Here is a 59,984-nt window from a genome sequence, read left to right on the forward strand (position 1 = left end):
AATAATAAACTATCTTTACCTTTATCTTACGCAGGGACCGTTACCGGTATTCTGACTACCGGTTTTAATTGAGATATAACCGGTTAAAATTGAATTTTGGTATTTACTTCGCTAAAGCTCCGAATCAAAGAATATAATACTCACTAGGAGAAGAACGGTAACTCCATACAAAAAAATGTCCCCAAACGTTTATACGTTTATACTAGTAGCGCCGCGTTGTGTACCAAGAACTAAAGTTGACAACCGGTTTAGCCTGGCGGGTATTGGTAGGTAGTAATTCTGTTGATAAACATATTTGTTATCTTCATATCGCGAAATATATGAAAAATGCAAATATTACCCCTTGTTTTTGGTATTATCAATTGATTTAAATAAAAGGCATATTTATGTTTATAACATTGTATAATTTTATTTATTAAAAATATGTTTTACATATAGAAATATACACTGAAAATTAAACCCTGACAACTTAATAAAAAAATTGACATTAATAAAGCGCATTCACAAAGTTTCCAGTGTAATACAAATAACATTAGGCATGCCTACCTATTACACTTTACACATAGATACACTACACTTTACACACGGCATTTTACACAGATTTCCAACTTGTATTCATACATTTCTTCACGGTTAATTAATACGCTTTCCAGATGCATTATGACTCGGTTCCTTCTGAACCCACTAAAACTGTGAATTTCACTCTGGCTGCTTCAACAGCCGTTGCTCCGCATTTAGCACATTTTCTATGTGCATTGCTGTAATCCATGTAGGTACAGACTTACAGTCTTAAGTGGTAGTACCGCTACGTTGTATTTATTATTTAAAGATTTAATAAATAAAATTTTCGTTATGAACTTTAACCACAGCAGTTGGACAGAGTCATTGACAAATATATTTTTTATTATGGTGGGTAGACGTACCTACCCTCCATATATTTTATGGACATTGATAAAGACAGTTGGAAGCAAATATTCAATTTTAAAACTGAATCGCGTATAATTAAGTTTTAAGCGTTTTAAGTCCCGTTTTATGATTAATAATGTATAAAATTCGTGATAATTTAAATCAGAGTTGAGAGCAATGTTGCTGTAGAAAAATGTTTTTACCATTATTACTCGCAACTTTTTCTCGGAGGCCAACGCACACATAGAAGCTTCAGGCGCACACATGCGCAATTGTTTGGGGACATAACTTTCTTAGGAAGTGAACAGGCCTTGCTCCGAATAGAGGTATAACAATACCGGTATTCAAGAATATTATTGGTTTAGCCATTCTTACGTCAATAATGTAATGTGACAGTTACGTAGGAATTAGCGCCCTCTGTAATTTTCTACAATTTCTTGGCGGACTATAACAGACATGGCAAATGGACCAAAATGTATCATTTTCACCCATCCCAACATGAGTGGTAAAAGCTCCTTTTATAATACGTAGCGACATCTAGGATATTTTATCGCTTGGTTCTCTCGTTGACAACATGTTTTCGCTACCCCACGACAGATGGCGCACCAAGGTACCATGAACGCTAACTATTTTCCACGTGGCAACACAGAGGGCACCACTTAGAGATTGTCAACTTGCAACGATGTCAAACACTTATGAATTTAGTTCACTTGATTTGACACAGTTGGCGCTGTAATTAAATTGATGTAATTGATAAGTAAGTACAGTCAGTACAATAAAAATCTAAACCATTTAACTTGTACTGCGTTTCTTTAATTTGTAGACATTTGCATTAAAGACCATAATACTTACGTATTAATGTTACCTATGTTATTTTTGTTCTTTAATTCTTAATATAGGATAATAATGATTATAAAGATTGCCAAATGAATCGTAAATAGAAAAAAAAGTTATTAAAATAATAAAAATATCCTCCAGCCTCTTTTTAAAGTAAGTACTATAAATTGATATTTATGAATTTCTTTGTGAATTAAGAAATAACATAGGTTCTAAATTCTAAGTTCTAGGTAAGTTTTAAGTATTATTTAGGTACAGATACCTAGAATTTTAGGGATCTAACGATTTAGTTATAGATAGGTACATACAGTTTTATTCTTAATATGCAGTATTACTACTTAGCATATTGTGATTTCATTACTTTCATTAAATAGGTACGTGTCTTGTCTACGTTATAGTTATTATAAAACAAAATAGTCAATATATATGTAAAGTGTCGTGCATGTTAATACCTGACTCAGTAGGAAGCCTTTTATCGTTTCTATTTACACTTTAGTGCAAACATAGGGTGTTTTTTTTTTAATTTATTGAGAAAACCAAACAGTCATTATAAACATATCAAAAATACAATACAAGATGTACTGCAACAAAAGATACAATAAAAAAGACCTGGAGGTTCATAAATTATAAATTATGTTAACTGTGTAAGTACAATTATAACTACTGCATATTAATACCAGATAGAAAAAACTGCTATCAGTACTTAGGTACTAAAACAACTTACGTTTAACTATGGTTTTTAGACTAGATATCGAATTTTGAAAGCAATCTATTTCGGAGAGATGTTTATTATAGTAACTAGGAACTCGTCTGAAAAAAAAGGGTGTTTTATCATTATCAACCGTCAGCAATATCGTGCGAGAGGTATAATTAATCAGAGGGTCTATCGCGAACCACGTTCGACGTGTTGCCTCTCTGTCGCACTTGTAAATTTCTACGTAAGTGTGACAGGGAGGCAACACGTCGATCGTGTTAGGCGGTAGGCCCTCAGGTAAGTCATACTGAAGAGCTTTTACTATTAGGCCAATTTGAGTTTTGGTAATTCGATGTGTTTCGAAGGCTAAAAAACCAGACAAGTGCGAGTCGGGCTCGCCCACCGAGGGTTCTGTACTTTTTAGTATTTGTCGTTATAGCGGAACAGAAATACATCATCTTTGAAAATTTCAACTGCCTAGCTGCCACGGTTCATGAGATACAGCCTGATGACAGACAGACGGACAGACGGATACTGGACGGTCTTAGTAATAGGGTCCCGTTTTTACCCTTTGGGTGCGGAACCCTAAAAAACACCTTATACTTACCTATAGCGTATAGTCACATGCAATGTTATTCTATTGAAGCTAGCTAAATACAATATTAGCATAAACGGAAAATTATTGTACGACATAATTATGTGGCGGTCCATGCTTAAAGGGTCCTTATGCTCCACGTGCATAAAGACCCCATTGAAAGTTTTATATTTCAAGGAAATTTACAATAATTACAGCTAATCACTTCATAAGTTTTTGGTGTGGCATTTTATTTGCTCCTAAGTATACAATACTATACAAATTCACCAAAAAATAGAAATTTGAGTTCAGGCATGGTGTGGATGGTGTGAAGATAAATATAAGATAGTTTGTTCTAATTTAATGTCCCCTAGTAATTACTAATTTGCCTAATTTCTTGCCTAATTCCCACAGTCTCCGCGTATAAAAGGCTGGGAAGATGTCACTTTCCGTCTAGTTTAGGTGAGGTATTCCAAAGTTTAAGTTGTTTTCTGACTAATAATTATAGGGTAACCTAATAAGAATTATAGTTTAGGTATTGATTTTACAGAAAAACTTAGCAATTTTAACAAAAAAAAAACTTGAGGCTCAGAAAAATTAAATCGGGTCACTCACGGTTTTAAGTCGAAAACTGCTGGACGTGTTTAACAACGAATTTTAATTGAAGCCACACGCGTTAGCTGACCGACACAGACATGTCGATTAATTTTCGATTTTAAAAACGTGAGTGAACCAATTTAATATGTCAAAGACTCAAGGTTTTTTTTTCGTTAAAACTGCTATAAAAGTCATAATTTCATACCGTTTCATGTTTAAAATAACAATTGCATCTCTACTATCAAAATTGCTGCCGAGTTAGCTTGGTCTGACCCTATTTAAAATTTTGTTAGTTTTAATAGCACAATTGTAAAAAAAAGCAATTGTAAGAAAAGAGCGTACTTCCATCTTAAAGGCCGGCAGCGCGCTTGCAACCCCTCTGGTGTTGCGGGTGTCCATGGGCGGCGGTAATCGCTTACCATCAGGTGATCCGTCTGCTCGTTTGCCTCCTATATCATAAAAAAAAACCGGACAAGTGCGCGTCGGACTCGCCCACCGAGGGTTCCGTACTTTTTAGTATTTGTTGTTATAGCGGCAACAGAAATACATCATCTGTGGAAATTTCAACTGCCTAGCTATCACGGTTCGTGAGATACAGCCTGGTGACAGACGGACAGACGGACGGACAGCGGAGTCTTAGTAATAGGGTCCCGTTTTACCCTTTGGGTACGGAACCCTAAAAATGTTAAGTAATTTATTTTTGAGACCATTAATCTAATAGTTGAGTAGGTACCTACTTCCTTCAGTTTGAGGAGGTTTCATTTTTTAACTAAATAGTTCAAGAATTACAATCCACAAAATGAAACTTGCAATCATCATTGTGATATTGACATTTTGTTACTGTGGTTCATATGGTAAGATACTAGTTATTACTTACCTGCTTTCTGTTTTTATATTTAACCGTTTCATACGACTGCTGAATATTTAGAAATAACTCTCTAATCTCCACCAAGTGTCCAAAAACAAAAACACCTACCTACTCATATCGAATAGAGATGCTATGTAACAAATTAGCAGGGTTTTCAAGGGTTTTCTATACGATCCCTTTTCCCTCCCTCCTCCTCCTTATGGGGGGTGAATGCCATAATCGCCATCACGCTTGGCAGGCGGGTTGGCGATCGCAGTCGAGTACACTGAATTTGAGGGACGCTGCTGCCCGTCCACCAGTGGTCTTGGACGTAGTTTAAGGACATACCCGGGTCCTTTTGCATATGCACTTCATGATATTTAAAATGTGATATAAAACTTTAACTGTTGCATTACCCTATGGGTGTAGGTATGTGGAACGGAACATCATGAAACACTTATGTAACTACCACAGTTGAAAATGTTGCAATAAATGAATTACATATTAGACTTACCCAGGGAGCTAACCATGAGGTCAATTTTCAGCTAACGTGAATCGCTGTGTTTGTCTGCAACCAGGTGACATGGACCCTCAATTTGAGGGTCACTTTAATCCTTTTCAACCAACACCACGAAGGGACGAGTCAGGTAATTATTATTATTATGAGCCTGTTGTGTCCCACTGCTGGGCAAAGGCCTCCCCCCTCTTCTTCCACTCGTCCCGGTTTTGAGCTATATCTGGCCAGTCTTTTAAAAAGGAGTCCAAGTTATCCTGCCATCGCCGACGAGATCTGCCGGATCCCCGGTTTGACTCGTGGGGCACCCACTCTGTGGTTAACTTGGCCCACAAGTCGTTCGGCATGCGGCAGACATGACCAGCCCAATTCCACTTTAGCTTGGCCGCTTTTCGAGCTACATCTATTATTATTACAGGTAAGCAACGCTTAATCTTTTGACCGCCACGACTGTTTTATACAGGGTGGCCAAAAAATAAGTGTATTCCCGTTGACAGGGAGATTTTGGGATTAAACTTTTACTATGGGACCAACCCCGAAATCCCGAAAAAAAAATTACTCTCCCATAGAAAATGGACTAGCCAAAATGTATGAAACAGCTAAATTTTTAAGGTTAGGTTTGTTTTATGCAATCCTGAAAAGTTATGCGTTCCTTAACCAAACAAATTATGACTAATGAAAATGCGGATAAACAATACATTATGACTTAAAACTTTTTGAGAATTAATAGAGAATCGATATAGAAACAAAACCCGTCCATAGATGCCGAGAAAAAGTAGTACTTACTGCACACTGTTAATGTATATTGTCTTACCGGCCTATTCGGATTTCGAGATAATCACAAGATCTAGAGACGATTTAGAGATCAACTAGATCTACATTAGATATCGACTAGATGTGACTTGGATATCTAAGTCATAACTAGTCGAAATCGTTCAAGAGGACCTCCAGAATCGCGGGAACGTCAAATTTGACATATCTACCTTACAAATATCTTTAAATTATTCATATCGTAACTTAAGTCTAGTAGAAATCTAATTAATTTTCCGAATGGAGCCGTTAGTGAAGTGCAAAATATTATTACAGGGGTCCAGTTTTCGGAAGACCCTGAAATATCAGAGAGTAAGAAGAACGAAAATTCGGAAATAAATACACCAAGATGGAAAGTTGGGTTTGGTGCCATACGCCCTATCAGAACTCGAAGCCTGCCGAAATGTAAGTGAAGTGTCCTCTACCCATTGTTCTGTACCCTTTTTTACAAGCTTTTATTTAGTTTCACCTGACCGTTGTCTGTCTGTAATCAAATCTTGCAAGTTAAATTTGATCCACTTCCCGGTTTCCGATTGAGCTGAAATTTTGCATACATGTATAAATCGGATGACAATGCAATATTATGGTACCATCGAGCTGATCTGTTGATGGAGACCGGAGGTGGCCATAGGAACTTTGTGATGAAACAACGCAACCTAATTGTGCTTGGGTTTTTTAGAATTGTCTCGATGAGTATTAGTTGTCTGTTGTAAGAAAAGTACAGTCAGCGATAAAAGCTTGTACCAAAAATGAAATTTTTGCCAAAAACTTATTACAAGATTTTATTTACTTTCACCTGATCGTTGCGTTGTCTGTGTGTAATCAAATCTTGCAAGTTAAATTTGATCCACTTCCCGGTTTCCGATTGAGCTGAAATTTTGCATGCATGCATAAATCGGATGACAATGCAATATTATGGTACCATCGAGTTGATCTGATGATGGAGACCGGAGGTGGCCATAGGAACTCTGTGATAAAACAACGAAACCTAATTGTGTTTGGGGTTCGTAGAATTGTCTCGATGAGTATTAGTTGCCTGTGGAAAGAAAAGTACAGTCAGCGATAAAAGCTTGTACCAAAAATGAAATTTTTCCAAAAAACTTATTTTTCGATAGCGTGACGAAGTGGCATTTTGTATGGGATTTGTAGTTTGATAAACGTCTAGCGTGGTGCACTGTTCAAAATCCCGTACAAAAATACACATAACGCGAACTCCCGTCACGCTATGGAATTAAATATACACTAGGGGTTTTGTTTTGTATAATACATATGTGACTTTTGCATGAAAAATTTCGATAATTCTATGAGAGAAAAGTATGTTTTAGGCATATATGCACATACACGTGTTTAGTAGGTGCTAAGTGTAAGAAAAAAGGAAGGATTCTGTAGGTATTAACAGTTATACATTTTCAGGGTTCCTTAGTCTATGAACCCTTACAAAAAGTTTGGATATAATTTCTTGATTTTTGTTTCAGCTTCCGTTCTTCGTATTTTGCCAGAATATATGAAAGGAGAACCAGAGTACAGTATTTACAGAGACTACGACATCCAAGGTTGAGACGAGTATCTATTTCAGAGTAACTGTATCAAAAAAATTTGGGGCAAAACTAAGGCGAATGTGAAATTTTTTGAAAGATGTAAAGTTATGAAATAAACACATATCGCTAGGTAATTCTAATACAGATGTAGTGTAGTGCGTTATTATTTTCTATCGTGTTTTCACGAAAATTTACGATCGTGTCTTGCTATTTCAGTCAGTCTCCGTATAATAAGTATGCATTGACATTCGGCTCGATTCTGAAAATGTATTAGATCTCTACTAGACCTCAACAAGTTACGATATGGATAATTTAAAGATATTATCTCGTTTCCCGAATACGCGTTGTTGCGAACTCTTTAGATTTTTGACAAATATTTAAATTTGTATTTTTTATGATTCTTTACATCATAATATGTCACTCTAAAATAAATGGCTAAACGTTTCGGGTGTGTTTTGATTCGAACTATATTTTCTCTCATTTCCTTCATCTGGCAACCGTGTCTACAATCATGCGTGAAGGAAATGAGAGAAAATGATGATGATGAGCATCCCCACGTACTCGTTCCTGAACCATTTTCATCACCATCCCTCCGAACCGCAGGAAAAGAGGACCGGTTAGATCTATAATGTATTTATAGAAGTACATAAGTGTACACAGAAACGTAAAATAATCTGCAGTATTGTTAGCGAGCACTACTTTCTTAGTTTCTATGTTTACTTCTCTGTCATAAACTGTCAACTTAGTTTCATTTTCCAATGCTACGTTCATTAGGACACTGCATGTGTTCATGATAGGCCCTTGAAGCGTCCATCCAAATTTATTCTTTATTGCCACGAGGTTATTGTTCAGTTCCACGAAACTCTCCGTGAGCAACACGCCTGCGTGATCTGCGCCGACCAAAAGCCCGATGTCAGGTGCGGTCGCATCGCCGACGTCGCTCAGGGTGATATTATGTTTCTGCAACTCTTTGAACATCTCATGATTGTCTGACCTAGCGTCGATTACGAAGTTTTCTGAGAAAATACGATGGAAAGCAGTTATGCACTACAGCTGTCGTACCTATAAGCCTGTGTGTGTATCACCACAAATGTGAAGAGCGGATAAACCTACGAACACATGAGAGTAACAGAGGAGATAAATAAAGCCGGGTACTCATTAGCGAGCTGTAACTGTAACCGTTGCATGTACTGTAAGCAAAAAACATAGTGTGTACGTGGTTCGCAAACCTGCTGCGAGCGGTACGCGAGCGGCTCGCAGCGAGCCGACATCTACAACGTACTCATTTCTGAACCCGTAACGTTGCACGTAACTGTAACAGTTACTGTTGCCAAAAACATAGTGTGTACGTGGCTCGCGAGCCTGCAACGAACGCTACACGAGCGGCTCGCAGCGAGCCGACGTTTACAACGTACTCATTTCTGAACCCGTTACGTAGCACGTAACTGTAACTGTTACTGTTGCCAAAAACATAGTGTGTACGTGCTCGCGAGCCTGCAACGAACGCTACACGAGCGGCTCGCAGCGATCCGATGGTTGTCGGTTTTTGGCGCGAACCAAAGGACGCTTGCACTGCGCTCGTGGACGTCAAGATTAGTTGTTGCTAACCGCTGCGAACCAGCTATATATCGAGTATTTATTCGTCATGAGTGAATGGTCAGAGGATAAATGTATTTTTCACATCACGTATTCGGAAAAAGGCTTTTGCTTCCCTGCTAGGAGGGATCAAAGTGTCACTTTTCTGTTCAAGCACACTATTTTTACATTTTTTTGCACATTATTTTGTTAGCTTAAATAATCTGTTTAAGCATCAGATTGTGTCAACACTAAGATTTTTTTATTTTCCTCATAGTTGATGTGAAAAGCAGTATGTGTCACACGGTATCAAAATTATTTCGTCTTGGGCGTTAACACTTGAATCCCTCATTACGCTCAGGATTCTACTTTAGAATCCATCGCTTCATTCAGGATTCAATATACGCCCTTGATGGAAATATATCATTTTGATCCCTTGTAACACAAACTACTATTGCTGATAGACGCCTACAGGGAAAATAGTGTACTATGTAGTGTATTCTATGGAACTACTTTCCCGATAAATTCTATGAATCCCACATCTTCGTGGCCGTTTATGATCATCGAGTAGGCATCTAGTATGTATTCTGCACATGCGAAAAATATTCGTCCGACATCGTGGAGTTACAAACCAAAACTGAGGATTCTCGTACACACTAGAATTCAATTCAATTCAATTCAATTCAATATCTTTAATGTCAAAAACACATGTCAAAATACACAATACAAAATAAAATTAAAATTAAAAATAGTAACATAACTTACACTAACTTAAACCTCGAACCTCGTTACTGTATCTGTTCGATTACAGTTACAGCTCGCAAAATGAGTACGCTCGGTGAAAGCGTTCCGCCGACGTCGCGAGCCGAAACTGTAACATGCGTACACACTAGAACCTCGTACTGTATCTGTTCGGTTACAGTTACAGCTCGCAAAATGAGTACGCTCCGTGAAAGCGTTCCGGCGACGTCGCGAGCCGAAACTGTAACACGCGTACACACTAGAACCTCGTTACTGTATCACGCATGTTCGGTTACAGCTCGCTAGTGAGTACCCGGCTTTACATACATAGAGATACAGAGAGAGAGAGATTGTGAGTTTAATTATTTCTGAAAATATTTTGAATGATGTGGAATCAATTTAAGTGACCCTGGCTCGATTAATGGACTGAAGAATTATTCTTTGTATAAGGTAAACGTACTAGTGCTCGACATGCTAGTTCCCAATAAATGATACCCTGCTGTCACCTCTATTGACAATGACTTAAGTTTAAAGATGACAATGTACTGGGACCGTGACGGGCACTAGATAGTACGCTTACCTTATATATACTAACTTGAACATTTTCTTAAAATATCAATAAACTGTTGTTGCATGTATTTGGTCGTTTTAACTCTGAATATTTAATATCAGTTGGAAGAAGAGAAGAGAGAACTTTTTGCATATTTAATATCCGTTGGACAGTTGGCATCAAATGTAATGTTTCAGACTACGCGTCAAAAGTGTCTGCCATTCTCTAAATTTAGCAGTAGGTAATAACAACTATACATACATAAGGCTACAAATATAATGACCACCAAAAAATACTATGGTACCCTAAATAAAAAAATCATGCTTACCAAAAAAAATTACTGAACACCAAAAAAATAAGGCCTAAAATTACAAATGTACCACCATTTTAATTACGACTGCACTTCAAATTGTATTCGAATACCAAATATATTGAATGATTACCAAAAATCATTAATGATCACCAAATCTTGAAGACCAAATAAATGCGATATTTTCACCTAAATAAACCACTATGATACCAAAAAATTTATACATATTACCAAATAAAGTAAAATGATGCCAAAATTACTAGCCCCTCCCGCTCAACCCCCGTACCCCGCACCGCATAACATAGGTAGGCATACTGAAATGCTACTAGAAAAGTATGTTAGGTTAGGTTTGTACTGCTATCAGTTAAGTGGGCTAGGTTAACACTGCGACCCTTACAGAAACGAATTGCTACTAGAAAAGTGGGTTAGGTTAGGTTTAAACTGCGACCCTTACAGAAAAGAAATGCTACTAGAAAAGTGGGTTAGGTTAGGTTTGAACTGCGAACCTTACAGAAACGAAATGCTACTAGAAAAGTGGGTTAGGTTAGGTTTGAATTGTGACCCTTACAGAAACGTAATGCTACTAGAAAAGTGGGTTAGGTTAGGTTTGAACTCCGACCCACACAGAAACGAAATTCTACTAGAAAAGTGGGTTAGGTTAGGTTTGAACTGCGACCCTTCCAGATAAGAAATGCTACTAGAAAAGTGGGTTAGGTTAGGTTTGAACTGCGAACCATACAGTAAACGAAATGTTACTAGAAAAGTGGGTTAGGTTAGGTTTGAACTGCAACCCATACAGAAACGAAATGCTACTAGAAAATTTTGCTTTGCTTTAATAGGATAGCAAGATTTAAAAATTTGGTTATAATTTTACATTAAAATGGAGTTCTAATTTTGGTGGTCATTTACTATTTTTGGGTTTACAATGATTATTTTGGTGTCATTTTATTTAATAGGATAGCACGATGTAAAAATTTGGTTCTCAATTGACATTAAATTGGGGTTTGAAATTTGGTAATTATTTACAATTTTTGGGTTAATAATGATTAATTTGGTGTCATTTCCTTTAATAGGATAGTAAAATGTAATAAAATTGGTAATCATTTCACATTAAAATGGTGTTACAATTTTGGTGATCATTCATTATTTTAGGGTGGTAAAGTAGATTTTTTTGGTATTAAATTTTATTAAATCTGGTGATCAGTTAAATAGCAGCCCATACATAATAGGCTACATTCCTACTAGTCAAATCAGCTTCTTTTTTAGAACTGTCAAAACGATTTGCTAATATGGAATTTATATGAAAACTAATATAGTGACGTCACGGTAAACTCACCTACTTTTTATATTCAATCCGATTTATTAAATACAAATTGTGTTTAAAAATAGCTGCTATCTCTGTTTTTCTAATAATTATTATCTGGTGCTTTATTTCGTGCACGGTTTGAAATAATTTATTTTAAGTACAGGAAACATCCCTATTTATATCTGCATGAAAAACAATTAGATTGTGACCGATACTTTTTAACGGGAACTGTAGAGATATATGTATGTATGTCTAGCACATACATTTGGCGCGTTGTTTCACCCGCTGCTTTAAAAAGTGAGTTTGACTAACATCGGACACCGGGTAAGGTCGTATTTAATGACTATTCACGCTGAAGGTGTTGATAATAAATATTTAATACTGACGACTACGCGTCACCATTTTGCATTCTTAAATAACCACCACCACTTAAAGCTGGCCCGCAGACGCACGGAATTTTACCCCGGTTTCGGTTAACCGGTTACGGAATGACATGTACAAGCGAGACAGCGCTATACATGGGTAGAGCAATGTCCCATTCACACATGTCCGTACGGAAAATTCCGTGCGTCTGCGGCCAGGATAACCTGCCAGCTCAAATTGCCAGCATTAGAAATCCCCGTAAAAGTCTTGAATTTGCATTATACCTACGATCTTACCCGATGTCGGATTTTAGTCGAACTCATTTACCTACCAAATAATATATTTATTACTACAAAGACAAATTATGAATAACAGATAGAAATGTAACAATTAAACATACAAACTACTTATAAAATAAAATAAACCTAAGAATATACACAGTTATTCTTTTAATGACTTAACAAATACCATATTACCCCCCCACTCTTATTTTTTACTATCCCCCGGACCAAATGTGCCAAAAATACTGGCGGCATTATAATCTAATCTACCAAATTGCGATACAGCGGGGAAATGCCGCCAGCATCCTTGGTACAATGCCTCAGGGGCCTATTTTAGATCTAAGCTAGTTATTAATTTCGTTTAGTTGTACCACTGTATATATATTTGTATGTAAATAAATGATTTAAAAAAATCTACCAAATTCTAATGTTAAAATTAGAATATTAAGCTAGTTGAATCATCATTAATATTGATGATAATTCAAGATCGAAGCTCATACACGTAGGTGGACATCTTATGGATCTTCATTCTATATTCAAAAGTGTGATAAACAAAGTCTGTAGTGCGTCATACTTAGTCGGTGTGGACTCTTCTTGATACGAGGGACTTCAAATATGAAGGTACAGGGGGACAATTTAGACTGCGGGGTAATTTAAACTAAACGAAATATATTCCATGTTTTATATTATTGACTAGTGTCATATGTGTCCAGATAGCGAAAAAGATGTGTGTGTGACTCTAGTTAATTATGTAAGACATGGAAAATATTTAGATTACGTAGCTTAAATTACGTAGTTTTGAATTTTGGACTTCACAATATGTCACACACAAATACACTATAGGGTTTTCAGGGGTAAGGCATAAATCAGAAAATGGTTTATTTTGTGAAGAATGAAATATATTCTATCCTATTATTCGCATTGTTATGAAATATATCAATTCCCAAAAATGAACGTGGACCCTAAAAATAATAATATGTATCAGAAATTACAAAAAAGTGATATTTTTACTACGGCTGGCTCTTTTTCTGGTCTAATTCCGTAACACCTGATAAGACATATAGTTCGTTTTTTTTAGCATTAGAAATTAGGTAAACAATCTTGAAGTGTCTTTAATTATAGAAAAAGTTAACATTAGGGCATCCAACAAATGTTTTCTTACACGCGTATTCGGGAAACGAGATAATCACAAGATCTAGAGACGATATAGAGATCAACTAGATTTACATTAGATATCGACTAGATGTGACTTGGATATCTAAGTCATAACTTGTCGAAATCGTTCAAGAGGACCTCCAGAATCGCGGAAACGTCAAATTTGACATATCTATCTTACAAATATATTTAAATTATCCATATCGTAACTTGTTGAAATCTAGTAGAGATCTAATTCATTTTCCGAATCGAGCCGTTATTCTTTTATTCAACAGTACAAAGTATCAAGAGCGTTTAGTTCGACTTTACCGCCCAGTTAATATTATCACGTATAGAATCCGCACTCACTCTCAATTTGTGTGGTACGTGCCTTAAATTATTTAAACAACACTTCTATCCAGGAATCGGTCCCACTCCCAAGGTCCTATTCGACTTGTCATCAATAGGCCTTTTCGTCTATAAAATTGCAGACGATTTATGGTGTAACACCGGAGAAACACCGTTTTTGGTGGCTGAATAGACCGATGCGAGACCGACATGGTCTACCACAGGTCTGACAAGAGAAGTTTGCGGAAACCGGTACTGATTCGAGACACCTTGTCGTCGTTTTTGCCTCTTGTCAGCGAGTGCGGCGAACCAGGTCTCATCACAAAACTTGCGACCCTCCACAACATGTTTGCGCCGTTCCGTCCGCTGTTCTGCGAGCCTCTGCCAGTCTCGGAGTAATTAACAATGGAGCCGCCATTAACAGGCGTTCCCCTCTGTCGAAAATATGTATGGACTGACGTTTATCTGACATGACGTACCTATACATTTGATGTGCCCCTCCCCCGCAAAAAACGGCAGACTATTTTGTACCGAAAATTTTAGACATGGCGTCTCCGTTGGGTCTCGGTGGTCGAATAGATATTCGACTTGACTCGAGTGACACAAGAATAATGACATATTGTCATCCTATTACGGCCCCGACACTATCATGGATACTGACATTACTTTGACGGAATGACGTTTTTAGTGATAGTGTAGGGAGTGTCATGAAGGAATGACGGCAAGTAATGAAGTTTATTTTAATAATTTCCGTCAGTATACGAGTTATGTCAAATGTCATTCAAAATCTAAATTGATTCCGTCCATGATTCCGTCACTCCTTATTATATTACTATTTAGCGCCACTTAACCCGGGGTTAACCGATTAAACCTGGAGTTACAATGGATACCAGTACAATTTGACACTAGATTTGCGGTTTAACCGGTTAACCCCGGGTTAGTGGGATGGTGCAAGTGGCACTAAGGGCCACTTGAACCATTTACTTACCCGGAGTTAACCGGTTTAAATCTGGAGCTACCATGGTGAACACTACAATTTGACACTGTCAGCGGTTTAACGGTTAAATACGGGTTAGTGGGATGGTGTACCCCTGGCTAACAAATGTCACGCTGATGACGCTTGGTTAAATGGCGAGTGTTTTAAACCAATCGTGTTGCTGAGACGTATCATTATATACACAAGGGTTGTTAACCTTTTGCCAAAGTATGTTAGCCAAGAACCAGTGCTCTCAGCGCCAAGAAATCACCTAATAACTATAACAGATATAGTGCATAATTGTTTGCCATCGTATTTTCTCGGAAACGCTCGTATTTGTCATGCTAAGTCAGTCAACCTCAGTAGGTACTTTTTGAACCGAGACAAACTGAAATAGCAAGACACGTTCCTACGTTTCCGTGAAAATACGTTGTGAAACTAACCCTTGTGTTATGTTTATGTATGAAGTAAGTAAGTAAGTAGCTCTACTATGAGTTCCGTGAATGACAGTGAGAAGTGAAGATAGTGAGAAAGTTAAGGAAAATGTATGGAGTAATTGTACAGTGCCTCTACCGGTCACGTAAAGAACTAAAAATTTCAATTTGTACCATGAGTTACAAACTTTTTTACGCGAGTTTTCCATACTTGCCTAACTTCACACCTAAAACGCTCTCTTTCTTATTATATAATGAAAACTGAGCCAGAATTATTCTGCGTAAATACTTTACGCGAGTAAACGTGACAGATGTTATGGAAAAATACGTGCGTTTCCAACGTGACATTTCTGTCAACTTGTAAACACAACAAATACGCAGATTTTTCACGAATATTAATGTAATTTTCAACGTAATATGTATACATTTATAACAGTATGTGAACTTCAAGCAAAACTTTAAGGGATAAATCAATTAATAGTTCGATAAAAGGCTGATTTAGTACAAAGGTAATGAGTTATACTTGACATCATATTTTCCTATTACTGCTGCTACATTTGCGAAAATCACATTGCTTACGAGCAATTTTTGGTTTTAGGCAAGAAGCTGATTGAAAACAACATTTCCATGAAAACCCGGATTGCATCATGTATGCATGCATATGCATGTAGAAGTTACATATGTATTAAGAATTAAGGCTCAATACAAGGAGCGGTACATAGACATGTTGCTGTTTTTGTTGCTGGGTGCACATAACATGTAGTAAAAACATACCGCAAGACCTATTATAATATTTACACAAGAATTGCTACGTATTTTATTAAGCATTATTATCTTAAATAAAATAAAACATACAAATGTTCTGTGAGTTTATTTATTTTTCTTTAAGTACTAAGTAAGTATTATTTTATTTTCCGTTGTTCAAATTATTGTGTTTGGTACCTAGGTAATCGTTTTTCATGTCAACTTGGTAACAGGAAATATAAAACTTTCTTCAAAAACTTTTGCTGGTGGTTCAGAATCTGAAAATTTAAATAAGATTTAAACACATTTATTGCCAAAAACCCGCTGCGTGGGTTCATTTTGTATTGGAAATGGGGCGCTTGGCACTGAAATATACTCGAGATCATATAGGTACTATAAAATTAAGATCGCTATTACGGTTATACGTAGGGTCTGTGCGGAAAGAGAAGAGTCGTAGGTATAATGTATGGGCTCCCCTAAATTTCACGACTCTTCTCTTTCCGCACACTCTATTAGATAATGTTACTTAGCAGTAGGAGACGGCCGCTGTCATGATGCGGACTGAAGCGGACCATTATAATACATACCTATTTTAATATTTGTGACGTCCCACGGGCAAAGGTACCTTATGGCGGGTATGGAGTTATGCATACCCCAGTAATCTACAATAAATAAGCTATCGATAACACAAAAGATCAACCTTCTAAGTTGCGTAGTTACAGAGATATGATTTTTTGAAAATAATGTTGTGAAATGAGCAACTTTACGATAGAGAAGTTTTAAGTTTAGCCGCCTAAAAAACTATGTTTCTGAAGTAAGTTACATAGTTGACTACAAATAATAATACCTTATATATCTGAGATTAAAAAAATGTTGCGACTTGTTCTGTAATGCAAATAGAAACCTTTGATATCGACTGATTTATGTGTATACTAACCAATCTCTTGAAAATAAAGTTTTATTTCATTTTCACGATTGATTGCAATGAGCTCTCAAGATTTAAATTGTATCTATTAGAAAACGACACTGAGAGACAGTTTAAGCAAAAAACAATACCGATTTAGAGGTGAAAATGTATTTTCTGACTTTTTCATATAAAATCAGAAAATTGAATATTTTTACTTTTAATGTAACACACAATCAATTTTTCTGAGCACATATGAAAGAAATTCTGTCATTCAAATGAAATAAATCCTAAAACCCCAACTAAATACTATATTTAACCCCTTATGCCACTTTAAACTTACATAACAATAACAGTATTTGCTCCATACATTTACGAAAAGGTACCTTATGGAAATAAATCTAATAATACATCACTACAAAACATCAATCACATTGAAGTTTATCTTTTATGAATAGAAAATATTAATTTACATTAAACTGCCACAAATTTAATTAGTTCTTCGTCATAATAATCCTAAAAAAGACCAATAATTTGTATGTAATGAAAAGGTACCTTGTGGTTAAGTTACATGATGAGGCATGATGATGATGGAACAGTTAGGATAAACTAATAATATTTTGGGGTAAAGATGGTATAAATCGTCTATTTCTTATCAATAATATATTTTGGTTGCCATTGAAGACAAGCGGCATTGAGGTTCAATGACCTCAGATATTCCATAAGGTAATGCGTCGGGTATTGGCATTTTTCAGCAAACCAATGGCTGATTTATTGCATGCGACCAAACTAAATGAAGATTATACTAGTTAAGAAAGACTTGACGAGAGTAACTTTGGTATAATAGCAGGCTACTTGGATTTGTAATGTCGGTCGATGTACGGTTATAATATTTGCTAGGCGCCCCAACCAGAACTGAAATTATCAAATTAGTTTTGCAGAATGCTAATACAGTTCTCTACCAAACTTCTTTTCCCGTATTGACTAGTTTTTTTGGGAATTTACAATCTTTTTTCCATAAGGTACCTTTTCGACTAAACTCTGAGACGACATTACTAGGCTTATAACTAACTTATAACAAAAATAAAAACAGGTAAACAAACGTTACGCATTAAGGTTTCAGATCACACAATAAAAAAAAATTGAGCATTTTTTCACCTCTTTACAAAACATTTCATATCTCCGAAACTAGAAACCCTCATAAGGTACCTTTTCCCGTGGAACGTCACATTTTAAGATTTCTTCTCATGTGTGTACTATTTTCGACATAGGTAATAAATATGTAGCCAAAAGTAGCCTGTATAATCGCGCCGTATACTTTGCTTCCTATTTTTTAACACGCAAAGTCATAATTTTAACTCGATTATTAATGATGTTTACGTAATTATCATATTTTGCAATTTTTGTCTTGAATACAATATATTTTAATTTATACATTGTTTACTAACATTGATGTGTTTATTATTTTCGTAACTATGGCAACGTCAAATCTTTAAAAAATTGTAGAATGAAGGTTGAGTCAGTAACAAAGTGACAAAATTGGTCTTAGAGCATTTAATAACTGGAGTGGCCATTGAGTGCTTACTGTTAGGATTTAGGATTAGGGTTCCAAGCAGGAAAGAAAAGCTTGTTTTAACACCATATTGGTAATGTTTATTAATCTCAAGCAAGACTACATAGTAATGGCGTCTCATACGGGAAGAAAGAACACCTACATTTGTTTTATATTGACAACCGAATAAATCAAATATCATAGTCGTAGTAGTCTCGAAGGTATACTCTTTATTTTTTTGTTGACATTATTACTTACCCCTCTGCCGAAAAACTTGCACAATTGTGCAAACTTTTGTATGGACTGACATGGCTATTTGTACGTTACGTACAAATCATGTAGAAATAGCAATACATTTGACGTCCCCTCCCCCGCAAAAATCGGCAGCCTGTTTTGTAAAGAAAATGACAGCGATGACATCTCCCTTCTAAGTGCTCTTAGTGGATGGTAGAGGTAAGGAATACAATCTCCATGTAATTAATAATGAAAAAGTGTCCGTCAAAAACCTTAAGAGGGAAGTATACTACGTAATCGTCCATACAAAAAGAGAAAACGTTTTTCCACTTGTAAATACGAGTATCTTCCATTCTCCATGATTTTTAGTACGGTATTGATACAATGAAAAACTAGGTTTATGGGTTTTCTTTTTTTCGCTACTCTGGAGAGATTTAGAAAAATTATAATAGCTGACAGCGTGCCCAGTTTTTGCAAATATTCTCCCATAAAAGAGTTTTCTCATAAAGTCATAAAGGATTCTCCTTAGCTCTACCCTCTATATTCACGGCTACCATCAGTATATGTAACATTACTTTCTGTGCATCTCACTTGCACTAATATGCGAGAGCGAGATGCATAGATAGTAAATTACGTAGACGTGAGAAAATGTGTCAATTTTGTTATTTAGTTCTTTAGGTGAATCCTAGAGGCGCTGTATAAAACTCCGATATAACTCTTGCTCTGTTTTTTAGTATACTTAGAAAGGGACAGCATCGTTTGGAGTGGAGTGAAGTTAGGTACATAAGACCGTAAAGAAACGTAAAACGTGACTCACGGCACGGTATTCACTGAAACTAAGTGAAAAATACTCTGCCAACTGATGGTAGAGGTTTATCCTGACACTTGTGTCACTGAAACGCAGTAATGTCAGCGTGGGTGTGACGTCCTTGGATTTCACTTTGACAAATGGCATTGAATAACTTTAAATTTCCGATCTGATCCCAAGTCATTACGGCAATGAAGATTAATTAAATTATTTCGAATACCTCCAGCAATTAACTAATTTGAATAAAACGATGGAGCGAGCCGTGACTGGAATGTGCCTTCATTAGCAATCTTTAAATTTTTATTATTATTTAAGGAGTGAACTGATTTTAAAATTTGTAAAAGTTTTGTTAATGTTATGATGTGACTTTGACACGACCGGCAGTGCATCTCGTGAGCACCAATCAGCGCGAGCAATCATCAAGTCAATAGGGTATTTGACTGTATTTAAAATAAATTATTATTAGTGATGTACCGACTATTGATTTGGCCGACTAGCCGGCTAATCGGCGCTCGGATGACCGATTAGTCGGCCGACTAGTCGGCTAGTCGGCCGGATCATAAGTTTTGTCTAAGTTCGGTTCAGATGCTCTTAAAAACAACCGTTTTACCCCTTTCATCGCGCTATTCATCATATTATAAATAGTACCGCTGAAAATAAAATCAATAAAAAATCCTAAGGCTATATATTTCATACGACCACTGGACAATTCGATAACAAAGCGACCAAGCGGTCAATAATTCAAACAAAAGTTTTTGTAAGCACCCTATATCGGAATTTGGGTAAAATCGGTGAAAAGCTTATGGTAAATGTTTGCTGTTTATTTCTTTATGCCCCGTTTTTCTGTCGCTTAAGTGCCGAATCGGCCATTTTTGCCGACTAGTCACCGACTAATTGCCGACTACAAATGAGGCCGAATAGTCGGCTTTCCCGACTAGTCGGTACATCCCTACCTATTATGACTATTATGAGGTAAGGAGAAAACTCTTTTATGGGAGAATATTCGCAAAAGTGTCTAGCAGTCAGCTATAAATGATAGTTCCAAATCTCTCCAGAGTAGCGCTCGAGTTGCTGAAAACGTAGGGGTTATTGACGTCTAAAGTTTTTAGATGGACACTTTTTGATACACGGAGATTGTTTTCCTTACCTCTACCTTCCAAAATATCAATATAGCCTTAGGTATCTGATTTTAAAATATGAATACAGCTCAAGCAACCCTTTAAGAGGGGGTGTAAAGATAGGAAATTAAAAACAAACAAAAGATATGAAACTTGCGACGGAAGATAAGGTCGCGCAGGTTTTTACCTTATATCACAGAAGAAATAATAATACTAGTTATAGAAGACTCGCTCTCTAAAGAGGCCCACTGATTAACAGTCCGCCGGACGGTATCGGTTAGAACAAAGTTTTGACAGTTCCGAACAACTGACAGGCCGATACCGTCCGGCGGACTGTTAATCAGTGGGCCCCTTAACAAAACGCGTCTGTTACGATCAGCACAGATGTGGCCGCTAGGTGGCAACAGCTTATGATAAGCCGCGCGTGGCGCCCAATAATGGCTTTCCCCAAAATTGGGGTGGAACCGATGTACTATTTAGCTACCTGTAGCAAAGCGACGAAATCGCGGAGTGAGCCACGCCAGCTCAATAACTCTGAAAATATACTTCTGTAAAAAAATGTTCTTGGATTAATTTAAGGTTCTCTGTCCCTGCATATATAACAACAGTAAAATTTCCATGTGTTTTTTTTTTCATGACAGTTGCCGTGGTTAAATCGTGTAAACATTCAATTTAAAAACTACAATTTTGTGTTAGCATTCTCGTAGGGCACCGGTTACTGAGTAGGAATACTTTCCCACCCATAGTCGCTGGTTCGAATCCTGGCTCGTACCTATGGAACTTATAAGCTGAAAGCGAAACATGAAAATCGAAATTTCGTTATCTGCCTCTCTATCACTCTTGCATATTCGAACTATAAAGAGGCAGATAACGAAATTTCGAATTTCGTGTTTCTCGGTATGGACTCTGGTTTTAGTGACACTGGCCATTGGCGCCGAGTGGTCGGTGCGATCTTAAGTATCTGCTGCCTTTCCACTGAACCGGAGTATAAGAGATGAGAGAAGATAACCAATGCTATTGGTCCATTTCCGCACGTCGGCGTCTGGTCTCACCTCCCCCTCAGTGGAAAGGCAGCCTAAAGGGGCCCACTGATAATAGTCCGCCGGACGGTATCGGCCTGTCAGTTGTTCGGAACTGTCAAAATTTTGTTCTAACTGACAGGCCGATACCGTCCAGCGGACTGTTAATGAGTGGGCCCTTTAATACGCTCTCTGAAGGCAGAGGCGCACATCACACCCATTTCTTTTAATTTAACCTTCTCAAAGAGGGCACTAGATGGCGGAAAGGTCTCCTTCACTCCAGAAACTTTGGTAATAACTTATAGTTTGATAACCACATCCCTTACACGTGTACATAATACAATCGTCCCTTTTGTTAATACGTGGTAAATTATTAATATTGGTCAACGTAAATTTGGATGTAAGACACATCTAAATCACGATACTTAATTATAACTCAGGCCAAAAATAATTGATATAGAGGGGTCCTCTCATTGTAAATTTTGTAGTTACAGTACATTTACTGCCATCTATCGACACACGACTAAAACTCAAAATGAAAACGTATAAAATTATCAAAAAAATGTATAAGTAAAGATGGATAAATTATTTTATTATTTTTATATCATTTTGATCCATGTTCATTTACTGATATTTATGTGTTAAAATTGTTAAATATGAAACGGTGACGTCACGCCATCTAGCCGAGGATACGCTAAAGGTGTGTGCGGCATCTATCCGAGAATGACTTTTTCTTGATTTCCGGGGTACGTTTTTTCCTTAGACTTTATTCATCTTATACGAAGTTACATATGTCTTTGCTCAGGCTATATAAGTCCCACTGCTGGGCACAGTCCTCCTCTCATGCGCGAGAAGGCTCCTCACGCTAGCTCAATGCGGATTGGGGACTTCACATACACCTTTGAAGTTCTTCGCTGATGTATGCAGGTTTCCTCACGATATTTTCCTTCGTCGAAAAGCTAAGTAGTAGTAAATATCAAATGATATTAATTCGCAAGTACGTAATCACTATACAGGGCGTCCCACAGCTATGCCACATGGAGGGTAAGTACCCTGAATATTGTAGATAGAACATTTTGCTGAAAGAAGACATTATTTTCATTTAAAAAACAATTTAAACTACATTCATAGATTTTTAAATAATTACATGGTTGAACCGGGAATCGAACCCGCTACACGGAAAAAAAAACATCCTGTAGCTTTTTCATACCGATCCAAAGGCTTCATCATAAGGATTATTTTTTGCTAAATAACATAGTGTCGGTAATAAAAAGAAACCCATGAATTTTAACATTTTTAATTCAAATTAACCAATTTAATTTATCAAATGCTCAAAATGAGTGTCATTCTGTTGAATACAAAGCCGCTCTCTTTTGATTATTTCGCTAAATTTCACATCAAATGTTAAAATTCATGGTCTTCCTTTAGTTTCTGACACTATGTTATTTAGCAAAAAATAATCCTTATGATGAAGCCTTTCGATCGGGATGAAAAAGCTACAGGGTGTTTTTTTTTTCTCGTATAGCGGGTTCGATTCCCGGTTCAACCATGTAATTATTTAAAAATCATGAATGCAGTTTAAATTGTTTTTAAAATTAAAATAATGTCTTCTTTCAGTAAAATGTTCCATCTACAATATTCAGGGTACTTTCCCTCCATGTGGCATAGCTGTGGGACGCCCTGTATATGTACATAGATGTGTAATATTTGTAGAGGTCCATTTCTTTAGGATTAGATCATCGGATCCTGACTTAGTGACAATGAAATCAACTGTGAAGTACCCTTTCAACCAAATAACAAATCACTAAAAAATAAAAATCCCGACGAGTAAAAAAGCAGTAGGTTGTCATGCATTATGTTAGGAGTGTGAAATCATACTAAGTGATCGTTAGATAAAAAAAAAACAACGGGTTGCACTCCGGGAGATGCTTTCCATAGAAAACGATATGCCGGAAGCTCCGGCCCGGACCCGGCACGGTCTAATGGCTCCTCTATACGATGGGCCAACCCCGGCCACTCCAAGGGACGCATTTATGCGCTAGAGGGAGCAAGTGATATTGCTATCTCATTCTACCGCATGGTTGCGTCCCTTGGAGTGACCGGCGTTGGCCCATCGTGTAGAGGAGCCTTATCGTGAGTCATCCTTAATACGGCATCTTGTAATTAATCTGTGGCTCTTACACACATGGACAGTTTTCAGCAAGTTTTACAAAGATGTACTCACGAGAACTAATGACTAACCATTTGTGGTGCGTAGGCGACATCTGAGGTAAATGATGGATTGAGAGGGCAGCCAAGAAAGGCCCCCCGCGGTGTGCATGATGCCGGGATCGTACGCATTAGAGCACTCATTATTCATACGTTGTGTGCTTGCCTTTTACGTAACTGTTCTATATCTGTAACAGTTGTACTCACAAATTATTGATAGTGCATGTAGGTGGGCGTTTTCTAAAATAAATATTGAAAACCTGATTCTTTCAAATCTGGACGTTTTTGGGCTCATTCTACTCAGGCCGCGTAGCCAAGAGGCCAATCGCTTACGCTCCGTAGCGATCGAAACGCAACTGTCACTGTCACACTAATATGGAAGAGTGATAGAGAGACATAATGCTTTTCGTTGTCGAAGCGATAGCGATTGTAAACTTGGCTAGGCCGGCAGAATCGACAGCATTCTCCATCCCACCAATAAAAAAAGATGTCCCAAAATGTCCATTCCATTACGTCACGTTTTAGTATGAAAAAAAAATTTCACTTGTATGTGCGTGACGTAGTGTAACATACAATTTTCATACAAATCTTTGGGACATTTTATTTTATCATCAGAATTGAATAAGCTAGTGATTCTGAGTTGAATCCAAAAACACCAGGATCTGTGAGAATCAGGTTTACGATATTTATTTTAGAAAACGCCCAGGTTCTTTGCCGACAAATTTCAAACGAACAAATTTAACAAATTAACACATATCACTGAAACAATAAGTATCAAAGTCAAATGGCGTTCTAACAGTTTTAATCTTCTGTCGAAAGATGGCGTAAATGTACTGTGGCTACATAATTTACCATGACAGTAACTCCCTATACACTTTATTCTCTTTGGTAGATGTTAGCGCATATACTTTTACATGTCTGCAAGACTTGGAAAATATCTTTTTTCCACTGATGAGAATTCCAAATATTTTTAGTATCATATTTACAGTATTTCAGGTAAAATAACTAAACCGATGTTTTTCTACTTTCTACTACCGCCAGATATAAAATACATCGATTGAGGTAAAAATAACCAAGAAGGATTATCCACATCCCTCATATATAAATAACAACAATGTTAACGTAAATAGTACTTGTAGTCTTGTACTAACAACGTGTTTTGCCATACGATATTGTTGAACCCTTGATAACATCGGCTTAATTGCGAATTAGTTAGACCCAGAATAGCACACCATTAACGATCGATAGGTCAGAATAAGAACTCTTAGTGTAAATTTAATTTGATAGCGTGATGTGGACGTGACGTACGCGTTTGCGTTAAGTCTTATTTTGTATGGGATTTTGATAGTGCGCCAAGCGGGACGTTTTGGAAACACATAATCCTATACCAAAGACATATGTAACTTCGTATAAGATGAATAAAGTCTAAGGAAAAAAGTCATTCTCGGATAGATGCCGCACACACCTTTAGCCTATGTTCGGCTAGATGGCGTGACGACACCGTTTCATATTTAACAATTTTAACACATGGATATCAGTGAATGAACATGAATCAAAATGATATAAAAATAATAAAATCATTTATCCATATACATTAAAATCTCTACCTTAAAACTATTTTTGTGTAATTTTAATTAACACGTAGAATTTGACAAATATTAAACTATCTTTGCTCTTCGGGTTCGTATCGAATCAATAGTCCGTTGAGAAACTGAATACTTTAAATTTATTTAATTTTAGTTTACGTTTACGTACACGTGCTACATCACCTGGCATAGGTCACACAAAGCTGTTTTATATTAATGTAAAAAGTATTTATACTTTATTATTTTTCCTATTTGGCCGCGCCGCCTACTCTATGCGTGGCTGTCGATAATGTCACATATGTCATTGAAAAATATGAAATGCAATAAAGAAAACGTTTATTAGATACGTTTTTAAAATAGTGATTTAGTATACATACGATGGACGAATCGACATTAAATGTCGTTTCTTTCGTTTCAGGTACCTATGTAGGTTTGCTTTTAGTTATTCTCTTACGAATGTAATAAGATAAAAATATATAGTAAATAAAACTTTCGTTTCATATAAAGCAACGCATTATTATTATTTGTCCATCATACATACTACTGATATAAAAAATATCTTATATTAATATTAATACTTTTTATTCTAGTAAAAAAGGAGGTTAAAGTCTCACATCCCCACGTGTCGCTACAAAAAAAAAAAGACCTCATCTAATAGCGCTGTCCCATCTTTTCACCAGAGCTCTTGCAGCCTGGGCTTGGTAACTAATCTCAAAAAATGCAGCAAGAAAGCTACTGCAATCTGACCTATCCTCCTATCCTATCCTAGGCCGATGCCTAGCCAAGGTTACAATCGGTATCGCTTCGACAACGAAAAGCATTATGTCTCTCTATCACTCTTCCATATTAGTGTGACAGTCTCCCGTATTCGAACTTCAAGATATTCACAAGAGACGACACGCACTATACCTCGTTTTTTTTAGCATTAGAAAAAAGGTAAACAATCTTGATGTGTCTTTTAATTGAAAAACACATTTTAAAAATAAGTTACGGCAAATATGTTACAATTATGAATTTAATACGATCATTTATATTCTTCTGCTTTCATAAGTAATAGTTTTTGATTTTTAAAAAGCGTTTTTCAATTAAAAGACATGCCAAGATCGCTTATCTTCTTGCAAGTTCTTTCTAATGCTAAAAAAAACGGACTATAGATCCATTCTAGATTATTTATAGTTTAGCTATCAACTAGATCTCTTTTGCAGCGCAATTCTCTAAGTCATATCCTGTGGAAATCGTTCAAGAGTATCTCCAGAATCGTGCAAATGTTAAATTTGACAGGTTGGATGTTAAACATTATCGTTATCGTATCTTGGTGATGTCTAAAAGATATCTATTTCAAAATCCGAATCGGGCCCAGTGACAGTTGCGTTTCGATCGCTACGATGCGTAAGCGATTGGCATCTTGGCTACGCGGCCTATAGTTCGTTTTTTTTAGCATTAGAAAGAACTTGCAAGAAGGTAAGCGATCTTGACATGTCTTTTAATTGAAAAACGCTTTTTAAAAATCAAAAACTATTACTTATGAAAGAAGAAGAACATAAATGATCGTATTAGATTCATAAATGATACATATTTGCCGTAACTTATTTTTAAAATGTGTTTTTCAATTAAAAGACACATCAAGATTGTTTACCTTATTTCTAATGCTAAAAACGCTACAGGTAGCTAAAAGTCCATCCGTTCGACCCCAATTTTGGGGTTTGCCATAAGCCGCGCGTGGCGCTGTCGCCACCTAGCGGCCATATCTGTGCTGATCGTGACAGACGCGTTTTGTTAGAGAGTGAGTCTTCTGTACCTAGTACTATTATTTATTCTGTGGTATAGGTACATAAGTTCCGAAGACCCCAATAGTACGAGCCGCGGTTTGAACCCGCGCCCTCCGGATTGAAAGTCGCACGCCCTTACCGCTAGGCTAGAGTAAGATCAAGAAAAGTTTGCAATAATTTTGATAGCCCACGCAGTGCAACTGTTATTTACACGTCACAATTTCAATAGAAGTTTGACGTTTAAAATAACACTTGCACTGCGTGGGCTATCAAAATCGCTGCAGACTTTTCTTGGTCTAACCCTACCAAAACTCTACAAAAATAAGAGATCGTCTATTTCTACGTGCGCCGTAATCGGCCCCTGATGTAAATGAATTATCTTCAAACAGCGTACGTGATTCCGCTACGCCGCCGGGCAGTGAAGCTCAAACTTTCAGGGCTTAAACTAATAACGCATAGACAGATAGTCCCCATACGGCTAACCTGCCAAAAGTGAAGCCGAAACACGATCGATGTGTGCGTGGAACGCTCGTGTTTTACCCTCAGCAAACACACACATAAATACAAAATATGTTGCCAGTATTCAATTACTTCTCTCAAAGTAGGGGAATTTTAACAACATCCACACTTGGTTACTAATAATTTGGAAGTGTGTAGATTCGATTTTGTAGCAAAAGCTTTTTGTTTATTTTGGGATTTATTGCATTTCTGTACTTTGTGAAATAGCTGATAAGTTTTAACTTATTTTTATTTAACAAATGTGCATAAAATAATAAGAATAAATTTAAATAGGACAGAGCATATTCGGTTTCCAATGTTTCCATATTGCGTCATTCCGATTTACTTAGTCTAATTTTTTCCTTCCATCTCGCAGACAGAAGCAGATCACTCAGAAAACAGAAACGAACATTACACAAAATAAAAAGACTAAATACCTAAATAATTAACTTAATTATTATTTTCTATAATTATACAATGAAATTTAATTGAGCGTCTTTATTTTAGAATGTAGACGTCATGTCCCATTTGGAGGAAAAAATATTCACTACACTGGCAACATTTATTAGAAATGGCGGCTGTAGAAAATTCGGATTTTTGCATTTACGATTATGTAAAAATATCACATTAAACTCGATACTTTCACGTGAAATGTAATATCAGGAGGTTTGTTTTTATTATATGATGTATTGTGACACCCAATCACTGTACAAACAACCATCTTTCCTGTAGTTTTTGATTTTTAAACGGGAGGTGTACACAGACCGATTTGACTTTGAGTACTGCGAGGGCCGTTCGAATACGATGATACGAGTGTGACGTGACGTCGCACTTGAAATGGCTTCACTGGGGGTGTACGGACTTGGTATCTATGCGTTATAAATCTATGTTTCAGGGGCGTTTTTTGACGGTCTTTTTTTATACCTCTTGAAAAGGTCAGAGCTTGAAACTTACTTAGTGCGCGGTTCAAACATAACACTAGGACCGGCTCGAAGGACCAATGAAAAGGTCAGAGCTTGATTCGCAATAAAAACGAGGAAATCTTGCAAAATATAGGTGTAATTTTTCCGAATGACATTAGTAACAGTAAAATATAGAAAAGGTTAAAAAAAGTAGGTATATCGATATCAAAGGAGGCCGTCAACTACACCTCTAACGTCGAATGACAGTAGCTTCAGGTCTCTTTAGGATGGATTTAATTTTAAAAATTATTTTAAGAAATGTGTTTTACTGTACTTTTATTATTACTTAAATGACATACCTAAGTAAATGTAAGTACTAAACTTCAAACAAAATGTCTACAAACATTTAGCGTGACAGCTACTCTACATATAATGAAAATGAACTGTCAGATCTAAAATCAGACTTTTGCCGCTACGCAAGCTACGCTACGAGCCTACGAGCACAAGAAACGCTACGAAGAGATATTCTACGTGTGCATAGTTTCTTTCTACGGACTACGGCGGCTTAGCGATACAACGAGGAAATGCCGTCAGCACCCTTGTTTTTAAAGACATTTCATTCGCGTTCCACATAAAAAAATACGTACATTGTTAAAAATTGGGTAATGTACCTTGGAACACGAGTCCGAATCGCACCTGACCGGTTATTTTTGTATTTGTTAGGCAATCAATTATATACCTATGCCTTGTAAAGAATTATAATAAAAAGCGGCCAAGCGCGAGTAGGACTCGCCCATGAAGGGTTCCGTAGCAGCAAGTAACATAATAAAATTGCGGTTTACGATTTATGACGTATTAAAAAAAGTACTTACTAGATCTCGTTCAAACCAATTTTCGGTGGAAGTTTACATGGTAATGTACATCATATATTTTTTTTAGTTTTATTATTCTCTTATTTTAGAAGTTACAAGGGGGGGACACATTTTACCACTTTGGAATTGTCTCTCGCGCAAACTATTCAGTTTAGAAAAAAATGATATTAGAAACCTTAATATCATTTTATGAAGACCTATCCAGAGATACCCCACACGTATGGGCTTGACGAAAAAAAAATTATGAGTTTCAGTTCTAAGTATGGGGAACCTCAAAATTTATTGTTTTTTTTTTCTATTTTTGTGTGAAAATCTTAATGCGGTTCACAGAATACATCTACTTACCAAGTTTCAACAGTATAGTTCTTATAGTTTCGGAAAAAAGTGGCTGTGATATACACGGACAGACGGACAGACATGACGAATCTATAAGGGTTCCGTTTTTTGCCATTTGACTACGGAACCCTAAAAATGCAAGTATCAAATCACTAACTTCATCGCGATTTAAATTAAAAGTAAGACAGAGTCAATCAAGGATACATTTAGAATATAAACTCACGGAAATGCTTATGACTTACCATTAACTATTATGTACTTACTTCTGTTGTTTCTCCAATAAAGAAAATAAATAAATAAATTATGTGCAAACAAGGAAGCCACTTCAAAAATTGCATTCACCCATTATGCTACACCTACGAAACAATAACTTTTCTGTTTTGCATATCGTAAAGTTTGAGTGCCGCTGGCGCGCGGGCGTCCAGCGCTATATAAAGTGCGGGTCGGCCCGCCGCTGAGCATTCTCGGTGAGCAACAGGTGGCAGCCACTCAGGTGAGTTGAGCATTGAGCGTTGAGCGTGTTGAGCGCTGAGCGGCTGACGTGCGGAACATTTTTAAATCGGGATTTAGAATCAGTCTAAGGTAAATTTGTAACACTTTAAACTCTCGCGTTTTTTTATACAAAAAATTCAAAATTATTTATTTGGTATTTAGGTGGATTTATACAATAATTTGTGGTGGATACCCCCTGTTAAGTATATCAATACTTGTGTTAGGAGGTACCGCTCCTTCTAAACGGAGTGTATCAGGTTTAATATCAGATACGTATTATTTTAATTGGTACATAGTTGTTATTATACGTGTTCAGTTACACAAAATTGTCGGAATTTAAGGTAAAAACAATGGAATTATATCGCGGGTCTACGTTTGTATAATTAAATAAGATAACTTCGCACAGACTGAGGAAAAAAGTGAGGTACCTACCTAGTGTAATTTATAATAAGTAACTTATTTATAATAAATTCGACATTCATGATGACATTTCCACACTTTGTCATTGCAAATATGCAGAGTTAGCTTGCTCCGGGTTTAGCTTAAATAGCCAGACGGCGGTGTGTTTTGATGTAATTACAAATTCAAATTTTAAAAATATAAATAACATTAATAATTTAATTTTTAATGTCCAATTTGGCATTAATTTTTTTGATGAGGTGACACACATTAATAGGCACTCTCTAAAAAAAACAAGCAAGCTATTTAATAACTGAGGATTTGATAAGAGTTTCGAAATTAATCGGATTTTTCCTTCAATTCTCATAAACCGCTTCAATTAAAGGGATCCCTAGGAAAATTACACAATATTATAGTCATTTGGATATTACTTAACATATGAAGTGGAACTGCGGATAAAAACCATAAATTATTTTGTGAAGTGCGAGTCGGACTCACGTTCCAGGGGTTCCTTGCATTACCCAATTTTTTATGTATTTTTCTATGTGGAACGTGAACATCTTTAAAACGGGCGTAGGGGTCGGATCAAAAACTAAGTAATTAAGTCCGGCTCACGCTTAACTGTACATTTCTAATAGGTTTTCCTGTTTTCTATAGGTAAAGAACTATTTTGTGTATTTTTTCAAAATTGTAGACCCAGTAGTTTAGGAGATAAGGAGGGGATGGTCGAACAGACAGACGCACGAGTGATCCTATAAGGGTTCCGTTTTTTTCCTTTTGAAATACGGAACTCTAAGAATATTTCAATATTCTGTGAAAACAAGTGGGATACAAGAAGAAAATTTTTCATTGCCTATTTCTGTCAGTTAGTATTTAGTTTGCGTAGAAAATAACAAAAAAATGCTTTTTTTTCTTCTTTTATATAACGAGCATAGAATTGGCTTACAAATTGTTAAAATCACATAGTCCTATAAAAAGTCATATGTATCATCGTATAGTCGTATGTATGTGTAGTCGTATGTAGTGTGTCGTGTGTATTTTATTTAATTACACAAACGGGTCTTGACATTATTAGTATGTATTTACTTAAAGTGTCATCAAATTATATAACTTCTCATATAAAATGTTAGACCAAGAAAAGTCTGCAGCGATTTTCATAGCCCATGCAAGTGTTATTTAACAAATACAAATAGAAATTATTTATTTGCCAGAATACAGTGAATATGTAGATGGTGACTTAAAATTAGTAGTATAGTGTACTCTACTCACAATTGAGCATGAAAAACTTATAATATAAGGTACATAATGTCATGCGATCAAATTAAATAATTAAAATAGCAAAAACCACAATAAAATAAATTACAAGTCATTAAGTACATCAAGCTGGATAAATTATTCTGAGACATTTAAAATTACATACGATTAGTCAACATCATACTTGTATTCGTCATTATTTATATTCAAGAAGTCAGTTATGGAGTAAAAACATTTATTTAATAGCCATTTAGATAATATTTTTTTAAACTGGTTAGGCGTTAAACTGGTTTAAACGTTAAACTTCTGTGAAATTATGACGTATATTTAAAACACTTGCACTGAGTGGCGTGGGCTATCGAAATCGCTGCAGACTTTTCTTGGTCTAACTCTATTTCAGCTGTGTATAAAATATGCGGATGCCTCTTGATTTAGTCAGATATATGACATGTGGATTGGACGCAATGTTGTGAATTTTCACAGTTAAAAATCAATTTCGTTATTCGTAATTAAGGATTATTAAAAAACTTGGCTAATTTTAAATTGGAAAAAATATTGTGAACTAACCGGATACAAGAATAAGGTCGATTTTTAATTTAAAAGGAGGAAAGCACTTCAACTTAGATTACATTATTCGACTTACCCAAATTTAATATATTAGCTACCTACGCCAGACAAACATTAGAAAGTGTCTTCAGTTTTTGAACAATCAAGAGAGTCTTTACTAGCTGGTGTGATGACAAACATCTTTATCTGCGTATTTGAAGGATTACCTACTCAAATGCGTTGCCCCAAATCCCGACCGAGTTTCTTCTTAATATCATAAATTAATTACTCGTAGCGTAGGTATGCTTTAAGACAGCAGAAATTTATACGGTACTGGTCTAAGCCTAAAATTCATCATCACCATCATCTCAGCCATAAGACGTCCACTGCTGAACATAGGGGTCCCCCTTGGATCTCCATACGTGCCGGTTGGAAGCGACCCGCGTCCAGCGTCTTCCGGCGATCTTAACAAGGTCGTCTGTCCATCTTGTGGGTGGACGTCCTACGCTGCGCTTGCTAGTCCGTGGTCTCCATTCGAGCACTTTTCGACCCCATCGGCCATCATCTCTGCGTGCAATGTGGCCTGCCCATTACCACTTCAGCTTGCTAATCAGCCTAAAATTATCTAAACTTAAATCTAAACATTGTAAAAGATAATAGCTACCGCGAAATAGTAGATATTAGCCTAGTTTCTTTAGCATATTAGTCATATTTTTCGTCGTAAGGTTATACCTCCTATATACATTTTTGCTACAAAAGGTCATTAAACTTATTTTCTTGACGTCATCGCCCGATCAACTTGCTAGGGTTGAAACAAGTGGATTTTTGCACTAAAGTTTAACCGGCTTTATCTCGTAAATAGTAAAGAATATGAACATAGTTCATTGGGAAAATATAAAGCTATTAGGTCGAACGATTCCCCGTTTTGTAAAAGTTCTTCGTTCTGTTCCACCCTGTATAATAGTTTTTGTTTTTATATTCAGGCAGATACAGTCACCAGTAATAATATGTTTCACAACGACGGCCGCAAAAATATCTGACAAGTTCTCATTTGTAGTTGTAGCGCAATAAGAGCGCGTCACATATTTTTGAGGCCCTCTTTGTGTTACATATTATTGCAGGTGACTGTAGGTACTAGGTTTACTGTACTGTGTCGATTTGCATTTTATCTAGATTCTTGTAAGATTTCAGTGAATTACAGCTCATTATAGTTTTCTTTTATATATGTTACGATAAATGGACGATACCTAATTTATTTAACTTGCTTTGATGGTTGATAATAGGTTTGTTAATGTTTTATTTAGTCAATCCATTTTTTCTACAAAACGTTCACGTTCGTAGCTGTAAATTGGATGCATCCGGCCGCCAATTTCCGGTTAACTATTGGATCAAGCTGTGATACGGTATCGGTGCAGCCTCGGTTAGAGAAATTCATAATTTATGCACGGATGCATTTAATACGATAAATATATGTTACTTGCACACTGCCATTGCTACTTTGTCGTAGTTAAATTGTGTTTGAACATAAGGGACAACACTACTGCGACTACCTTATAAAAAAGTTTAATATCAAAATAGTTATTTACGATACAAGTGCGAAAAAGAGGAAATTCGAAACGAGTGGCGATAAATTAAAACACGACCGAAGGGAGTGTTTTAAATCGACACGAGTTGCGAATTACCTATTCGCACGTGTATCGTACAACGTTTTACAGTACATATGGCCCTTTAAACTTTTGACATCGCACGAAAAGTGCTATTTTACGCACTAGTGCGGGAAAATAGGACCATATGTACTGTAAATGTCATTTTTGATACAAGCTTTTTTCGCGGACTATACTTTTCTTTGACCCGATCTAGCGTGAATCATCCATAATTATGTATGTAATATTTTGGATGATTCCATCAAAAATATTCACTTACAGGCCTATTCGGATTTCGAGATAATCACAAGATCTAGAGACGATTTAGAGATCAACTAGATCTACATTAGATATTGACTAGATGTGACTTGGATATCTAAGTCATAACTTGTCGAAATCGTTCAAGAGGACCTCCAGAATCGCGGAAACGTCAAAATTGACATATCTATCTTACAAATACTTATCTTTAAATTATCCATATCGTAACTTGTTAAAGTCTAGTAAGTAGATATCTAATTCATTTTCCGAATCGTGCCGATAGGTACTTTCGTATAGACAGACGGACACTGAGACAGCGGGAAATCAACAAAAAACCGGGCAAGTGCGCGAGTCGGACTCGCGCACGAAGGGTTCCGTACCCTAATGCAAAAAAAAACAAAAAAAAGCAAATAAAAAAACGGTCACCCATCCAAGTACTGACCACTCCCGACGTTGCTTAACTTTGGTCAAAAATCACGTTTGTTGTATGGGAGCCCCATTTAAATCTTTATTTTATTCCGTTTTTAGTATTTGTTGTTATAGCGGCAACAGAAATACATCATCTGTGAAAATTTCAACTGTCTAGCTATCACGGTTCGTGAGATACAGCCTGGTGACAGACGGACGGACAGCGAAGTCTTAGTAATAGGGTCCCGTTTTACCCTTTGGGTACGGAACCCTAAAAAAGCTTGTAAATTATCAGTAACATTCCAATTTTTATGGCTACTATATCCATGCTAGGAAATTCTGAATGTTGTCAATTATAGCCGCCCGATACGAAAGATACGCTAAGTGACGGATTAAAGATAGCGTCATGACGCTTTTTCGGAACCACTAATGCCCGTCATATAAGGATTTGTCAATTAATGGACTGATTATACACTTTATACAGTTCTCCCCCACGTTTTTAATACGTGGGCTATACTGAAAATTTCTGGATTCTGATATATAATAAATAAATTATAGGACATTCTTACACAGATTGACTAAGTCCCACAGTAAGCTCAAGAAGGCTTGTGTTGTGGGTACTCAGACAACGATATATATATTATACAAATACTTAAATACATAGAAAACACCCATGACTCAGGAACAAATATCTGTATCATCATACAAATAAATGCCCTTACTGGGATTCGAACCCAGGACCATCGGCTTCGCAGGCAGGGTCACTACCCACTAGCCCAGACCGGTCGTATATATGACGACTCATTTTTTCTAAGTGGCCATCTACATCTACATACCTACATATGTGGCTTTCCATCAGAGAAGGGTCCTTAGGCTCCATGTGTATAAGGACTTCTCTGATGGAAAGCCACATATCAACTTTATTGTAATGTAACCTACTAACAATGTAATAGAATCTTCCATTGCTCGAGATTTAAAAACAAAACTTTGACATTTTTCGTACTATCAAAAAGAATAGATAGTATAGAGGGGTCCTGTCATTGTTAATTTTGTAGTCACAGTAAATTTACTGCCATCTATCGACACACGACTAAAACTCAAAATGAAAACGTATAAAATTATCAAAAAAAAAAATATATATATATATATATATATGGATAAATGACTTTATTATTTTTATATAATTTTGATCCATGTTCATTCACTGATATCTATGTGTTAAAATTGTTAAATGGGTCAAACAGATCACTGTGTTACGTTCTTTCCTGTGGACATACACAAAGTTAAGGGCTATAAAGGTTAATTTTCTTATTTAACCCTAACCCACGTAAAAAGGTCCTCCTTTTATTTACAGAACTAGGATAAAATCATTACTTACATGCCCACAAGCTGTTAACTATTGCCCACAGGAGAGAAAAATGTAGAGTTCGCGCGAACACGCTAGTTTTCTCTCCTGTGGGCAATAGTTAACAGCTTGTGGGCATGTAAGTAATGATTTTATCATCATCATCATCATCTCAGCCATAAGACGTCCACTGCTGAACATAGGCCTCCCCCTTATCATAGTTCTGTAAATAAAAGGAGGACCTTTTTACGTGGGTTAGGGTTAAATAAGAAAATTAACCTTTATAGCCCTTAACTTTGTGTATGTCCACAGGAAAGAACGTAACACAGTGATCTGTTTGACCCAAATATGAAACGGTGTCATCACTCCATCTAGTCGAGAGTAGGCTAAAGGTGTGTGCGGCATCTATCCGAGAATGACCTTTTCTTGATTTCCGAGGCACGTTTTTTCCCTAGACTTTATTCATCTTATACATATGTATTTCGTAGTATGACGTTATTCGATTTCGATTCAATACGTGATACTTACGCGAGACTATATAGAATCTTTGCAAGTCGATTCTAACCTACTGTATGCCGTATCGATCAATAACAACCATTTCCATTTCTCGAACAATATTAGACTAGGTAGACGTATTAGGTTGTCTGGAAGAGATCGCTTTTTAGCGATAAGACCGCCTGTTGTTTAACCTCTTCTTCCTGTATTATTTGTATTGTTTTCTGTAATGAGGTGTGCAATAAAGAGTATTTGTATTTGTATTTTGTATTTGTAGACTAAATTATTGGTCCACAACACAAACTGTCAAAATCATATGAGATTCTTACTATATTATGGGTTTTCATACAAAATACTAATAATATTATACTTACACTTAGTGGCGGAGGCGGGTGGCCAAATTCGAACCGGCGTCTGTATGGCGGCTAAGGGTCTCCCCTGATATATCGACGCGCATTCGGCAAAAGCCGATAGGAAAAAGCTTTATGTCCACGCAATAAGAGCGAAAAAGTCGTCGTTCGGCTCGGCTCGCATCGGCCGACGCCTGCCGACGCGTCGACGGCTTTTTCGCTCTTATTGCGTGGACATAAAGCTTTTTCCTATCGGCTTTTGCCGAATGCGCGTCGATATATCAGGGGAGACCCTAATGCTCTGACCCCTATAATACTTTTCAAACCCAAAGGTTAGGATGATACGGTCATCTCCATATAATTTATAAGTTTTATAACCTAAAAACGCAAAATTACAGGTGTCATCCGACCCTTCGAGTTTGAAAAATATTATAGGGCAGTGGTTCCCAAAGTTGAGTAGTTGTAGACCCGTCCAAATTGAACTTACAAGATTTGCTTTGACGAGTCCAAATCTTAGGGGGCGTTAATTACCGTCAGCATTAAATGATTTATTTAAAAAAATTTAAGACATTAACTGTGTCGTAGGTGGCATCTAAAACAATATTTGTAAAAGCTCAGCCTCCTACGAAATCAAATATGCGATTTTCACCATACAATACATATATGTTCTTTATTATGCTGTACATCTTATATATGTAGGATGTACTAAACAGTATATCTATATGTTTTATTAAGCTGTACAGCTTATATAAAGATGTAGGACATACTTAAAATTTATGATTTTGAACGATAGTTTAAATATTGTCTATAATGAAAATAAATATAATATGTACAGGTATTACAGACAATGCCATGATACATAAACGGCACATAAGAATCGAATTTAAACTGTCGTGAGTAATTTGATTAACAAAACATCCCTGAGACACAGACATATTAAATATATATATGTTTTCGACTTAAAATACGTGAGTGAGCCGTTCTTAATATGTTTAATATGTCGTGAATAATATTAACATTAAGTATTTAGCAGTGGCGGCGCGTCTAGATTGTTCGTAGGCAAGCCGTAGCTGAGTTGCCCTTCCTTTTCTTCATAAGTTTAAAGAAAATGGCCCAAGAGCCTGAATATCAGACAAGCCGAAGGGAATCGAGTTCTATGGACGCTCCGCCACTGGTATTTAGTCACAATCGCGAAATGTATCGGAGATCCTAGGTCTCACTTACGGCTCGATTCGGAAAATGAATTAGATTTCTACTAGACTTCAACAAGTTACGATATGGATAATTTAAAGATATTTGTAAGACAGATATGTCAAATTTGACGTTTCCGCGATTCTGGAGGCCCTCTTGAACGATATCGACAAGTTATGACTTAGATATCCAAGTCACATCTAGTCGATGTCTAACGTAGATCTAGTTGATCTCTAAATCGTCTCTAGATCTTGTGATTATCTCGAAATCCTATTCGGCCTATTCGGCCTGTTATGCATTAGTAGAGCACGAGAAGCGGTCACGATACCTCGACTTTTTTAATATATTTAAGATGCTTGTTAATTTTTATGACCAAATTATAAGGTCAATGATCTTAGTCCTCACTTAAACGAATAGGAACTTAGAAATATCTCGTATTAACATATTCATTACAAAGGAGAATATAAAATGAGGTATATTTGACGAAGGACGAATTATAATGATTGAGGCGAATTTATTTATGTAGCCGCGGAAGAAGGAAGTTAATATTGACTAATCTGTATGAGTGAGGATAGAATTGAACAAATTTATTATATTTTCTTGGCAAAATGTATACCTACGTTTAAAAGGTCGACAGCTTTTCGCGGGTCATTTGAGATATGATTTTATATTAGGAAATTATTTAGAGCTAAATCAAGTTAAGTATTTATTACTGAATTGTTTCAACAAATTGCATGACTTGGCATTGGCATGACATGGCTCTTGGCCGATTATTTAAAATATAACTTCACTTCTATGAATTATACCTTACCATCACGAACGTAATGTCCGTGTGATCAGCTTAAAAAAAAGAAATAAAAAAAATATATTTATGTATGTTCAAAAGCAGGAGTCGGATTCAAACTTTGAAAATCGCAACTTGGCTTGACATTACCGATATTGCATAAATTCGCTCGTATTTTATGAGACTCTGGTTGCGTTCTACGAGCACTCTACGCCGTAGCGATGGCTACGCACACGTAGCATAACAAGTAGAACATGCACACTTTGACTTAGATTGATGACAAATAATTATTCATTTCTATACTAAAAGAAACTAAGTAAGAAAACTAAATTGAATTTAAAGACAAAGATAAGATGTACTCGTAACTACGATTGGTGTCAAAACCGTTCTAATCTTGCAAAAGAAATACACATGTTCTTATAGAATTATTCTCTTTAGTTTAAAATTTTAGAAGTCATAGTAGACAGCTTAGTTTAATTATTCGTTTTATAGAAAAAAAATGCCTTGTATTTGCAATTAGGTAAACGTACCGACGCGGTCCTAGTACATGTCATCTTGAAACTTAAGTCATTGTCAGTAGAGGTGACTGTAAGGTGTCATCTTTAGGGCATTAGCATGTCGAGCACTAGTACGTTTACCTTAGACTGTTTCTATTACTTAGATCCAAAATCATACATTATGTTCGTCGACAAAACCTCTTGAGGCTTTAAATATTGAGTATATAGTAAATAATATATCTCCCTCGGCGGCGTTGGTATCTATGGCTGCATGAGGCTCAGTAACTTGAGCCTTGGTTCAACCAAATGTAACGTGTATTGTCTCGCCGAGTTCTGAAATATTATTCTATTTTGTAACAAATCAAAAAACATCTTTTCAGCGCACCAGCTCGGTAAAGTTCATTTTGATCTTAAAAAAGTACTAGGATCAGATTAAAAAATCAGTTGATAGAGTAAATCGTTAATTACTACCCACCTGCTAATAACTGGCCACCCTGAACTAAAAATGAATTCTATTCACCTATATACATAATTCATTTTAGTATAAGGTTTCAATTTTAAAAAGTTGTTGAACAAAAGTTTTATAGTTTGAGGAGTATAATATATGTTTTAATTATTTGCTCGTGTTACAGGCAACATCCGGTATATATAAATAAACAAGAAATGCTCGTTTAAAGGTAGATAATGTAAAACATATATATCTTGTTTCAGACAGGATGCAGTCCATCGCGAGGATCGCCATGTCCATGATACTGGTGTCATCGGCGTTTGCCGCCTACCGTGAGTATTTAGTCCCTGGTGTTCACTTCATTATACGGGAAATGATGATGATGGAATTTCCTTTTGCAGAGATGCTCCTTTTGACTCACAGCACAGAATAAATAATAGTACTAAGTACAGAAGACTCACTCTCTAACAAAACGCGTTTGTTTACGATCAGCACAGATATGGCCGCTAGGTGGCGACAGCGCCACGCGCGGCTTATGGCAAACCCCAAAATTGGGGCCGAACGGATGTACTTTTAGCTACCTGTAGCAAAGCGACGAAATCGCGGAGTGAGACACGCCTGCTCACAGTTTGATTTAGGAAGAGGAGCCAATCGAATTTTAAGAGGGGGGGGGGGGGGCTGCCTCCGAAATCTGTAAAAAATGTGGTCGAGTTTGGTATCATTAAAAAAAAAATACATCACGAAAAAGGCTTACTGTTCCTCGTTATAGAAAGTTTTTATGAGCTATATGGCATATTTATTTTATTTACAAAATGTGAACAAAAAAACAACGGGTTGCACTCCGGGAGTGCCGACAGAAGTGGAAACACAATGATTAGTCCAAAATGTCTGCAGCGCTATGTATAATTGACCCATCCTCCTTTCTATTGAAAAACTTTAGTTCCGAAATTGCTGGTCAGCTAAATGAGTGGCCGTTACGGTTACGTGATCGCTGTCTCGAGTTTATCATTTTTTCCCCATCCCAGAAAGTGCCCAGCGCCGCTAAAGAAGTTTTCACTTAAAAAATGAAATGTAGACCTACTGTGTGTGCCGGTTCTATAGGTTAGTATATCTAGTAGTAGTATACCTAGTTCAATGGAGTAGGTAGCCTAATTGTGGGGGCGTATATAAGAGTAAGGGCTCATAAAAAATTACACACCAGTAATTGGAACCATTAAACTACATTCAATAATCGGTGGTAATTACTACAAAGCCTTAACAATGTATAATTATTAGTGAATTTTCTCCAATACATTTTTAACAAGCTTACTTCAATATCCTCCTAAGGCCCAAGGTCCTACCTATAGTACTTATTCAGTTCAATGAAATTTAAATCATGCTCGTATTCGATTGGAACAGAGTTGCTTTTGCTTTGTTTCGTTTAGAAATTGAACAACGCAAAATCAACTCTATTTCCTACATTGTAGGTTCAAATTTCTGTGTCAAATTTTGCATTTTTCATTTGTATAGCTGGGCCTTAGGAGGATATTGGAAGAAAGCAAATAGATTCATACATTTTAAATGTATAAGTAGCGTTATAAGCTCCCGTAATCCTAACAGCTGAACACGGGGTTGGAATTTTAAATGACATGCGACATTGTCTTTACCAGTATATAGTAGCAGAGATATATATAACTCCGTGTAAGATAAATAAAGTATAAGAAAAAAACGTGCCTCGGAAATCAAGAAAAAGACATTCTAGAATAGATGGCGCCATATACCTTTGGCCTATTCTCGGCTAGATGGCGTTTACGACACCGTTTGATATTTAACAGTATGGAACAATAAAGATTAAAAATCATTTATCCGTAAACATATTTTGATTAATTTATACATTCTCAATTTCATTTTAAGCTTAAATCGTGTGTGATAGATGGCAGTAAATGTACCGTGACTACAAAATTTACTTTGGCAATAGCCCTCTATACTATCTATTCTCTTTGCCAGTAGGCTGTACCAAAGAGGGGTCCTGTTATTGTAAATTTTGTAGTCACAGTCACAGTAAATTTACTGCCATCTATCGACACACGACTAAAACTAAAAATGAAAACGTAAAAAATTGTCCAAAAAATGTATATCTATCTATATATATAAATGCAAGTGTCCTGACTGACTGACTGACTGACTGATTCATCAACGCAGAGCCGAAACTACAAAAGCCAGAAAGTTGAAATTTGCACACCAGATTGCATTTATAAAGTGTACAAGAGATAAGAAGCGATTTTGAGAAATTCAACCCTTAAGGGGGTTAAAAAGGGGATGAAAGTTTGTATGGGGTTAAAGTTTTCTTTTAAGCTAGGAATTTGAAACTTCGTAAAAAGATATATTATTAAAATACAAGAAAACTAATTTCAGCGTTTTTGAAAATTCATCCCCTAATGTGGTGAAAAAGGGGTTGAAAGTTTGTATGGAAATAAAAAATTTTTTCGAGTGGTTGAGTTGAATCTTTGTATTTAGGGATATTATTAGAAGACGAGAAAAGTAATTTCAGGGTTTTGTAAAATTCATCCCCAAACAGGGTTAAAAAGGGGTTGAAAATTTTAATCCATTATAAATGCTTTGAAACTTCTTAGAAAGGCATAATAGCCCATTACAAAAAAAGTGATTTGCAACGTTTTTGGAAATTCAACCCCTAAGGGGGTTAAAAAGGGGATGAAAGTTCGACTTCGGGTGCAAATTTTATTTTAAGCTAGGAACTTGAAACTTTGTAAAAAAGTATCAAATCAAATACAAGAAAACTAATTTCAGCGTTTTAGAAAATTCATCCCCCAAGGTGGTGCAAAAGGGGTTGAAAGTTTGTATGGATATGAAATTTTTTTCTATTGCGGGACTTGAGTCTTTGTATTTGGGGATATTATTAGAAGACAATAAAAGTAATTTCAGCGTTTTGTAAAATTCATCCCCTAACAGGGTTAAAAATGAGATGAAAGTTTGTATGGGGTTAAAGTATTCTTTTGAGCTAGGAATTTGAAACTTCGTAAAAAGATATATTATTAAAATACAAGAAAACTAATTTCAGCGTTTTTGAAAATTCATCCCCTAAGGTGGTGAAAAAGGGGTTGAAATTTTGTATGGAAATCAAAAATTTTTTCGAGTGGTTGAGTTGAATCTTTGTATTTAGGGATATTATTAGAAGACGAGAAAAGTAATTTCAGGGTTTTGTAAAATTCGTCCCCTAACAGGGTTAAAAAGGGGTTGAAAATTTGAATCCATTATAAATGCTTTGAAGCTTCTTAGAAAGGCATAATAGCCCATTACAAAAAAAAGGGATTGCAACGTTTTTGGAAATTCAACCCCTAAGGGGGTTAAAAAGGGGGTGAAAGTTCGTCTTCGGGTGCAAATTTTATTTTAAGCTAGGAACTTGAAACTTTGTAAAAACGTTTTAAATTAAAATACAAGAAAACTAATTTCAGCGTTTTTGAAAATTCATCCCCTATGGTGGTGAAAACGGGGTTGAAAGTTTGTATGGATATCATACATTTTTTCGAGCGCGGGACTTGAATCTTTGTATTTGGGGATATTATTAGAAGACAATAAAAGCGATTTCAGCGATTTGTAAAATTCATCCCCTAACAGGGTTAAAATGGGGTTCAAAGTTTGAATCCATTACAAATGCTTTGAAACTTCTTAGAAAGACATAATAGCCGATTACAAAAAAAAGTTATTGCAACCCCTAAGGGGGTTAAAAAAGGGGATGAAAGTTCGTCTTTGGGTGTAAATTCAATTTTAAGCTAGGAACTTGAACTTTTTGCAAAAAAAGGTATTAAATTAAAAAACATGAAAACTAATTCAAGCATTTTTGAAAATCATCCCCCAAGGTGGTTAGAAAGGGGTTGAAAGTTTGTATGGAGATCAGATGTTTTGTGAGTGCCGAACTTGAATCTTTGTATAAGGGCATATGTACCTATTATGAGAATACAAAAAAAGTAATTTCAGCATTTTCAGCAACCAACATCAAAATCCACTTGACTTAAAACTTCATACAACTTGCTAAAAAAGAAAAGTACTTAATTTCAACATTGCATGGATATGAAAAATTATAGGTACTAAAGATGTAAAATGTTGAAGATAAGATTCCACGCGGACGAAGTCGCGGGCAACAGCTAGTGTATGGATAAATTATTTTATTATTTTTATATCATTTTGATCCATGTTGATTCACTGATATCTATGTGTTAAAATTGTTAAATATGAAACTGTATCGTCACGCCATCTAGCCGAGCATAGGCTAAAGGTGTGTGCGGCATCTATCCGAGAATGACTTTTTTCTTGATTTCGCGAGTTCGCGCGCCGGCTAAATCAGCCTTACTTTACTTTCTATGTATCTCGCTCGTAATGACTACTTATATACCACTAATGTGCGATCGAGATGTATAGGCCCTGTGCATGAACTATAGGGGGCAGCATATGAGTCGTCAGATTTTTGGCGCGGTCATAAATGTTGTTTATGCTTCCGATGTAACCCAAAAGATGGCAGAACCTACTACTAAAGCAACGTACCGACGAGAATAGTAGATGGTAGCTTTGGCAATGTACATGTGTTTTCGATTCAGGCCACAAGATGGCAGACCCTCAAACGCGCACGGTCCTATAGAAAGTAAATCACGTAGACGTTAGCGTATAATAATTATGTCAGTGTTGACACCTTCACTGTCAGTGACTCGTGGTACGGGTACTGGAGGCCACGAAAAACGCTCCGAGCGATATTGCTACAAATATATACAGGATTCTTCCTGTAACAGGAGCAATAAATTAAACTAAAGGCTGTACTCCTCAAACTGACCAACATTTGTTCAGCAACTTTTAAAAATTATGAATACTTTAGACTTCCTCTTTTCATACAAAATAAATATTGCCTTCAATGTACGCTGACATCAGTGTGTTTGACGTTACTTGTCACGCTCTTAACATAACAAAATTTGCAATACATTGCGTCTTAGAATAAACTTTAAAGTGTAATAGAAATCAAACCATGAGTTATTTTCAAAAGTTGCTGAACAAATGTTGGTCAGTGTGAGAAGTACAGCCTACAGTTTAATTTATTGCTCCTGTCCTGTTACAGAAAACACACTGTATACCTATATATATACAAGAATTGCTCGTTTAAAGGTATAAGATGAGATCGTAAGGCTGTACAACATAAGCCGATTTCGCCTCATTTACTGATCCGAAATTAATCCGTATTAGTTTCATCAGTAAATATTAACACGTTCAAGATGATACGGCTTACATATACGGGAAGTCCATACAAATAAGGAAGAGAGGTGAAATCAGAAAATAATAGATAGGTACATTTTTTCTTAAAGACTACTGCAATATTTTTTAGTTCGCTGATTTTTGAGAGTGGTGTCAATACAAGGTAATAAATAATCCATTCAAAACCATAAGAAATTGGTAGGTAGTAGTGGATTAAAATCTGGCTAATGTCACCCATACTTACATTTAAACTATAAAAAAAATTGATAACGGTACTACTTAATGAAATTAATAACTAGCTTAAATCTAGAATAGGCCCTAATATAGGTATATATGTAAAGGATTCTTTATTATTACGAAAAAAAAAATTACATCTCATTTATCAAAATCAGCTCAGTAGTAGTGGCTTAATTAACATGGGTATTGGTAGTAAAAATAGAAAAGGTTGGTTCATATAGTTACTCTAAAATCATATCAATAATAAAGTTTCGTTTTAGTTTAACCTTCGTCGAGTAAAAAACGACTATGAATAGATTCACTACGATTATACATTATAGAGGATTACCTACATTGCAAGGCGTTAGGAAAAATCACGCTCATAGGGTTTTATTACCTAATAAATGTATGATATTGGTAAGCTGAAACCAGAATAAAAAGTTATTGAGAACATAAATAAAATTAGAGCTGAGCTAAAAGAACCCTATATTATTTGTATGAATTTTTACAATAAGATTTTTACAGTACATATGGTCCTATTTTCCCGCACTAGTGCGTAAAATAACACTTTTCGTGCGATGTCAAAAGTTTAAATGGCCATATGTACTGTAAAACTTTGAACGAATGAATTTAACCCAATTAAAAATACAACGTGATTACTTAGCTATAATTTTATGGTGGGCGGCAGGGGCTTAAAATAGCTAGCTAGAATCCCTAGATGCGTGTTCAGTAATTTGTGTGCACATTGGCCGCTCCGATATATCTCATGGCGGCTCTAAGTCAAATATTTAAATTAAAAACTTACAATTTCTTTTGTTCCAAATATTGACCCCAAATGGCATCCCACGGATATTAACAAAAACTTGGTCCATCAACTTCCAGTCAAAGCACCTTACCCTATTTGAGGTCAATTAATACGACACAAAGTTTAATATTGGAGTAGTTTCTTGAAGAGATTAAAGAGTTATCCACGCGTGCGCCGGCTAAACCGAGTGTAAACTTGAACACGATTCTGAATTAACAAACTGTTACCGTTTTGATTTTGTTTTGATACGACCCCGAAGCTCGCTCACCCTGGTTGGTGCATGGGAAATGAAGTCAAAGTCGGGCGTGAGATGCATAAGATTATGTTTACTAAAGTCTGGCTACTGAAATATTACCCAAATGTTTGGCGGGAAATTCAAAAAATCTTGGGCTGGTCACACTTTGTGTAGTAGGAATTATAGTTTTGATACTAGAGAATATTTTTGATATTCTGTGCACACGTAAGGTACCTAAGGATATAAGTTAAATATACGTTGTCGTGCACTCAAAGTCAGCTCACATAATTTCTACCACTATGTAAAGTACAGTCAACGATAAACACATATGTTAAAGTTTTAACTCTCACTCACTCTCACCATAAACCATTATTGCAACAAGGCGAAGAATTAAATGTAGGGTAAATAAGATCGAGCTCGATAAATCCGTAATATTAATCTATCACCAAAATAAATACATAAGTACTATGCCAAATATGCTAAATGCTAAGTATCAAAATATTTATAGAGCAACAACCTCCTAGTTTGTTTACATTTGTTTAGGAGTTGTAAACTTTGCAGTTTTTCGTTATACAACGCTGCACGTCGACTTCGCACATTGTCGTAATTATTTACGAGCTTTAATAATAGTTTGCGAACCTCATCAGTTTTTTTTTTTTTATTATGAATGGGCTTACTCATGGCCACAGACTAGCCGAGGCGTAGACGTGGCCTACGATGGAGCGAGCTCGCCCAGAAGGTGCCTGTTCACTCTTGGTTCAGTATAGGCATTATTAATATTATTTAAAATAAACCCCTTATAATGCAAGCAATTTGAATGCATGAGATAAATTGACAACTGACTTTTAGCTTTTTTTTTAAATCATAGACAATTGGTGATACAACAACAAAATATCTGTCAACAATTTTGGCTAGCCAGACTCTACTTAAGTAATCGAATGTTTTTCCCTCTCATACGTCTTGATCATCATACGTAAGGGACTCGGCAGGATAGTCACTAAATTATTTTTTACAGAAAATATTCTTTACATTTTTCGCTGTGACTCTGACTCCAGGCTGAACCGCTCAGCATAACCATAGTTTTGCATTTGTATTTGAGGTGCGCGTAACGACTACTACACCAACTACTAACTACTAACTAACTAACTAGCTAAACTAACTAACTTGTGGACTAAGGTCGCCAAAGGCGTATCAAAACCAGTTCAAAACAATAAAATCTGAATTGCTTCGAATGTAAACTTAACTCTTAACAATCTATTGGTGGAACAAGGTGCTATGTGGCTACCGTTCTTATTGTTTATTGACCTTTGTGTTAAGCTTAGATTGTTATTTGAGTAAGAAGTTACTGTCAGTTTTGGCCTTTTGATGTGAAAGGTGGCCGGTTAATTAAAATCGTGTTTGGGTCGTGATTAAACATGTACAGGTACAACTTTACCTTTGGAAGGATAAACCAATGACGCAATAAAATTAAAGTGACGAATAAAGATGTCGATGACAAATAAAGTTAGGACTTACGGTAGCCACTAGCCACCATGTCGCCACAGACAAAAAGAATAGTATAGAAGGTCCTGTCATAGTAAATGTTGTAGTCACTGTAAATTTACTGCCATCTATCGACACACGACTATAACTCAAAATAAACACGTATTTATAAAATTATCAAAAAATAAATGATTATGATAAATGATTTTATTATTTTTTATATCATTTTGATCCATGTTAATTCACTGATATCTAGCCGAGGCCAAAGGTGTGTGCGCCATCTATCCGAGAATGACTTTTTCTTGATTTCCGAGGCACGTTTTTTTCTTAGACTTTATTCATCTTATACGAAGTTACATATGTCTTTGCCACAGATGTAGTTCATAATTGTTTTTCATCGTATTTTCTCGGAAACGTTCGTATTTGTCATGCTTGTTCAGTCAATGTGAGTACTTTTTGTACCGAGACTGACTAAAATAGCAAGACACGTTCGTAAGTATTCGTGAAAATACGACGGAGAACAATTATGGACTACATCTGTAAAATGTTTTGAGGGGAAGCCACATTTTTTCTCCGACAGCTAGGTGATATTAGCACAAAAGGAATATATGATTTTATGTTTTACATTGCAGCTGTAGCAAAATTATTGAATTTTTTTAGTTTAGGTACTATAATAAGGTTTCGTAGAACATTATATAACTTGAATCCAATATAATTATTTCTATATAAATATAAAAAGTTTTGAAAAATTACTAAAACAAAAATTTTATACGAAATGAAATTAAAATGTCCAAGAAATAAAAGGACACTGACTATTATTTAAGAACCTATTTTGTGTCACCCTGTACAATAAAGTCAAACTTGTGTGACTCTAAATATTAAAGGGGGTGGCTAAGTGAAAAGTGAAAAATAATGATCATTATGATTTGCGCGCAACCCTTTTCTAATTAAAATAAAAGTATCTTGACAGTTTTATTACGGACTTTCGGTTAAGGGATTTTGTATGGATGTTAGCATTTCGCTTTTAAGTTTTTTTGTCTTTTATTGGGGTTAACCATAGACTAGGAATCTAGACCGAGTTTAGAGCAATTATTTCATGCAACCGATGATGCCAAAAATGAGGGGGTGCGCGGGACGAGGTGAGCGAAGTCCCGTGCAGTGATTGGTCCGTGCAAAGACACGGACGTCGCACAAAGACACTTTCGACTCGAACATGGAGTAAAATTACCGTATACGTGGCAGAGGGGGTAGCGCGACTATGCTAAGTCTGGTGGATGTTTTGTCTGTGGGGTTTACACTCCGGGCCCTGGAGGAAAGTGCCCACAGGGTCTTTAAAAAAGTTAGCCGCAGGTTAGTGACGCGTGACCAGAGTGCTGGGTCATATCTAGCACAGCTAATCAGCATTTCCATACAACATGGCAATGCTGCCAGCCTTCTGAGCACGCTGCCAATAGACTGCGATTAGGAGCATCTGTTTATGGGTTATTTTGATAGCCCACGCAGTGCGAGTGTTATTTATACGTCATAACACACACACATACACATACGCGCTCGTCAAAACAAGATACATAGGTATATATAAAATCAATAGCCTTATAAACATTATTTATTCATTGTTGAATTCTTATGTTTTGGTTCTGCCACCATATAGTTTTAGCTTTATTCTTTTCACAGGCCTCACTGAAAATCAGCGTCACTTTGAGTGTCCTAGGATACCTACACAACGTGACAAGAAGCTGAGTGAGGATGCATATTTATGTAATTGAATTTTAGTTTTGTGTTATTAATTATTATTTGTGCTAATAAACATTTCTTATTCTTATTCTTATTTTCATTTTAGTTTGTAATTTTTACTTCAGAGCTTTATTTATTAATTCTGATTATAAGTATTGCCTAAAACTTCAAAACAGTCGGAAAAAAAGTATTGTTTTACATTATTACACATTTTTTAAAAGTCGCACGGGATACACATCTACTCGATATCAATACGATTCTCATTCAATTTCGAGTCAACGGCGAGAATAGACTCCGAATTCATTGATATTTATCGGCAGCTTTGTATTTATAGCCCGGGCGAACATTCGTCAGACGATTTGTAAAGCGATGCCGCAATTGCCTTGGAAATGTTTGATGTTAGTCGTGGTTTTGCGTGGACACTTCATTTGTTTTGTACAGTGCTGGACAGTGAAGGCATGCAAGTTTCGGTTGATGTTGGATCACCCTTTATCTAATTTATTAGTTTAGTCTAGGGTCTGGTTCTAAAAAAAAGAATATGTACCTATACTTATTTGTCCAACTCTCCGTCTCTAGCTGGGCCATAAATACACATTTTATAGCGTGTTTAACTCGAAGAATGAACGAAGAATCGGATACGAGTATGTCAGTGTCAAAAGTTAAGTTTATTCAATCAAAAACGTGACGTATCCTAAAGTTTGAAGAGAGTAAGTAATTAATAAATGACTTGCTCTCTTCAAATTGAAGGTAATAATCGTTTATATGGAAGTTATCCTTTATCGTAGAGTAAAGCACCTAAAGTAAAGTAACTAAGAAATATGCAGCGTAGGTACCTACTAAGATTAGCTCAGAATTTTAATATCAAGCATCAGTCGGGAAGTTTACGTTCATTAAATATTATGTTGCTGACTGCACACTTTATTCACCTTTTGTGACGAGTTCTTTTCTTCACTCTTTTGTCACCTCGAGTACAGGATGACTCACGTTAGACCGGGCCGTGTCCGGGACAGAGCTTCCAGCGCTTACTTTTCCATGATACGACAGGCGGTCACGTAATGCTTTCCATAGAAAACGATGCGCCGGAAGCTCCGACCCGGACACGGCCCGGGCTAACGTGAGTCATCCTAAGAGTGAATATGTAAATATAGTCAATATGAATAGACAGATCTATAACGTAAAACATTGCCCGTCAAATATCAATAGTGCGACCAAAATTGGAATGATGTGTCATTGGAAATATTTAATACAGAATTAGGTAATATGTGATTGCGTAGATTATTTGCTTTTATTTAAAAAATACCAGTGCGTCCCAAGACAAAATCACCCACCGAGTGTCCTAAATGCAGCTTTTCGTTTCTCCAGTCTGCTAAACTTAAATTTTCTACATTTATAGGGTTCCGTAGGCCATGTTCTGTCTGTTTAATGTGCCCAATATTACTAGATATTTAACATTGCAGTATTACTTACTAGATATTCTATTTAAGATTATCAATCTCTCCTTTACGGGACAGGCATTGCTTAGTGTGGAGGTTAGAAAAACTGTATCCAAGGGAATATTTTTCAAAAATAAACGATTATTATTTATTTATTATTTTAATTTTTATCACAGAGACCAGCGCGAAGCTTCGGCGAGACGGCGTGTTGAATCTGTACCCCTTCCCAAGGGTGGGCCGCGCACATCACACATGGGAGGTGCCGCTTAATGACTTCTATTTAGGTAAGTGCAATACTGTCTCCATCAGTGTTGAATCTGTACCCCTTCCCAAGGGTGGGCCGCGCGCGTCGCGTCTGGGAGGTGCCGCTCAATGACTTCTATTTAGGTAAGTGCAATACTGTCTCCATCAGTGTTGAATCTGTACCCCTTACCAAAGGTGGGCCGCACGTGTCACACCTGGGAGGTGCCGCTCAATGACTTCTATTTAGGTAAGTGCCATACTGTCCCCATCAGTGTTGAATATGTACCCCTTTTCTACGGCATGCCTGCGCTATCACACAGCAAGTGGATGATGGTAAAGTTACACAGCTATACATATATAGGTACACACTTAGGAGGTGCCGCTTAGTGACTTCTTTTTAGGTAACTGCCATACTGTCCCCATCAGTGTTGAATATGTACCCCTTTCCAAGGGTGGGCCGCGCACATCACAGTTGGGAGGTGCCGCTAAATGACTTCTATTTAGGTAAATGTATCATGCTCTCCCCGTTAAAGTTAAATTTGTGCCTTTTTCCAAGGCATGCCTGCACTCTCACACCTGGCAAGTGTATAGTAAAGTTACACAGCTATATACACTTAGCTTCTTTTGGACTTTAGCTCAGATTTGACCTTCCATGACACGTGATATTAAGAAATGCCTACGGCGCACATTTGAGATGGACACTCATGTGTTATGGGTCGTAACCAATAAAATTTACGAGATTATTTATACTTCACAACTTCTCAGGTTCACAATCATCGAATTTATGGGCCCGATTCGGATTTTGAAATAGACATCTATTAGATATCTTTTAGGCAACACCAAGATACGATAACGATATGTTTAAGATCTAACCTGTCAAATTTGACATTTGCGCGATTCTGGAGATACTCTTTGAACGATTTCCACAGGATATGACTTAGAGATCCAATTCACATCTACTAGATATCTTACTCTATCTGACGTAAAAGTGACATTGGTTGCCCGAATTGCTCTGCAAAAGAGAACTAGTTGAATCTAAACTATAACGCATCTAGAATGGATCGTTGCGTCTCTTGTGAATATCTTGAAGTTCGAATACGGCAGTATGACTGTTGAACATTCAATATGTTGCAGTTACAGTAATAAGAGAGAGAAAGAGGAAAGTTCATGGGCGTTGTTTTCTTAAATAAATGCATGAAGGACTGTTTTAAAAATTACTAATAATAATAATTTGTGACATCCCACGGGTAAAGGTACCTTATGGCGGTTGGCGCTTACGCTATTATTAACGTCGCTCCAATATTATTGCGGCGCTATGCGACGTAAGCGCCAGCCGGTACCTTTTATCGTGGAATGTCACATTTATTTGTTTCTTGTTTGAAAAGTGGACAGTAAAAGTATAATGAATTTACTACCTTTGTCCTAAATTTACTAGCTGCCTGCTAATTAGCTACCGTCTTTGTATAAAAATATATAATAATATATTACTTCTAGTGATATTTTTTCTCAACGCGTATCAAATAGGGTTAGGCCACATAAAAAATTTACCACAATATTCCTCTATTTCCGGAAGGTTTCTATTTTTATACGTAATTAGTAGATTTCTATAGAAGCTACTCGTAGTTAAATTACTATTCAACTAGAGGCTATGAAAATATTACAGGGGAGGTCAGTAGATAATTACACAGCATATTGCAGCTTTCAGAGAATTTCAATTTGATTCATTAGGGGACAAAGTTGCAGTGACGCGGTGATATCTGGACGTGAAATTCTATGGATAATTGTGATCCTGATGGATGAAATTAACTCACAGGGGATATGCAGAATAGGGGCCGATTTTTGATTTTCGACCGCTCGCTTTCGTGTATTTCGTTCAATAATATCTCCACTACAGTGAACGCATATATTTAGTATGGAAACCGCCTTTAGGGACATTACCGTTCAAATTCTCGGGCCAAATTAGCACACATACAAAATTACGCCTACATTTAAATAAGACGACGCGTTTACAGAGCCTGTAATCAAAGCTGGTAAACAAAATAATAGTCATCTTTATTACACTAATGGTACATAGCTAAGTGTAGATGAAATGCATATAATGTCAATAACTACCAATCAGCGACATTAATCCGCTAATAACCTTCTTGCTGTACGTACTGGCCGCTGAGAGTTTGCGCTTCATATTTGATTAGAATATGACTTGGACAGGGATAGGTTTATGCCATACATTGAAGACCCAGTCAAATAATTCACGTATAATAATTTAATGCAGATTAAAAGATAACTAGTTAAACTGTTGTTATGAAATGACAGACTAACTCAACATAAGTAAATATATCATTGTTGTATAAATGTATTCCGCTATAATAAGTATTTTGTATATTTTATTATCAATTTGTATGGCAGTGCGAAGTCACGTTCAGGTATAGTCTGTCCGTTTTTCTAAGATCAAGTACGCCATTGTAAATGTATGGTAAACTTGATCTTAGAATTCGGACTGGCTATACAGCCTGCAAAATTTACATGGGTACACGAATCGGGTCAAAAATATTTGAATAGGTGGAGTCACAATAAATCCCCACTTTCAGTTCCAATGGAAATATTTTATATAGCCGGTGAAGCAAGTTTGTCAGTAGAAAAAGGTGCAAAATTAAAATTTTGTATGGGACCACACCCGTTCGCGCGCTTACATTTTCTAAATTTGCCGCTCTTTGCTACTGACGAAAATGGCTTGAGAGAGAACCTACATATATGTGACGGTAGAGGGTGGATTCGAATGATCAACATTTTCAGATAATGTGTGTATTTGTTAAATTAATTCAGTGGAAGTGTATCTACATATAGGAGACCGGGTATGATTATCTCACGAGTTATATCTCATGAATAGAACATATTCTAGATATCTTTCCAGGCCTCCACTTAATTTCATGTCTCTCTAATTGGACAGCTTTTTTCCATAGTTCTCTGCGAATGGCATCTTGTGGGAATCTGAATGGAAAGTAATGTAAAATGATAATATCAAATTTGATTATTAATTTGAAATAATTAGGTAGTTCTTTTACAGCTCCATCTCATGAAATAAAAAAGGAAAATACAAATCTGTAAGAAAGAATTCATTACTACATTTATAATTATATAGAAAATACCTAAACCAAGCAGAAGTTAATAAAATAGTCTACTTCATTTGGCATAACACCATCCCTATTATCCTCGCAATTTAAAAAGTCGTATGTTGTTATGAAAGTCGTATGCAGTTGTTACGTTTTAGCTTAGCACGGTAGTATTGAAAACAAATCGTCATGTTTATTCCAAATTTTACTGAAGTTATCTGTTTACTACAAGTGAAAAGTGATTGCACTATCCTTGGTATAAACTAAAATAACTTCTTCACTACTTCACGACACATGAAGACATTTTTAATTACAAAAAAACGTTGTTTTTATAAATCAATTTAGCCATCCGTCACTGACTGTCATCTCGGACGAACTGAAGTTGCGAATCGAATAGTTTGTAAGCACCGCCTACAATAGAATAGTTTACGTTGGGTCATAACTGAGCGGACAGAATACTTCCATGTATATCAGTTCGCTGCTCCACTACTATGCATTTAAATTTTAATAATAGAATTGAAAACGAGTGGTCAATAGGATATTTGACTACTAGTCAAATCAGTATCTTTTTTCAAACTGTCAAAACAATTTTGCTACTATGGAATTTATATGAAACACTAGCATGTGACGTCACAATACTCACAATCAAATTACCTACTCTTTATGGTTTTAAAATATAAATTGTGTCTAAAAATTACTGCTGTCTAACACTACTCTAATAATCTTCTGGTGCTTTATTTCGTAAATAGTGTTAATTAATTTATTTTAAATACAGTCAAATACCCTGTACCACTAGATTCCAAATGTCTATCGCTCGTATTTCAAAAATTAGCATTTCACCGTTTTTCACCGATTTTTCGAGTGACGAAATCGATCGATCAAAATCATAAATCGGCCCCTAGGTCACGAATAGATTGAAGCGTTCTAATCTAGCGAGTGCGTACGCCAGTTTGCTGTAGATTGAGCGTTTTTGGAGAGCATTGCGTGAGTTTGCGCTAATTAGACGCGCAGTCTGAAGCAAACATGCGGATGCACTCGCGACCCATTTGTCTGATATTCGCACTTCAGTATACCGGTGATCCACGAATGGTAATCTCATCTCTCAATATAAAGTTATTTAAATATAACCCATTTTCAAGTACTGATAAAGAAATATAGGTACATATTTATTTATTTATTATTTGTATCTCCTTCGATATCACGGGCCTATAATCCCGGTTTTTTGATAGGCTTGCGTGGGGACACCGATCCAACACGTAGAGGCCCCTTGGAGAGCTTTAATGTCATGTAGAATTTATTATTATTACACAAATTGACTAAGTCCCACAGTAAGCTCAATAAAACTTGTGTTGTGGGTATTTAGACAACGATATATATAATATATAAAAACGTAAATACATCGAAACACCCATGACTCAGGAACAAACATCCGTGCTCATCACACGAATAAAATACCCTTACCAGAATTTGAACCCAAGACCATCGGCTTCACAGGCAGGGTCACTACACTACCCACTAGGCGAGACAGCTAGGTCATTTAAACACTACGTCAATACTAAACAAGGATACAGCTCGACTGATAAAAGGTTACCGTCATAGTCTATGGGCGCTTGCGACTCTAAGGGGTGTCAAATGCGCATTGCTTTTTAAAAATCAGATTTTGTTTAAAAATCAGATTTTGTTTAAAAATCAGATTTTGTTTAAAAATCAGATTTTGTTTAACCTCGTAAGACCCACCATATTTAAAGGTTCGAAATTTTTAATTTTAATTTAATTTTATTATATAAGTAAATTGGAACGTATTTCATTTTTAACAGCAATGAAACAAAAGAAATGCTACTTTATTTGGTTCATGAAAGATTCAAATAGATTGCAACGGATATGTACATTTCCCAGGAGGTTAAGATTATTTATAGGTGCATTTTGTTGTCAGAATACAAGCCAGCAGAGAAACGGCAACTATACGCGTTTCCCCGCGTCGGGCGCAGCGAGGTCCGCGAGCACCCCAGCCTGTACCGCCTTGAGGACCTGTTCCACCGCCAGAACGAGAAGCGAGAAGGCGAGAACGGAGACAGCACCGGGATGTGGTTCGGGCCCAGGCTAGGGCGCGCCTACAAGAGCGAAGAGGGTAAGTTCCACATATTCTCTATAAAGTATATCGGCAGTCATCAGAGGAACAGTTCCAAGCCTGAATGTCTGGAAGAACGGTTCCACCGCCAGAATTAGAAGCGAGAAGGCGAGAACGGCGACAGCACCGGGATGTGGTTCGGGCCCAGGCTAAGGCGCGCCTACAAGAGCGAAGAGGGTAAGTTACACATAATCTCTATATATATAGGCAGTCATCAGAGGAACAGTTCCATGACTGAGCCGGGACGTCTGGAAGACCTGTTCCACCGCCAGAACGAGAAGCGAGAAGGCGAGAACGGCGACAGCACCGGGATGTGGTTCGGGCCCAGGCTAAGGCGCGCCTACAAGAGCGAAGAGGGTAAGTTCCACATAATCTCTCTATAAGTATATCGGCAGTCATCAGAGGAATCGTTCCAAGCCTGAATGTCTGGAAGAGCGGTTCCACCGCCAGAATGAGAAGGGCGGAGGCAAAAACTGGGACAGGACCGGGATGTGGTTCGGGCTCAGGCTAGGGTGCGCCTACAAGAGCGAAGAGGGTAACTTCCACATATTCTCTACAAGAGCCTACAAGAGCGAAGAGGGTAGGTATGTTCCTTTCCTATTGTCTATGAAGAGCTTGTTCTCACATGTTCAAGACAAGAAAAAAACCCAGTCTGTACCGCCTGGAAGAGCTGTTCCACCGCCAGAACGAGAAGCGAGAAGGCGAGAACGAAGACAGCACCGGGATGTGGGTCGGTCCCAGGCTAGGGCGCGCCTACAAGAGCGAAGAGGGTAAGTTACACATAATCTCTCTATATATCGGCAGTCATCAAAGGAACTGTTTCATGAGTGAGCCTGAATGTCTGGAAGAACGGTTCCACCGCCAGAATTAGAAGCGAGAAGGCGAGAACGGAGAAAGCACTGGGATGTGAGTTGGTCCCAGGCTAGAACGCGCCTACAAGAGCGAAGAGGGTATGTTCCTTTTCTAATGTCTATGAAGAGCTTTTTCTCACATGTTCAAGACAAGAAGAAAACCCAGTCTGTATCGCCTGGAAGAGCTGTTCCACCGCCAGAACAAGAAGCGAGAAGGCGAGAACGAAGACAGCACCGGGATGTGGGTCGGTCCCAGGCTAGGGCGCGCCTACAAGAGCGAATAGGGTAAGTTTCACATATTCTCTCTATAAGTATATCGGCAGTCGTCAGAGGAACAGTTCCAAGCCTGAACGTCTGGAAGAGCGGTTCCACCGCCAGAATAAGAAGGGCGGAGGCAAAAACTGGGACAGCATTGGGATGTGGTTCGGGCCCAGGCTAGGGCGCGCCTACAAGGGCGAATAGGGTCAAGGGTGACGTTCCACATATTCTCTATATATATCGGCAGTCATAAAAGGAACAGTTCCATGAGTGAGCGTGAACCGTCTGGTAGAGTTGTTCCACTTGTTCCACCGCCAAGCGAGAAGGTGATTACAAGAGCGAAGAGGGTACGTTTTTACGGTAATTTTAAACTTTTAAATCCATCGAATATTTTATAGGTTTAATATGGTTTGAAGGAATTAAGACGCCGTAAAGATAGAAGAATTTCTAATTTTGTTCTAGGCATTATAGAATTTATTAAACCTAATTAATAAAACCTACGCTATTCGCCCACATAATCTATGTTGTCTAAGTCTAGATAGCAACTTAAGTCTAAGGTCTAATCTAATCATGCGAGAAAAAAGTTATAAAAAATACCGGTCAAGCGCGAGTCGGACTCGCATTCCAAGGGTTCCGTACATCACTAGAGTCAGACCAAGAAAAGCCCATGCAGTGCACGTGTTATTTTAAACGTCAAACTTCTGTGGAATTATGACCTAACATAAAAAAATATGGCATAGGCAATCTTTAAATAGTCAATCCGATTGACAGTTTAAAACTAATCTCTTTATATTTGTTTGCACAGACTACCAAGCAAACGAGCACAGCGAGCCAGAACACATCGACCCCGAACTCGAGAGAAAGAAGAGACACTCTAACCAATAAGTACCATCCGACTGAAGCAACCCTTTTAGTTTAAGACAGTTACACCCCTGACACAGCGGTGCCAACGATTACGTATACAGGGTGGCTGGCACTAATGTCCCTAACTATGAATTTGACAGATTTTAGAATAAACAATTCTACAATTTTTCTGGGTGAAGTGTTTTTGGAAAAAGTTACTTGATCAGTCAATTAATAATAAAGGTGGAATATTAGAAAATTACAGCTCCTTTGCCATTCTGTTATAAACATACTGTCAATTTTCTATTTGAATTTATGGCAATCGATTAATAAAAATGATAATGTGGGGAACTTGCATGAAGAAATATGTTATTAGATTTTTTGATTAAGTCGCAGAGCTCTTTGTGGTTGTTAACGATAAACTAGGTTTCGGATATAATAAACAAGAGGAAAGAAAGGGTAATTTCATGGAAGGAATAGATGGTATTTGATCTTCAAATGTTTTCTCCGACTTGATTGGTTGGCTTAGGATTATGGTGTATAATACTACGGTTGTACTAAAAAAATGGACCTTTTCATTAAATATTTAAAATAAGCATTGATTTGTTGCCAATTATCAGATAACAGCTGTCACTTTCTGTCTTTTTAAAATTCAGGGGATAAAAAGACAACATCATTAAGGACCACACAGAACTAAAAAGACTTCAGATGAACCGTAATCGCATGTGACAAACAAAAACAATTATCATGAATTTATCACGTCGCTAGTAACTTAGTAACTTCGCTCTCAGTTCATTTCGCTCGTGATATGCTGGTGCCAGCGAAATGCACTATGAATCAAGTTCATTTCTGCCCATTTGCTACACACCCTGTATAATTACTAATTTATTTCAAATTATTTACGTATACGAAATGAAACGTTACCGTCAAAGTTATTGTGACTTATGTGTATATTCGCTATTATATAATTAATATAAACCTAATCCTAACTAGGAATAAGTTCTGCGAGGGTGGGTCCCAAGGCTGGATGGATTTATTTGTGTAATCCATGGGGCCGCTTTCGTAAATTTGTTGTTCATATTAATAAAGTATAAATAGTAATTGTTTATATGCGCCAGATTATTGAAACAATAAAAGTGACGCTGATACGCGCAAACATTTGTGTTATTTTTATTCCCTTACCTTTTCTGATATGAAATGTCCCATATATAGCTGGTCAAGCAAATCTTGCTAGTAAAAAAAGGCGCGAAATTCAAAGTTTCTATGGGACGATATCCCTTCACGCCTATATTTTTCAAAGGAGAATGGGCAATTTGTCCCATGGATGTATACTATTGAGACATATCTCGTTTGAAAGGGCTTACACATAGCATTAATTTATTGTATAACACCAACTTTGGATAACGTGCAGGGACT

General features: G+C 36.7%; 1 protein-coding gene across 2 annotated transcripts; it reads left to right on the forward strand.

Moving 5' to 3' along the window:
* The first annotated feature begins 40,260 nt into the window (after nucleotides 1–40,260).
* LOC134670553 (CAPA peptides) lies at nucleotides 40,261–59,724 on the forward strand. 2 transcript variants are annotated; one of them, XM_063528363.1, is made up of 5 exons: nucleotides 40,261–40,327; nucleotides 51,312–51,394; nucleotides 51,498–51,522; nucleotides 56,422–56,616; nucleotides 58,531–59,724. In XM_063528363.1, exons 1-5 carry the CDS (start codon nucleotides 40,264–40,266, stop codon nucleotides 58,608–58,610), a joined length of 447 nt encoding a protein of 148 aa, XP_063384433.1. In that variant the 5' UTR covers nucleotides 40,261–40,263; the 3' UTR covers nucleotides 58,611–59,724. The 2 variants fall into 2 exon arrangements, with proteins under 2 accessions (XP_063384433.1, XP_063384432.1); XM_063528362.1 differs by lacking the exon at nucleotides 51,498–51,522 and having other exon boundaries at nucleotides 51,312–51,419.
* The last annotated feature ends 260 nt before the right edge of the window (nucleotides 59,725–59,984 follow it).

The sequence above is a fragment of the Cydia fagiglandana genome, chromosome 14, assembly GCF_963556715.1.
Source record: "Cydia fagiglandana chromosome 14, ilCydFagi1.1, whole genome shotgun sequence".
In the NCBI taxonomy this organism is placed as follows: domain Eukaryota; kingdom Metazoa; phylum Arthropoda; class Insecta; order Lepidoptera; family Tortricidae; genus Cydia; species Cydia fagiglandana.

What these genes read in the sequence shown, in the direction of transcription:
- LOC134670553 (XM_063528362.1), top strand. Translation starts at nt 40,264, where the DNA reads ATGCAGTCCATCGCGAGGATCGCCATGTCCATGATACTGGTGTCATCG. An exon ending in GCTTAATGACTTCTATTTAG is followed by an intron (nt 51,420 to 56,421) that starts GTAAGTGCAATA and finishes TTTTGTTGTCAG; the next exon opens with AATACAAGCCAGCAGAGAAA. An exon ending in CGCCTACAAGAGCGAAGAGG is followed by an intron (nt 56,617 to 58,530) that starts GTAAGTTCCACA and finishes TTGTTTGCACAG; the next exon opens with ACTACCAAGCAAACGAGCAC.